The sequence below is a fragment of the Pithys albifrons genome, unplaced genomic scaffold, assembly GCF_047495875.1.
Source record: "Pithys albifrons albifrons isolate INPA30051 unplaced genomic scaffold, PitAlb_v1 scaffold_47, whole genome shotgun sequence".
Taxonomy (NCBI): domain Eukaryota; kingdom Metazoa; phylum Chordata; class Aves; order Passeriformes; family Thamnophilidae; genus Pithys; species Pithys albifrons.
The window spans coordinates 51,898-117,881 of record NW_027286062.1 but is presented as its reverse complement, the minus strand read 5'-3'; the positions used below and the strand labels follow the sequence as shown (position 1 = coordinate 117,881).

The following is a 65,984-nucleotide window of genomic DNA, read 5'->3' as shown; positions in this document are numbered from 1 at the left end:
GCATAAGTCACCTGGTTCTTGAGCTCCTGCACTTCTCCCTTGCGATCTGAAAGGACCTGCTCAGTTTGGTGAAGAGCAGAACGGAGCTCAGACACCTCGTTCTGCTGGGCAAGGTTTGTTTCTTCCAGGGTTCTGATCCTCCAGTCCTTCTCTTCCAGACACACAGTCAGCCTGAAAGAGAAAACATGCAACTCATTCCTACATGGTATTACATTCCATAACATCTTAGGGCTGCAGCCACCTGGGCAGAACTGTTCTGTCTAAAGAGCTGTGTCTGAACAGCTCGGCTGCTTGTTCCCATTGCAGTCACACCCCAGCACATGCCCACTATGCTTTCATCCATGGAAAAAAAGTCACAAAGTCTCTAAATGCCCTCTCCTTTTTGAGTTAGGAATGTGAAGAGAAACATAAAGTCTTGAAAGGAAGACCTAGCTTAAGACTGCATTTTTTTTAGACTAACAAGACTCCAAGGGACAGGTTTTGTCAAAAAGGCAGAGACATTTGCTTCCCCCAGATTGTATGTCCAGATAGGACCAGCAGCAAGTGACAGCCAGGGCATCTCTGGGCAGTTCCCCAAGGTTTGCCAGAACCCAGGTTCCTTTCAGCTGGACAAACAAAGGCTGAGAGCAGAAGTGCCAACAGGGGCTTGCCACACATACTGCCATCCTTCCACATCCTTTCAGAACCACCCTGTGCCATTCAAGACTGGCAGCACTTTATGGGCTGCAGGAGCCTACCCAGCCTTTCTATTCCTTCTTGCCTGCTTTGGCCACTCAGTGCCACCTGTGACGGTGCAGGGTGGCAGGGACCCTGCCTGAGCCTCTGCAGGCACCTCTTGGCACTGTCTGAGGAAGGAGCCAACAGAGGGCCACAAGAGACATTGGTATTCCTTGGGTGCCTCAGAGGGGAATCTGCCTTCCCTGCCCAATCATGGCCTTCAGATGGTTGTGCCAAGCACAGGGATCAGGATGCCAGGCTGATACACATCCCAAAGGTTTCAAACGCCCGCTCCCAGGGTGGAGCTGATAGTTGCATCCAGCTCATTATATCTCACCTCAGCAAGCTAAGGGAGATCTTGCTTTTTCCCTCTCCAGGGACAGGGAAAGAAAGGCAGACTTTGTCTCCCTTCAGTGAGAAGCAGTGGCTGGGAAAGGGCACCAAAAGAACAGCATTCAGAGAATCAGCTTTGTGACAGGGAGGTGTCTGGTGTTCTAACATCGCTGTCCATCTCCCAGACAGCCTTGGGAGTCACAGCAGAGCATGGCAAGCCATGACAAGATGATGCTGAAGTGCCACACTGAGGCCTACATGTGGAAGGACAGGTCTTTGCCCACAACACCTCTGAAATCCCACATCTGGAAGCAGATTCCCTCTGGAACACTGGAGGAAGAGCAAAATCTCACCTCGTGATCTCTTTCTCTAAGGAGTGTTGGTACTTCGGAAGGATGTTGTATGTCTTGTATTTCTCCTCCAATTTCTCCAGGTTTTCCTGCCCCTCCTGACACTGCTCTTCCTGCTGCAGCAGGAAATTGATGTGTTCCTGCCTGGCAGAAAGCTCTTGTGTCGGGGCCTGCAGGAACAGACAGGGAAAGAGCACAAACAAGCAATAAGGAGCAGGGAAGGAGGCTCCAGAGAGCTGGCAGAAGCAGCAAGCAGGGACACAGCTGCCCTGAAGGTAAAAGCTGTGCTGAGCGGTGGAGATCATGGAGGGCCAGAACTGGAACACCAAGCTGGTGACACCAGCAAGGCAGTGCTGGACCACAAGGGAAAATATTTGGCTGGTGAAGTGCTGCCTCATTCCAAGCTCTCGAGCTTCCTGGAAGAGCTCAGGGATGTGTCCCCTCACACTGCAGGGCTGGCCCCGAGGCAGTGACTCCCAAAGGCTTTGCAGCCTGCCCCAACTCAGCAATTGCAGCTCAGCTCTTCCTCCCCTCCCTGGGAATTCTTTCAGCCCACTACTTTGACAATGCCACAAAAGGAGCCTGCTGCAAGGTGTCTCACTGGTTCAGAACACCAGAAGGGGAGATGTCCAGGGACTCTGATATCTCTACTCTTGCAGCCTTTGCCCCTGGCAGAGGTGCTCCAGCCCTCACAGCATCTTCTAATCATCCTCACGGCCTCCTTTGGGCCAGGAGCCCTCTGTTCCCTCCCCAGGCATGTCCCCACGGCAGCACCGACTGTGAAAGCCTTTTAGTCTCAAAGGGAGCCATTCCTCATGGGACAGCTCTGGCCCAGCCCGACCCCACTGGGCAAGGGACAGGGAGAGCAGCAGCTTTCTCACTAACCTGCCGGGTCTCCACCTGTCCCATGGTAGTTGGAGTGTTTAAACCTCAATGTTCAAGGGCAATGGCCTTTGCACGGTTCAAACCCCAACCTCCAAAGGCTGGAGCCCTTCGTAGGGTCAAAGGCCCTTTTGTCCTTGGGCCTTTGGCCTTTGCAGTTTACAGTCCCCGCTATGCAAGGCCTGGGTCAAGTATCAATATCCAAAGCCAAAAGCCACAAGACGCTCGCAGGTGCAGGGTTGAAACCCCAATGTCCAGCCTCTGTTGACGGTTGCCAGGATCCAACAGCCAGCATTCCACAGAATGTTGACTGTTGCCATGGTGCAAACCCCAGCATTCCAGGGGCTCTTGCAAAACCCCTCCCCTGACTCTCCCCCATCCCAGCTCCCTGCTGACCCCAGCTCCTTCACCACCACCCCTGTGTCCCCACAGCCCTGCTGGACAGCTGGGCAGGGGCCTGGCTCATGACCTGTGTTCAAAGTTGCTGGTCCAAACACCATCATTTTTATGGCTCAGCATTCCCAAGACTGCAGGGTTTGACTCGAATGCTCTTTATGGATGTGCTTAGTTGCTGTTGTTGTGGCTTTGTGCACATGGGATCTGAGTTACAGGAATTCTTCTGCCTTCCCTGACAAAGGGTAGATGGAAGAAAAAACCTCAGAGGTTCTTGGTGTTTAAACATATTCAGGTCGAGTAAAACTCCAGGTTTGGAAAAGCCACGTGAGGACACAAAATGGAGCCTGGGATCTTTTTTCATTGCTGGGAGCAATGTTTTCCACACTGTAGCACAGCACCCAGTGCCCCTGTGCCCGTGGCAGGTGACAGTTCCCGAGCTGGCAGTGAGACTGTGCCAGTCTCCCACTCAGCACAGCCCAGGGCTGCGGCGGCTCACGGCGGTCACGGCCTCGGCCACCTGCCCTCAGGCCCCTGTTCTGCCAAGACACACACCAAAACCTCTTGTGCCACAGCAGCCCGCCCTGCTGGAGGCACAGCAGAGAGCCGAGGGCCAGCACCTGCTGCAAGGGTGGCCTGTCAGTGCCCGGGCTGTGTCCCAGGCAGACGGGTGACACCCAGCCTGCCCCGAGCAGCACCGCCTGCTCTGGCACACATCGCTGCCGCTGTGTGCTGGGCTCAGAGCAGCAGCAGCGTCAGGCTCAGCACAAAGTTCTCCTCAGCACCCCTGCAGCTCACACTGGTGCCCCAGCAGCACTCAGAAGGTCACTGTGCTACTGAGGGGGGCAATATGCATTCAATTCAAGTGAGCTCCCTTATTCAAATGCAGAGCAGTGACACCAGACAGACTTGGAACCTCCCACAGCTGCAGCTCCCAAGCCCTCTTAGGATGGAAGCCATGAAAAGTGACTTTACACCACCAAGACTGGAATTCTTTTCCAATCCAGTTCCATTGTTCCCAATTACTTTTCAAACTTCAGCGGGTAAAGGTGTTTTCTTCCCCTTCCCTGGCACTCTTGTTTGCACCCACCCTTGAGCCTGGATACGGCTCAGGGCCCAGGACACATGACCTTGGGCTGCACCAAGTGCCTCTGGGGTCCCTTTGTCATCTTCTTCATTGATTCTTTCCTGCTGAGGCCACATATCTGATAACAGCTGTTGACCAGTTGCTGCTGCTGATAGAGAAGACGGACTGTGAAAGGGGTTCCACTTTGGGTACATCCCCTGCTCTTGTGCTCAGTGCATTTATGAGAACTTGGGCATCTCTGCGGTTTAAAATGCCCAATCCTGTCCTGCTGATTCCAGTCACATCTCTTCTTGTTCCTTTTGGAAAAGGGTGGCTTTGCCCATGTAACTCAGGGAACCATCCTGCACAAGAGGAACTTAGGAATGGTGAGCAGGTTGGCTTAAATGCAGAAATAATAATCTGCCTCACTAATTGCACCTGTTTGACAGACCAAGATGGATCAAACAAAAGCTGCTGCTAACCTGTGTCTTTCATCACTTGGTCCAATTTCCAAAATTTGTGGAGGTAGAATTTTCTCACCCTCTCTGATCAGGAAAATCTCTGATTGGGTTCCAAGAATATCTGATGTGAATTTAAATGACACTCCCATGTTACACTGTCCCCAATGTCACGTCCCAGAAACAGATTACAGGGTAAAATTGTACAAACAATCCCCTTTTCAGTGGGGCAAACTTTGATTTCTGTCACTGCTGGTTTTGCTGTGTCAGGCCTAGAACTCTGGGATGGCTCTTTTTATGCAGATGCATTAATCCCCCAGGAGCTTATTTTAATTTCATCTGCTGCCACTCCCTTTTGCCATGCTATTTTATTACCAGCTTCATCCTTATCACAGCTCCATTCCGTGTCTGGACATGCTTCAGCTCCTTGATGACTAAATTTAAAACAGTAGGCTGAGGGTGCTTTTTTCCTCCATGTTGAAGTTTTGTGCCCTTGGGCCTTTAGTCAAGGTCAATTCCACCCTTGTCTCTATTTCTATTGCGTAGTCTGGGTAATTTCTTTTGTCCCATCTTCAGATTTCCAAAGAGTGAGAAGACGAAGACCAGTAATAACAGAAATGTGTTCAACCTTGGCTGTCTGAGAGAATACAGTGGGGAGGGAAGAGAGAGGGGCAGCCCGTGCCTGCCACTGCGGCAGGAGTTCAGATCTGCCACGAACAGCAGACACAAGAGATGGAACGATTGACTCTTTTTGTCCCTGCTTTGAAGCATGAACTGGACAGGCTGCAAGTAGAGAAAGAATGACTGGAGTGTCACATCAAACTTCTTCAGGAATCACTTACAGCCTCTGAAACCTGAGCAAATCCAGCGACAGGAATTGTTTCCTCCAAGAACAACTGCAGACTGTCATGTTCATCATCCAAAGTACAAATGATGAACTGAAAAATCAGGGGAACAAAATGGAGATGCTCCAGAAAGAGGCCAAAGAGGGGAAAGTTGTGCAGGAGAAACTCACTGGTATCACTGCCATCCTGTCAGAGAGGGAGAAAGAAATAAAGATTTACCAAGACAAGATGGCAATGCTGGAAAAGCAGAATGAAATGTATTTGACTAACTTGCAAAGCAAGAAGGAAAGAGCACAACAAGGGCAAGCTGAGAGGGAAGCCATACAGGAAGAAGTGGAACGTGTGGCTGCTGCTTTGGAGCAGACACAAAGAAGAGAACTCGAATGCAGAGACGAGGCCCAAGATCTGAAAGTTGCACTTTGATGAGAATGAAATGGCCAAAGGGACTGTGGTGAAAGAATTAGTCGTCCTTCAGAAAATGGTTTCAGAGAGGGACACAGACTGATTTTATCACCAGGTAGGCCCTGGCATTGATCCTCAGTGCACTCAAACATCCAGGAAAGATTCCAGTGATGTTTCCCGCCAGGAGGTGGCAATAGAGATTCCCATCAGTACATGAGCAGCTTGGGCAAAGCAGCCAGGGCTGCAGCCTCGTCGGTCTGTGTGGCTCCAGCAGAGACCATTCACCTGCGAGAATGTCTCCTGGCAGGCCCGCAGAGACTGACACAGCTCTGGAGTTTGCTGTTCCAATCAGCTCAGGTCCAAAAGCTGCCCATGGGGAACTGGTTCTCTCAGCATGGATTTCCTATAGAGGAGCAGCTGCAGCATCGTGGGGCTCCTGCCTTGTGCCCTCCCCACACACTGGTTATGTTGAGCTGTGGGAAATGTTTGTTGTGTTTGTCTTTTGAAGCATTTCTTATATATTACTTTGTCATAAAAACTTCTTTCAGGAAACAATTAGACATTTTAAAATATTTTAATAAAAATTTTTTCATATGAAAGTTACACTTGTTTTATGTTTGACACAATGAGTATGTTCGAAACTGTCGTGGGATTTTCCTCTTGAGGGCAGAGCTATTCTGTGTGAGCAGAAATGGGAATCTGAGATGTTCATTGTAGTTTTGATGTAAATTCTCTCCCCGCCAGTAACTGCCCATGTCATTAGTTAACAAAAGAAGTAGCCAACTACCACCAATTCCTTCTTGATCTTTTTGGGTGGGGGAAACTGGGGAAAGGTGGATTGGGAAACAGGCTTGGACGGTCTCTTTTTTTCTTGGGGACTACACACACTTCTGGCAGTGTGTGTACTGCTGTAGGAGAGAGGCCATTGCTGCTCCTCCTTGCTGCTACTGTGGAGTAAGCCAGTTTTTCCCCTGCCACTGCTGTTTCTCCTGGTTTCGGCATTGGGGTCCCGGTCTCCGCTCCAGGCTCACCCACACCTGCAGTGTCCTGGCCTGCCTGCCCTGACTGCAGCAGCGACCCAGGAGAGAGAGGTCACTGCTGCTTTCTGGGACACGCTGCGGCTGTCTGTTTTCCAGCTTTCCTTCTTCATTTGGGACAAGGGACACAGGGGGAGAGACAGAATTCCTCTGAGTGCTCACCGCTCGTCTGTCTCGCTGGAGAGGGACTGGGAGCTCATCCTGCAGCCAGCCAGGCTGTGACACTGACACTGCCCATAAGTATAACTTTTCTCCAGGAGGAAACCTGCTGGTTTGGTTGTTGTTGTGTTTTGGGGTTTTTTTCTCTTGTGTTGGGGAAGCAGTTTGTTCTGGTCTGTTTACAGTTATACCTATACCTACACATATATCAGTTAAGAACAGTTATCCTTCTTATATCCATTTTCTGATTAAAGATACCTTTCCTCAATTTGATAAAGGGTGATGTGATTATTGTGGAGGAAATCCCCTCCCCGGTTTGTGGGTAAACATTTTGGCTCTTCCCCTCAAACTAAGACATATGTTGGATCCCAGCATGGGGCTTGTGAACAAAGAAGGATAACTGTTCTGTTGCCACCATGTGTGTGTTGAGTTTCGGTTCCATCAGGACCATCCTGTAGAATATTTTGGCTTTTTCTGGTACAAATTCATGCCAAAAGGAGCAGCTGGTTTAAGTCTTATCAACAAATCAATGAGTAAAACTCAAATAGCCACAATTATTACTGAGTTCTTACTTTGGATTTATGATGCTATGAATTCAATGCCTCTGGGTGTCATTTGGATGGTGTTCTCAAGGCTGTATTCCTGCCCTAATCTCAGTTGTTACCTCTGGGCATTTAGTGATAATAGTACTGACCCTTGGGAAGGAACAAAGGGGAGTGTTTTCTCCCAACCCTTCATCCACTTCCCCTTCAGCTCTGCTACAACAGCTTTTGAGATGGTTAAATTCTCCCTGGATGCCAGAGATATCTTGCTCTTTATGGTTTTTCTGCAAGGTTGTATCCCTGTGGCCTACAGTATGTTTGAAGGTAGGGCCAGGGTTTTTTGAGAACGCATTCAGAAGCCCAACCCAGTTAAGGGGGAAAAGGAAGAGAGTAAAACACCTGCTGTCACAGTGAAGAGGGAGAAGGAAGAGGGTAAAATCTCTGACGTCACAGTGACGCAGGACGGGGCTAAAAAAAGGGAAGAGGGTCAAACGCCTGACGTCACAGTGATGCAGGACGAGGCTATACCAGGAGGACAGTCCAAGCCTATGGAAGTTGCCCCTATCCAGAAAAGGAGATATAAGAGCAAATCAGTCCCTCCAGTGGATGGTGAGGGGGCTGCTGCACCTTCACATCAAGCAAACCCAGAGCCTGAGATCATCACCAAGTCATTGCCATTTGACAACCTCTGTGGTTTGCGGAAAGACATTGGTCGACACCTGGGCGAGCCCATCCTGACTTGGTTGATCCGAGTTTGGGACCTCATGGGTGAAACCTTACAACTGGATGGTGCTGAAGCCAGGTTTTTAGGGGCTCTGGCCCAGGATGTGGCTATTGAACAGGTGTTTGTGAGGGAATCAAAGCCCCTTTCACTCTGGGCACGACTTCTAATGAGTGTAAGAGAGAAGTTTGTTTATAGAGAAATCCTGCAGGAAGGAACATCACATTAAGAAGACTTGGAAGAAGGAATTCTACATCTGAGGGAAATGATGGAAGTGCTCTTTGGAAGGGGTGGGCAAACCAATAATGACCCTGACAAGGTCAGATGCACACCACAGATGTGGTGGAACCTTTCACACACGGGACCAGCTGAATACACCAATTTTCTGGCATCCATGTATAGAGAAGAGAACCAAGAAACGGTGGGCGCTGTAGCAAATAAGCTGCGGATATATGAAGGCATGACCCACAGCCCAATGCAGGCCCATATTTCTGCTGTAGAGACATTGGTTCAGAGTCTCAAGATGCTGCCTGCAGAGGTAAAAGCGATCAGAGAGGAAATTAGGGAAAGTCTCCAAGTGGCACCAGTGCGAATGAGAACCTCTGAAGTCAGAGCCAGACGCCCCCCAGCCAGAGGAAGTGGACAGACCTCACGAACTGAGATATGGTACTTCCTGGCCAAACATGGAGAAGACATGGATGGTGGGATGGGAAACCCACCCGTGCCCTTGCAGCCCAAGTACAAGAACTGAAGGAGAATGGAAGAAGGTCAGTGAGAGTAAGTGCAGTCCCAGTTTCCCATGGGCAAGAATCTGACCCACTGGATGGCACCTCCCAGGTGTACTCATCGAGAAATGTTCCGACCGCTATGACCAAGACCAGTGTTAGGGGGGCCCTGCCTCTAGCCAGGTAGAGGCACAGGACAACCGTGTCTATTGGACTGTGTGGATTCGATGGCCTGGCACATCAGACCCACAAAGGTATAAGGCTTTGGTTGATACCAGCGCTCAATGCACATTAATGCCATCAGGACATGTGGGCTCAGAAACTATTTCTATCTCTGGGGTGACAGGGGGATCTCAAGAGTTGACTGTGCTAGAAGCTGAAGTGAGCTTGACAGGGAGAGATTGGCAGAAACACCCCATTGTGACTGGTCCAGCCGCCCCATGTATCCTGGGCATTGACTACCTCAGGAATGGATATTTTAAGGAGCCAAAGGGGCATAGATGGGCTTTTGGAATAGCCACGGTAGAGACAGAAGGGATTGAACAATTGAACTCATTGTCAGGTCTCTCAGAAAGTCCTTCTGCTGTCGGACTGTTGAAAGTTGAGGAACAGCAGGTGCCAATCGCCACCACAACAGTGCACCGTCGACAATACCAAACAAACCGCGATGCTGTGATCCCCATCCATAAGATGATCCATGAACTGGAGAGCCAAGGGGTGGTCAGCAAAACCCACTCACCCTTCAACAGCCCCATCTGACCTGTACATAAGTCTGATGGAGAATGGAGATTGACTGTGGACTATCGTGGCTTGAATGAAGTTACCCCACCGCTGAGTGCCGCTGTGCCGGACATGCTGGAGCTCCAGTATGAGCTGAAGTCCAAGGCAGCAAAGTGGTATGCCACTATTGACATTGCTAATGCATTCTTCTCCATTCCTCTGGCACCAGAGTGCAGGCCACAGTTCACCTTCACCTGGAGGGACGAGCAGTACACCTGGAACTGACTGCCCTAGGAGTGGAAACACAGTCCCACCATCTGTCATGGACTGATCCAGACTGCACTGGAAATGGGTGAGGCTCCAGAACACCTGCAATACATTGATGACATCATTGTGTGGGGGGACACAGCAGAAGAGGTTTTTCAAAAAGGAAAGAAAATCATCCAGAAGCTTCTGGGAGCTGGCTTTGCCATCAAACAGAGTAAGGTTAAGGGACCAGCCCAAGAGATCCAGTTCCTGGGAGTGAAGTGGCAGGATGGACGCCGTCAGATTCCAACAGAAGTCATCAATAAGATCACAGCAATGTCTCCATCCACCTGCAAAAAGGAAACACAGGCCTTTCTGGGTGCCATAGGGTTCTGGAGGATGCATATCCCAGCATACAGTCAGATCGTAAGCCCTCTCTACTTGGTAACCCGTAAGAAGAATGATTTCCACTGGGGCCCTGAACAGCAACAAGCCTTTGACCAGATTAAGCAGGAGATTGCTCAGGCTGTAGCCCTTGGGCCAGTCAGGACAGGACCAGACATACAGAACATGCTCTACTCCACTGCCGGGAATAATGGCCCATCTTGGAGCCTTTGGCAGAAGGTGCCTGGTGAGACTCGAGGCCGACCACTTGGATTCTGGAGCCGAGGCTACAGAGGATCCGAAGCCAACTACACCCCAACAGAGAAAGAGATCCTAGCTGCCTTTGAAGGAGTTCAAGCCGCCTCAGAGGTGATTGGCACGGAAGCACAGCTCTTCCTGGCACCCCGACTACCAGTGCTGAAGTGGATGTTGGCAGGACAGGCTGCCTCTGCACATCACGTCACTGATGCCACCTGGAACAAGTGGATTGCCCTGATTACGCAGCATGCTCATATGGGAAAACCAAATCGCCCTGGGATCCTGGAAATCATCATGAACTGGCCTGAAGGTGAAAATTTTGGTCTAGCAGAAAAAGAGGAAGAGCAGGTGACACGTGTGGAAGAAGCTCCACCATACAATCAGTTGCCAAAAGAGGAAATACTCTACGCCCTTTTCACTGATGGTTCCTGTTGCATTGTAGGGACCAACTGCAAATGGAAAGCAGCTGTATGGAGTCCCACCCGACAAGTTGCAGAAGCTACTGAAGGAGAAGGTGGGTTGAGTCAGTTTGCAGAGCTTAAAGCCGTGCAGTTGGCCCTGGACATTGCTGAACGAGAGAAATGGCCAAAGCTTTACCTCTACACCGACTCATGGATGGTGGCCAATGCTCTCTGGGGATGGTTAGACCGATGGAAGAAAACAAATTGGAAACACAGAGCGAAACCCATCTGGGCTGCCGATATATGGCAAGACATCGCCACCCGAGTAGAGAAGCTGATTGTGAGAGTCCGCCACATAGACGCACACGTGCCCAAAAATCGGGCCAATGAGGAACATCTCAACAACCAACAGGCAGACCGAGCTGCGCAAGTGAAAGTATCACAGACAGATCTGGACTGGCAGCACAAGGGAGAGCTGTTCCTGGCTTGATGGGCCCGTGATGCCTCAGGCCATCAGGGCAGAGATGCCACTTATAAATGGGCACGAGACCGAGGGGTGGATTTCACCATGGACATTATCTCTCAGGTTATCCATGGCTGCGAGACATGTGCTGCCATTAAGCAGGCTAAGAGAGTGAAGCCCCTGTGGTATGGTGAACGCTGGGATAAGTATAAGTATGGGGAGGCCTGGCAGGTTGACTACATCACACTGCCACAGACCCGCCAAGGCAAGCGCTATGTGCTCACCATGGTGGAAGCAACCACAGGGTGGCTGGAGACACACCCAGTGCCTCACGCCACTGCCCGGAACACCATCCTAGGCCTGGAAAAACAAGTCCTGTGGCGACATGGCACCCCAGAGAGAATTGAGTCAGATAATAGAACACATTTCAAGAACAGCTTAGTCACCACCTGGATGAGAGAGCACGACATTGAGTGGGTGTATCATATCCCCTACCATGCACCAGCTGCCGGGAAAGTTGAACGGTGTAATGGACTGTTAAAAACCACTTTGAAGGCGTTGGGTGGAGGGACTTTCAAACACTGGGATCAACATTTGGCAAAGGCCACATGGCTAGTCAACACTAGAGGCTCAGTCAGTCAAACTGGTCCTGCCCAATCAGAACCCCTTCACACTGTAGATGAAGTCCCCGTAATACACCTGACAGGTATGCTAGAGAAAACAGTCTGGATCAACCCTGCCTCAGGCAAAGGCAAACCCATTCGTGGGATTGTCTTTGCTCAAGGATCTGGTTCCACATGCTGGGTGATGCAGAAAGATGGAGAGACACAATGTATACCTCAAGGGGAACTTATCTCTGGCTAAACTACTCATACTACTGTATCTGTAAACATTTATATATTTGAAAAGTTTAAGTTTCAGGTGGAGGAGTCTTGGCATGGAAGAGAATTTAGGGGTGGAAAATGTTGTAGTTTGGAATTATTATGTAAATTCTCTCCCCTGCCACTAACTGCCAGTGCCATTAATTAACAAAAAGAAGTAGTTAACTGCTACCTTCTTCTTGATCGGTTGGGTGGGGGCAGGTTGTCTCTTTTGTTTTTGGGGACACTTTTCCATTCTTAGCTCGGCGGAACACAGGAGCGGGGTGTGTGTGCTGGGGAGAGGAGAAGCCATCTCCTGGCTGCTGCTGCCTGCCCCGGACTGCTCCTGGCTGCTGCTGCTGCTGCTGCTGCTGCTGCTGCTGCTGCTGCTTCTTGGTGAGCCGCTTGTTTTCTCCTTGCCATGGCTGTTCTCCTGGTTCCTGCATCTGGGGTCCCGGTTTCTGCTCCAGTCTCACAACTGCTTGCAGCATCACGGCCTGCCCGCCCCGGCTGGGGCAGCGACCTGGGAGACAGAACTTGCAGCTGCTTTTCCAGGACACGCAGACGTTCGTTCCTTCTAGATTTCCCTTCTTCATTTGGGACAACAGAAACAGAGAGAGAGACAGAGTTCATCTGGGAACTCACCCTGCCGCCAGCTGGGCTGTGACACTGATACTGCCATAAGTATAACTTTTCTCCAGGAGGAAACCTGCTGGTATTTGGGGCTTTGTTGTTTTTTTTTCTCTTGTGGTATTGGGGAAGCGGTTTGCTCTGGTCTGTTTACATATATATATATATATATATCTGTTAAGAACAGTTGTCCTTCTTGTATTAAAGTTCCTTTTCTTAAATTTGACAAAGAGTGGCGTGATTATTGTGGAGGAGGCCCCCCTCGCCTGCTTGTGGGTAAACATTTTGGTTTTTCCCCTCCAACCAAGACACATGGGACAGGTGGAGACCTGGCAGGTCAGTGAGAAAGCTGCTGCTCTCCCTGTCCCTTGCCCAGTGGGGTCTGGCTGGGCCTGGGCTGTCCCACGAGGAACCATTCCCTTTGGCAATAACAAGGGACTCACAGTCGGTGCTGTGGGGACAGGCCTGGAAGGGAAGAGATGGCTCCTGGCCATCCCAGAGGACACCCACAGCTCCTCCTGTGTCACTGTCATGGTGCAGGCCATGGGCACTAACGAGGGAGCAGCTTCTCTTTGCCTTCCATCACCCCAGTTTGCAGTTCAGCCTCAGCACTTGCAGGAGACTCCAATGGGTTTCTCCCAGCAATCTCCCAGGTGATTCCCCATGGCCCAAAGGAGGCCATGAGGATGATTAGAAGATGCTGTGAGGGCTGGAGCACCTCTGCCAGGGGCAAAGGCTGCAAGAGTTGAGGTATCGGAGTCCCTGGGCATCTCCCTATTCTGGTGTTCTGTACCAGTGAGACACCTTGCAGGAGGATCCTATTATGCCATTGTCAAAATAGTGGGCTGAAAGAATTCCCAGGGAGGGGAGGAAGAGCTGAGCTGCAATTGCTGAGTTGGGGCAGGCTGCAAAGTCTTTGGGAGTCACTGCCTCAGGGCCAACCCTGCAGTCTGAGGGGACTCATCCCTGAGCTCTTTCAGGAAGCTCAAGGGCTTGGAATGAGGCAGCACTTCACCAGCAAAATATTTTCTCTTGTGGTCCAGCACTGCCTTGCTGGTGTCACCAGCTTGGTGTTCCAGTTCTGTCCCCTCCATCATCTCCACCGCTCAGCACAGCTTTTACCTTCAGTGCAGCTGTGTCCCTGCTTGCTGCTTCTGCCAGCTCTCTGAAGCCTCCTTCCCTGCTCCTTATTGCTTGTTTGTGCTCTTTCCCTGTCTGTTCCTGCAGGCCCCGACACAAGAGCTTTCTGCCAGGCAGGAACACATCAATTTCCTGCTGCAGCAGGAAGAGCAGTGTCAGGAGGGGCAGGAAAATCTGGAGAAACCGAAGCAGAAATACAAGACATACAACATCCTTCCTAAGTACCAACACTCCTTAGAGGAAGAGATCACGAGGTGAGATTTTGCTCTTCCTCCAGTGTTCCAGAGGGAATCTGCTTCCAGATGTGGGATTTCAGAGGTGTTGTGGGCAAAGACCTGTCCTTCCATGTGTAGGCCTCAGTGTTGCACTTCAGCATCATCTTGTCATGGCTTGCCATGCTCTGCTGTGACTCCCAAGGCTGTCTGGGAGATGGACAGCGATGTTGGAACACCAGACACCTCCCTGTCACAAAGCTGATTCTCTGAATGCTGTTCTTTTGGTGCCCTTTCCCAGCCACTGCTTCTCACTGAAGGGAGACAAAGTCTGCCTTTCTTTCCCTGTCCCTGGAGAGGGAAAAAGCAAGATCTCCCTTAGCTTGCTGAGGTGAGATATAATGAGCTGGATGCAACTATCAGCTCCACTCTGGGAGCGGGCGTTTGAAACCTTTGGGATGTGTATCAGCCTGGCATCCTGATCCCTGTGCTTGGCACAACCATCTGAAGGCCATGATTGGGCAGGGAAGGCAGATTCCCCTCTGAGGCACCCAAGGAATGGGCTCTTGTGTCCCTGCCTGGACATACAATCTGGGGGAAGCAAATGTCTCTGCCTTTTTGACAAAACCTGTCCCTTGGAGTCTTGTTAGTCTAAAAAAATTGCAGTCTTAAGTTATGTCTTCCTTTCAAGGGCATTTAGAGACTTTGTGACTTTTTTTCCATGGATGAAAGCATAGTGGGCACATGCTGGGGTGTGACTGCAATGGGAACAAGCAGCCGAGCTGTTCAGACACAGCTCTTTAGACAGAACAGTTCTGCCCAGGTGGCTGCAGCCCTAAGATGTTATGGAATGTAATACCATGTAGGAATGAGTTGCAAGTTTTCTCTTTCAGGCTGACTGTGTGTCTGGAAGAGAAGGACCGGAGGATCAGAACCCTGGAAGAAACAAACCTTGCCCAGCAGAACGAGGTGTCTGAGCTCCGTTCTGCTCTTCACCAAATTGGGCAGGTCCTTTCAGATCGCAAGGGAGAAGTGCAGGAGCTCAAGAACCAGGTGACTTATGCACTGGAGTCCTTGTCTCCAGGGACATACAATACCATGTCCAGCTTGCTTAAACCCTACTGGATTCCCTCCCAGCAGCACACGCTGCTCCTGTGCTCTGCCCAGAGATGCCACACCTTGAGGTCAAGGCTGGATCTGGTGTCTCCTGCCTGTGTTTGACCCTGTTCTCTCCTGGGTCCCAGCATGAACTCTCTGAGGAGAAGCAGCAGACTGCTTTGAGCTTCTCCATCCCTCTGTTGCCAGTGCAGTCCCTGATGGAGTTTGTGCCTGTTCTGGGCACGGAGAAATGTGGGGACACAGAGGTGGTTCTGTCAGGCCGCGGAAGGTGCCTCTGCCTCAGCCAGTTCATCTGGTGTTCTGGAGCTGCACCCTCAAACATGCCCATTGCCTCCCCTCTCCGTGTTTTGAGTTTATTGTTCCCCATTGCACTCCTTGGCTTTGTGCCTCCTGTTTCTGGTGTGTTTTGTGCTGGAAGAAATTTCTCCTTCGTTCCTGGCCGTACAGCCCTCTCTGCTGCCACAGGAGCAGCCCTGTCCCTGACACTCTGTGCATCCATGTTCCAGATCCAGACCCTGCAGGAAGCAGTGCTGGAGAAGGAGGCTGCCCAGGCAACTCCACAGGAGAAGCTGCTGCAGGTCCTGGAGGAGTCTCCAGCAGGTGAGAGGAGCTTGAGGGACTCTCTGCACACCCTGGACGCTGAAAGGTCTGAGCTGTGTTTGAGGCTCCACAGATCCAAGAAGAGAGCAGAGCCCTTGGCCACAAAGTGTCAAGTCCTGGACCTGCATTTGGAGCTGAAGGAGAGTCAGGCTCAGACACACCACTGGTGTACCCGCAGTCAGGAGCTGCACAAACACTTGGCTGAAAGCTGGCAAGGGTTAGCTTCTCCCTTTCCCACCCACTGCTCCATCCTGTGTAAGCCATGGGGATCTCTGATGCCACAGAGTGGAAAAGTGCAGTGCCTGGGGATGGGAGAGGGAAAAAACAAGCAGCAGGACACTTCTCCATAGTGTTGGTCAATCAACAGTGTCATAGTCAGTCTTCATTTTGGCTTCCTCTTCCTTTTCCTTGTCCTCTTGGACATTGGGCATTGGACGTTACCAAGGGCAACAGACCTTGGACATTTGGCATTAGACCCAGTAAAGGCAACTGCCCTTGGACACTGGGCATTGAACCCTACAGAGGCCCAGACCCCTTGGACATTGGGCATTAGACCATAGAAAGGCCAAAAGCTCTTGGACGTTGGGCCTTGGACCCTAGAAAAGTAAACAGGTTGTGGACACTGGGCATGGGGCCATAGAAAGGCCAACAGCTCTTGGACACTGGGCATTCAACTCCACTTAGATTACTGATCTTGGACATTGGGCATTCAATCCCACTTAGATTACTGACCTTGGACATTGGGCATTCAATCCCACTTACGCTACTGACCTTGGACATTGGGCATTGAATGCTAAAAATTGCACTGGACACTACAAAGGGAAACAGCCCTAGGACATTGGGCATTGGACCCCACTTTGGCCGCTGCCCTTAGATACTGACCACTGAACCCTAGAAAGGCCAATGGCACTTGGACATTGAGCATTAGATCGTATAAAAGGTGAAAATCTTTTGGACATTGGGCATTAGACTACACAAAGGCCAACAGCTCTTGGAGACTGGACCCTTCTTAGAGCTCTGCCCTTAGACATTGGGTATTGAACCCTGCAAATGTCAACAACCCTTGGACATTGGACATTTGACCACACAGAGGCCAAAAGCCCTTGGACGTTGGGCATTCGGCTGTACAAAGGCCAAAAGCCCTTGGATATTGCGCATTGTACATTGAACTATAAAAATCTGAACAGTCATTAGACATTGGGCATTGGGCCCTACAAAGGCAATGGCCCTTGGAAAGTGCACAATGGAACAGGAAAAGGCACTGCCTTTGGACATTGGGCACTGGCCCCCAGAAAGGCCAACAGCACGTGGACATTGGACATTGGACCAGACAAAGGCCAAAGGCCATGGACATTGGGCACTGGACCCTGAAATGGGCAACGGTCCTTTGACTTTGGGCATTGAACCATACAAATGCCAACAACCCTTGGGCATTGGGTATTGGAACATGCAAAGGCCAACAGCCCATGGACATTGGGCATTGGACCACTCAAAAGGCAACGCTCCATGAACATTGGGCATTGGACCCTATCAAGGACAATGGCTCTTGGACATTGGGCACTGGACCCTGAAAAGGTCAGTAGCCCTTGGACACTGGGCATTGAACCACTCAAAGCCCAATGGTCTTTGAACACTGGACATTGGACCCTACAAAGGCCAAAAGCCCTTGGACATTGGGTATTGCACTGAATAAAGGCTAAAAGCCCTTGGACATTGGCCATTGGACTATACAAATCCCAACGGTCATTGGACATCGGGCATTGGATCCTACAAAAGACAACAGCACGTGAACATGGGGCATTGGACTGTACAGGTGCCAAAAGCTCTTGGACACTGGGCATTGGACCCCACTTAGACCACTGCCCTTGAATGTTGGGCATTGGACCATACCCAGGCCACTGGCCTTGGACATTTGGCATTGGACCATACAAAGGACAACGGTCCTTCCCCACTGGGCATTGGATCCTTCAAAGGCCAGAACCACTTGGATATTGGGCTTTGGGGCATACAAAGGTGAACAGCTCTTGGACATTGGGCATTGGGCCCAACTTAGGCCACTGCACTTGGACATTAAGCACTGGACCAAACAAAGGACAACCGCCCTTGGACATTGGGCATTGGACCCTGCAACACCAAACGCCCCTTGGACATTGCTCTTTAACTGTCACTTCCTGCAGGGCCCCAGACAAGAACATTTTTTCCCAGGCAGGACTCGAAGAATTTCTGCTGCAGCAGGAAGAGAAGTGCCAGGAGGTGCAGCCAAAGCTTGAGGAACCGTAGGAGAAATACAAGACATCCAGCAGCACTCCAACAATCCAAACACTGTTCCAGATCCCTGCAGGATTAGAATACAGCTCTGCTCTGTCTTTAATTTTCAATATTGGCTGAATTACTAGTATTTTTAGTTTAAATTTTAGTTTCTCCCTATTGGTTTGAAGTGCTGTTGTTCAATTTTGGGGTTTTTTTCCAAATTTCTCAAAGGAACTTAATCAAGATCTGCAGTATTGCCATTTAAACCTGGAAGCTCAGGACCTGAAAGCCCAGATAAAGCACATGTTGGGTCAGCTGTTCCTTCAGGACCAGTATTGTAAGCAAACAGAAAAGTAAGTTTGGTTTCATGGCAGAGGTGACAAAACCTGTGTTCTGACACTCAGAACTTCAGAAGAGCTATTCAGAGAATTTAGTTTTAATTGAAACAGAAGGAAAATGTTGGGGTTTTTTTCTGGGTAAGAATTGTGTTTTCCTGAGGAAACTTCTCTTGCCTCTTTCTGTTTTACAGAGTCCTGAATCCTTTGCATCCAGGAAGCAGTGCTGGAGAAGGAGGCTGCCCAGGCAACTCGAGAGCAGCAGCTGCTGCAGGCCCTGGAGGAGTCTCCAGCAGGTGAGAGGAGCTTGAGGGACTCTCTGCACACCCTGGAGGCTGAAAGGTCTGAGCTGTGTTTGAGGCTCCACAGCTCCGTGAAGAGAGCAGAGCCCTTGGCCACAGAGTGTCATGTGCTGGAGCTGCAGCTGGATCTGAAGGAGAGTCAGGCTCAGACACACAACTAGTGTACCCACAGTCAGGAGCTGCACAAACATTTGGCTGAAAGCTGGCAAGGTTTAGCTTCTCCCTTTCCCACCCACTGCTCCATCCTGTGTAAGCCATGGGGATCTCTGATGCCACTGAGTGGAAAAGTGCAGTGCCTGGGGATGGGAGAGGGAAAAAACAAGCAGCAGGAGACTTCTCCATAGTCTTGGTCAATCCACAGTGTCATACTCAGTTGTCACTTTGGCTTCCTTTTCCTTCTCCTTTGGGACCCTGCATCTGGCTCTCCCCTCCCGTCTCTCTCCCTGTTTGCCCCATGTCTGTTCTCCCTGCTTCTAACACTGTGCCTGAGGGGCTGCCAAACCCTCAGTCCTGGTCTTTCAACAAGCAGAAGGGCAAACACACTTTGTTGTTCCTCTGGACCTTGCCACCTTTATTCTCCCTTTTTCTCTACCTGGAAGTTTCCCACATTTCTGTCAGCTCTGGCAGCCCTTGTGGCCTTAGGCCCTGGGTGACACAGACAGGCAGAGCAGACACTGCTGTTGTGTCTGCAGGATGCACATCAGTTTGATTTTCTCTACTCCTTCCCCTTTGGCCTTTCCTGCTGCAGCGCTGGGGACAGCAGAACACAGGAGGGACTCCTTAAAAGCTGCCCTGAGGAAAGAGACCTCTGCCAAGAAGAAAGTGGCTGGGACTGTGCATAAGGAGGTGGAGTCTCTGCAAAGGAAACTGAAGAGCACAGAGGAGCAAAGACAGGATGTGCTGGTGAGTCTGGCAGATGCCAGGAAAGGCCATTTCCTTGCTGGTTTTGGACCTTGTCTTCCTATTTCTAAGAAGAACCATTTTTCAGTTTCACTTTCCAATCACCACTGTTCAGAACAAGGAGGAAAAGGTGTCATAGTCATGTCAAGGCCAGTTTGGGCTGAAGGTGCTTTTTCCCTCCTTGCTAAAGTCGTCGCCCTTGAAACTTCAGTGAAAGTCATTTCCACACTTTTCTCTATTGACATGGCATGGCCTGGGCAACTGTTGGTGTTCAAATTCATCTTCAGATTTCTAAAGATCTAAATCTGGGAAAAGGGGTGAGAAGACCAAGTTTGTTCTAACTATTGTTTATAGAAGAGATGTGTTTAGCTTTGGCCATCTGAGAACAGACAAAGGGGAGGGAAGAGAGAAAGCAAAAGTGCTGATGCAGATCACAACGTGTGCCTGAGAGGGGAAAACTAGTCCTGCTTGGAAAGCCAGACTGACAGGCTGACCTGGTTATTGCTGTGCCAAGGGAGGACAGTGGGGCTCCAGGGGATGGCACCACAGCAACTCTACACAGGAGGGTCAAAAACCACTCCCTTTTGCCCCAAACCCAGGAAAGCAAATGTTGGGGTCCTTTCAATTTCCCTTCTTCACCGATGGAGACCACACTGTCATAGCACTGCCTAAATCAGGCTTAGTCTGACTTGGAATCCTGCCTGCACTTCTGGCAGCTCCTCCCCAAAGGACACCTCGAGTAGAGCTCCAAGAGCTCAGGGAAGGGCAGAAAGGCAGCTGGGACTGGCTGAGGGAGCTGGGAAAGACACAGAGTAAAGGGGGACTCAGGAAAGGTCTGCAGCATCTCGAGAGGCAGGGAGAGAGGGGCAGCCCGTGCCTGCCACTGCGGCAGGAGTTCAGATCTGCCACGAACAGCAGACACAAGAGATGGAATGATTGACTCTTTTTGTCCCTGCTTGGCAGCATGAACGGGACAGGCTGCAAGCAGAGAAAGAACAACTGGAGTGTCACATCAAACTTCTTGAGGAATTAGTTACAGCCTCTGAAACCCAAGCAAATTTAGCAACAGAGAGGAGTCACTCCCTTGAACAAAAACTCCAAACTGCACTGTCCATCTTAAAAATTAAAACTGAGGAAGTTGAAAATCAGGGGAAGAAAATAGAGATGCTCCAGAAAGAGGCTGAAGAGGGGAAAGTTGTGCAGGAGAAACTCACTGGTATCACTGCCATCCTGTCAGAGAGGGAGAGAGAAATAAAGGTTTACCAAGACAAGATGGCAATGCTGGAAAAGCAGAATGAAATGTATTTGACTAACTTGCAAAAGGAGGAGGAAAGAGCACAACAAGGGCAAGCTGAGAGGGAAGCCATGCAGGAAGAAGTGGAACGTGTGGCTGCTGCTTTGGAGCAGACACGAAGCAGAGAACTCGAATGCAGAGAGAAGACACAAGTCCTGCGTGCTGCCCTTACCAAGAGTGAAATGGAGAAAGAGTCCCTGGTGAAAGAATTAGCCATCCTTCAGGAAAGGGTTTCAGAGAGAGACACAGCAGAACCTTGCACACAGGTAGGCCTTGGGATTGATCTTAATGCCCCTCCCACATCCATGAAAGATTCCAGTGATGTTCCCCACCAAGAGGTGGCAATAGAGATTCCCATCAGTACATGAGCAGCTTGGGCAAAGCAGCCAGGGCTGCAGCCTCGTCGGTTTGTGTGGCTCCAGCAGAGACCATTCACCTGCGAGAATGTCTCCTGGCAGGCCCGCAGAGACTGACACAGCTCTGGAGTTGGCTGTTCCAATCAGCTCAGGTCCAAAAGCTGCCCATGGGGAACTCTTTCTCTCATGCCTAAGCAAGGTCAGCCAACATGTGGTAGCTTGGATTTGGCATGGAAATAAAAGGGAGCCACTGACCAGGCTGATGGACTGACCTTGGCAGTTTTGTACCCAAGGCTGAACAGCAGCTGCACTGCTGGAGCTCAGAGGGTGCTCTCCCAGAGGGAGATTTCTGAGGCCCAGCTTGTGCAGCGTGTGAGAAGAATGGCATCATCTCCTCTCTCATTACCCAGCAGGATGTTGGAGCAGAAAGGAAGCAGCTGTCACAGCTCTCAGTGACCAACCTGGAACAGCAGCGAGTTTCAACATCAGAAGAAGAGAACAGGGAGAGGAGAGAACTCAGTGCTGAGTCCAGGAGGAGTCCTGAGCAGGTGAAATGGGCTATTGCTGCCTCTGCCAAGCCTCACAGTGCTCTGGACCACAACACCATTTCCCAGACAGCACTTTGGAGTCCTCGCTTTGTTTCCTTCCCTCTCCTTCTCCTCGCTGTGTGCACACCTTTTATTTTCTCTCTCTTCTGGCATCCCAAGGACTTCACAAATGCACCTTCACTGCAGTGCCCCCCTCCTGGGCCCAGTGTCCCCAGACACACACCTGACTCTCTTCCATAGACCACATTCAGTGCTCTTTTGTTCCCTGGTGCAATTAAGGGTCTGTCAGCAGAGACCTCCTGGCCTTGATGTCCACAGGTCCTTTTGGCCCAGGGTTTCTGTCAGGTTTCTGTGAGCCTTTCTGCCATCCAATGTGCAGGTGGAACCTGAAAGGAGGAGGCTGAGGAGGTGTTTTAGGGGTCTCTTGCTCCCAGATGCCTGTGCATTGCCTCTCTCCCAGTCTGACCAGCACATGGTGTCCACTTGGATACAGATGAAAGCAGAACCTTCTTTGGTGGGAGTGCTGTCTGGCCATAGAGAGGAAACAGGGCAAATTCCAGTGGCAGCAGCCCCGCATTAGAGACATAAGAAGGAAGATATAAAATTATGGCCATGACCAGGCTGCAGACTGAAAGGAAATTCTTGTTTTTTCTTCACAGGAGGAGTCCCATGCTCACTGCAGTCAGCAATTACCTGAGTTACAGGAGCAGGTGAGGAGTAGGAAAACTCTCCTCAAAAGCTGCTGTGGCTGTACTGTTGGGTGCAGCTTTGCATGATGCTTTGTCTCCTTCAATGTGCAGGTGCAGCCTGAAGAGAGGAGAATCAAGAGTGTTTTTAAGAGAGTATTTTCCCCACGGAGCACTAGATTTTCTTTCTCCAGGTGTCACAAGCACAAGATTCCCATTTGTGGAAAGGTGAGAACAGAATTGTCCTTGGTGGGAGGAACATGGGCCGTGGCTAAACACATGTCCCTCAGAAAGAGGAGAAAAGTGAGACACCTTGCAGCAGATTTGTTTTACGCCATTGTCAAACTATTGGGTTGAAAAAATTCCCAAGGAGGGGAGAAAGAGCTGAGCTGCAATTGCTGAGCTGGGGCAGGCTGCAAAGACTTTGGGAGCCACTGCCTCAGGGCCAGCCCTGCAGTCTGAGGGGACTCATCCCTGAGCTCTTCCAGGAAGCTCGAGGGCTTGGAATGAGGCAGCACTTCACCAGCCAAATATTTTCCCTTGTGGTCCAGCACTGCCTTTCTGGTGTCACCAGCTCTGTGTTCTACTGCTTGTCCCTCCTTGATGCCCACCCCTCCAGCACAACTTTTGCCTTCAGTGCAGCTGTGTCCCTGCTTGCTGCTTCTGCCAGCTCTCTGGAGCCTCCTTCCCTGCTCCTTATTGCTTGTTTGTGCTCTTTCCCTGTCTGTTCCTGCAGGCCCCGACACAAGAGCTTTCTGCCAGGCAGGACTCAAACAATTTCCTGCTGCAGCAGGAAGAGCAGTGCCAGGAGGGGCAGCAAAACCTCGAGAAATTGGAGGAGAAAGACAAGACATCCAGCAGCCCTCCAAAGTACTTGCAATCCTTAGAGGAAGAGATCAGAAGGTGAGATTTTGCTCTTCCTTCAACGTTCCAGAGGGAATGTGCTTGTGGGATTTCACAGGTGTTGTGGCCAAAGAACACACCTGCCCTTCCATGTGTAGGCCTCAGTGTGGCACTTCAGCATTGTCCTGTCAGGGCTTGTCATGCTCTGCTGTGACTGCCAAGGCTGTCTGGGAGATGGACAGCGATGTTGGAACACCAGACACCTCCCTGTGACCAAGTTGCTTCTCTGAATGCTGTTCTTTGGGTGCCCTTTCCCAGCCACTGCTTCCCACTGAAGGGAGACAAAAGACTGCCTTCCTTTCCCTCTCCAGGGGTTTCCTTGAGAGGGAAAGAGCAAGATCTCCCTTAGCTTGCTGCCCTCAGCTCCATGCTGGAGTGCTGAAAATGGGATCTGTGACTCTCCAGGCCTCGTGGTTCTTCTCACTGAGCCATCTCTCTGCAGGGACTGTGCAAGCCTCGAGAAGGACACGGGAAGGCTGCAGCACAGGGACTGTGCTTTCTGTGTCATGCCTTCCCTCTTTGCCATCTTTGCATCTGCAAGTGGCTCTGCCAGCAATTACTAAATGGCAGAGTTCTGAACCAACAGTGCAGATGTGTTTCATTTTCTTTTACTTCTTCAGGGATGTATTTTTCAAAAGACAAACGACTTTCAAGTAGCTCTTCCCCTCTGAGTGGGCATTCTGTTCTCAGGGCAGTGTGTCTGGGCAAGCTGAGATGTAATGAGCTGGATACATCCATCAGCTCCACCCTGTGTCCAGGTGTTTGAAACCTCTGGGATGTGTATCAGCCTGGCATCCTGATCCCTGTGCTTGGCACAACCATCTGAAGGCCATGATTGGGCAGGGAAGGCAGATTCCCCTCTGAGGCACCCAAGGAATACCAATGTCTCTTGTGGCCCTCTGTTGGCTCCTTCCTCAGACAGTGCCAAGAGGTGCCTGCAGAGGCTCAGGCAGGGTCCCTGCCACCCTGCACCGTCACAGGTGGCACTGAGTGGCCAAAGCTGGCAAGAAGGAATAGAAAGGCTGGGTAGGCTCCTGCGGCCCATAAAGTGCTGCCAGTCTTGAATGGCACAGGGTGGTTCTTCAGAGCAGAAGGCAATGAAAAGGCCGTGCCCTTCGGCGTTCCCTGGAGGTTCCTGCATCATGTGGAAGGATGGCAGTATGTGTGCCAAGCCCCTGTTGGCACTTCTGCTCTCAGTCTTTGTTTGTCCAGCTGAAAGGAACCTGGGTTCTGGCAAACCTTGGGGAACTGCCCAGAGATCCCCTGGCTGTCACTTGCTGCTGTTCCTGCCTGAACATACAAGCAGGCAAAGCAAATGTCTCTGCCTTGTTGACAAAACCTGTCCCTTGGAGTCTTGTTATCTGAGGAAAAATTGCCGTCTTCCGTAATGGCTTCATTTCAAGACTTTGTTATGTTTCTCTTCACATTCCCATCTCAAAACAAGAGAGGGCATTAAGGAAGTACTTGACCTTTTTCTAAGGATAAAGGTGCAGGGCACGTGCTGGGGTGTGACTGCAGTGGGAACAGGCAGCTGAGTTCTTCAGTCAAATCTCATCAGCCAGAGCAGTTTTGCCCAGGTGGCTGAAGGCCTAAGAGGTTATAGAATGTGATACCATGTGGGAATGAGTTGCATCTTCTCTCTTTCAGGCTGACTGTGTGTCTGGAAGAGAAGGACCGGAGGATCAGAGCCCTGGAAGAAAAGGACCTTGCCCAGCAGAACGAGGTGTCAGAGCTCCGTTCTCCTCTTCACCAAATTGAGCAGGTCCTTTCAGACCGCACAGGAGAAGTGCAGGAGCTCAAACACCAGGTGACCGATGCACTGGGATCCTCTTCTCCAGGGACACAGAGTACCACCTGTAGCTTGTAGGCTCCCACTGGTTTCTGGCCCTAAAGGACACCTTGCTCTGAGAAGGCAGGAGCCCATCAGTCTTTGAATCTGGACACATACATGTTGTATGGTGAGTGTGAAACCATCCTCTTTGTTTCTGAGCAAGTCCTGCTGGAAAAGCAGAGGGATAAGGGCCTTGTCATGAAGAACCTATTCCACATTTGGAAGGGGATAAGGCAGGGCAGCCAGCAGGTCCAGGAGGCACTGGTGATAAAGCAGCAAGAGATGATGCAGGTCAGTTTGAGTAGCCAGGGAACAGAGTGAAGGGCACTTAGAAGGCCATAAAATGTAGGCACTGGAATTGAGGAGGCAAGGATGAGTGCAGGCACTGAAAGCACAGAGCCTGGTGAGCTCCAGAGCACAGGCCCAGCAAGGAAGGCTGGCAATGCAGGCAGAGCTGGGGAGAGAAGGCAAAGGAAGTGGCTGAAGGAAAGGGATTTTTGGAGTGCAAGCAGAAAAAGATGAGCCTGAGAGCAAGTCTCAGAAACTTAGTCTGCATTTGTCTTTCCAGTCCACCAAGGCCCATTGCCACCCCTTTCCCTTTGAGGAGTTTATTTTCTCCTTGCCTCCAAGCAATCCTTGCCTTTGTACCTCCTGTTTCTGGTGTGTTTTGTGCTGGAAGGAATTTCTCCTTCGTTCCTGGCTGTACAGCCCTCTCTGCTGCCTCAGGAGCAGCCCTGTCCCTCACACTCTTTTCATCCGTGTTCCAGATCCAGGCCTTGCAGGAAGCAGTGCTGGAGAAGGAGGCTGCCCAGGCAACTCGAGAGCAGCAGCTGCTGCAGGCCCTGGAGGAGTCTCGAGCAGGCGAGCAGAGCTTGAGGGACTCTCTGCACACCCTGGACGCTGAAAGGTCTGAGCTGTGTTTGAGGCTCCACAGCTCCGTGAAGAGAGCAGAGCCCTTGGCCACAAAGTGTTGAGTCCTGGACCTGTAGTTGGATCTGAAGGAGAGTCAGGCTCAGACACACCACTGGTGTACCCGCAGACAGGAGCTGCACAAACACTTTCCTGAAAGCTGGCAAGGTTTAGCTTCTCCCTTTCCCACCCACTGCTCCATCCTGTGTAAGCCATGGGGATCTCTGATGCCACAGAGTGGAAAAGTGCAGTGCCTGGGGATGGGAGAGGGAAAAAACAACCAGCAGGACACTTCTCCATAGTGTTGGTCAATCAACAGTGTCATAGTCAGTCTTCACTTTGGCTTCCTCTTCCTTTTCCTTGTCCTCTTGGACATTGGGCATTGGACCCTACGAAGGGCAACAGACCCTGGACATTTGGCATTGGACCTGGCAAAGGCAACTGCCCTTGGACACTGGGCATTGAACCCTACAGAGGTCCAGATCCCTTGGACATTGGGCATTAGACCATAGAAAGGCGAAAAACCCTTGGACATTGGGCGTTGGACCCTAGAAAAGCAAACAGGTTGTGGACACTGGGCATTGGGCCATAGAAAGGCCAACAGCTCTTGGACATTGGGCATTCAATCCCACTTAGATTACTGATCTTGGACATTGGGCATTGAATGCTAAAAAATGCATTGGACATTACAAACGAAAATAGCCCTAGGACATTGGGCATTGGACCCCCCTTTGGCCACTGCCCTTAGACATTGGCCACTGAACCCTACAAAGGCCAATGGCACTTGGACATTGAGCATTAGATTGTATAAAACGTGAAAATATTTTGGACATTGGACATTACACTGCACAAAGGCCAACAGCTCTTGGAGACTGGACCCTTCTTAGAGCTCTGCCCTTAGACATTGGGTATTGAACCCTGCAAATGTCAACAACCCTTGGACATTGGACATTCGACCATACAGAGGCCAAAAGTCCTTGGATATTGGCCCTTGGACTACTCAAATCCCAACAGTCATTAGACATTGGGCATTGGGCCCTACAAAGGCAATGGCCCTTGGAAAGTGCACAATGGACCAGGAAAAGGTACTGCCTTTGGACATTGGGCACTGGAGCCTAGAAAGGCCAACAGCCCGTAGACATTGGGCATTGGACCATACAAAGGCCAAAGGCCATGGACATTGGGCACTGGACCCTGAAATGGGCAACAGTTCTTTTGACTTTGGGCACTGAACCCCACAAATGCCAACAACCCTTGGACATTGGGCATTGGAACATGCAAAGGCCAACAGCCCATGGACATTGGGCATTGGACCCTATCAAGGACAATGGCTCTTGGACATTGGGTACTGGACCCTGCAAAGGTCAGCAGCCCTTGGACACTGGGCATTGGACCCTACAAAGGCCAAAAGCCCTTGGACATTGAGTATTACACTGAACAAAGGCTAAAAGCCCTTGGACATTGGCCATTGGACTATACAAATCCCAACGGTCATTGGACATCGGGCATTGGATCCTACAAAAGACAACAGCACGTGAACATTGGGCATTGGACTGTACAGGTGCCAAAAGCTCTTGGACACTGGGCATTGGACCCCACTTAGACCACTGCCCTTGAATGTTGGCATTGGACCATACCCAGGCCACTGGTCTTGGACATTTGGCATTGGACCATACAAAGGACAACGGTCCTTCCCCACTGGGCATTGGATCCTTCAAAGGCCAGAACCACTTGGATATTGGGCTTTGGGGCATACAAATGTGAACAGCTCTTGGACATTGGGCATTGGGCCCAACTTAGGCCACTGCACTTGGACATTAAGCATTGGACCAAACAAAGGACAACCGCCCTTGGACATTGGGCATTGGACCCTGCAACACCAAACGCCCCTTGGACATTGCTCTTTAACTGTCACTTCCTGCAGGGCCCCAGACAAGAACATTTTTTCCCAGGCAGGACTCGAAGAATTTCTGCTGCAGCAGGAAGAGAAGTGCCAGGAGGTGCAGCCAAAGCTTGAGGAACCGTAGGAGAAATACAAGACATCCAGCAGCACTCCAACAATCCAAACACTGTTCCAGATCCCTGCAGGATTAGAATACAGCTCTGCTCTGTCTTTAATTTTCAATATTGGCTGAATTACTAGTATTTTTAGTTTAAATTTTAGTTTCTCCCTATTGGTTTGAAGTGCTGTTGTTCAATTTTGGGAGTTTTTTCCAAATTTCTCAAAGGAACTTAATCAAGATCTGCAGTATTGCCATTTAAACCTGGAAGCTCAGGACCTGAAAGCCCAGATAAAGCACATGTTGGGTCAGCTGTTCCTTCAGGACCAGTATTGTAAGCAAACAGAAAAGTAAGTTTGGTTTCATGGCAGAGGTGACAAAACCTGTGTTCTGACACTCAGAACTTCAGAAGAGCTATTCAGAGAATTTAGTTTTAATTGAAACAGAAGGAAAATGTTGGGGTTTTTTTATGGGTAAGAATTGTGTTTTCCTGAGGAAACTTCTCTTGCCTCTTTCTGTTGTACAGAGTCCTGAATCCTTTGCATCCAGGAAGCAGTGCTGGAGAAGGAGGCTGCCCAGGCAACTCGAGAGCAGCAGCTGCTGCAGGCCCTGGAGGAGTCTCCAGCAGGTGAGAGGAGCTTGAGGGACTCTCTGCACACCCTGGAGGCTGAAAGGTCTGAGCTGTGTTTGAGGCTCCACAGATTCAAGAAGAGAGCAGAGCCCTTGGCCACAGAGTGTCATGTGCTGGACCTGCAGCTGGAGCTGAGGGAGTCAGGCTCAAACACACCACTGGTGTACCCGCAGTCAGGAGCTGCACAAACATTTGGCTGAAAGCTGGCAAGGTTTAGCTTCTCCCTTTCCCACCCACTGCTCCATCCTGTGTAAGCCATGGGGATCTCTGATGCCACTGAGTGGAAAAGTGCAGTGCCTGGGGATGGGAGAGGGAAAAAACAACCAGCAGGAGACTTCTCCATAGTCTTGGTCAATCCACAGTGTCATACTCAGTTGTCACTTTGGCTTCCTTTTCCTTCTCCTTTGGGACCCTGCATCTGGCTCTCCCCTCCTGTCTCTCTCCCTGTTTGCCCCATGTCTGTTCTCCCTGCTTCTAACACTGTGCCTGAGGGGCTGCCAAACCCTCAGTCCTGGTCTTTCAACAAGCAGAAGGGCAAACACACTTTGTTTTTCCTCTGGACCTTGCCACCTTTATTCTCCCTTTTTCTCTACCTGGAAGTTTCCCACATTTCTGTCAGCTCTGGCAGCCCTTGTGGCCTTAGGCCCTGGGTGACACGGACAGGCAGAGCAGACACTGCTGTTGTGTCTGCAGGATGCACATCAGTTTGATTTTCTCTACTCCTTCCCCTTTGGCCTTTCCTGCTGCAGCGCTGGGGACAGCAGAACACAGGAGGGACTCCTTAAAAGCTGCCCTGAGGAAAGAGACCACTGCCAAGAAGAAAGTGGCTGGGATTGTGCATAAGGAGGTGGAGTCTCTGCAAAGGAAACTGAAGAGCACAGAGGAGCAAAGACAGGATGTGCTGGTGAGTCTGGCAGATGCCAGGAAAGGCCATTTCCTTGCTGGTTTTGGACCTTGTCTTCCTATTTCTAAGAAGAACCATTTTTCAGTTTCACTTTCCAATCACCACTGTTCAGAACAAGGAGGAAAAGGTGTCATAGTCATGTCAAGGCCAGTTTGGGCTGAAGGTGCTTTTTCCCTCCTTGCTAAAGTCGTCGCCCTTGAAACTTCAGTGAAAGTCATTTCCACACTTTTCTCTATTGACATGGCATGGCCTGGGCAATTGTTGGTGTCCAAATTCATCTTCAGATTTCTAAAGATCTAAATCTGGGAAAAGGGGTGAGAAGACCAAGTTTGTTCTAACTATTGTTTATAGAAGAGATGTGTTTAGCTTTGGCCATCTGAGAACAGACAAAGGGGAGGGAAGAGAGAAAGCAAAAGTGCTGATGCAGATCACAACGTGTGCCTGAGAGGGGAAAACTAGTCCTGCTTGGAAAGCCAGACTGACAGGCTGACCTGGTTATTGCTGTGCCAAGGGAGGACAGTGGGGCTCCAGGGGATGGCACCACAGCAACTCTACACAGGAGGGTCAAAAACCTCTCCCTTTTGCCCCAAACCCAGGAAAGCAAATGTTGGGGTCCTTTCAATTTCCCTTCTTCACCGATGGAGAGCACACTGTCATAGCACTGCCTAAATCAGGCTTAGTCTGACTTGGAATCCTGCCTGCACTTCTGGCAGCTCCTCCCCAAAGGACACCTCGAGTAGAGCTCCAAGAGCTCAGGGAAGGGCAGAAAGGCAGCTGGGACTGGCTGAGGGAGCTGGGAAAGACACAGAGTAAAGGGGGGCCCAGGAAAGGTCTGCAGCATCCCGAGAGGCAGGGAGAGAGGGGCAGCCCGTGCCTGCCACTGCGGCAGGAGTTCAGATCTGCCACGAAGAGCAGACACAAGAGATGGAATGATTGACTCTTTTTGTCCCTGCTTTGCAGCATGAACGGGACAGGCTGCAAGCAGAGAAACAACAACTGGAGTATCACATCAAACATCTTGAGGAATTAGTTACAGCCTCTGAAATCCAAGCAAATTTAGCAACAGAGAGGAGTCACTCCCTTGAACAAAAACTCCAAACTGCACTGTCCATCTTAAAAATTAAAACTGAGGAAGTTGAAAATCAGGGAAAGAAAATGGAGATGCTCCAGAAAGAGGCTGAAGAGGGGAAAGTTGTGCAGGAGAAACTCACTGGTATCACTGCCATCCTGTCAGAGAGGGAGAGAGAAATAAAGGTTTACCAAGACAAGATGGCAATGCTGGAAAAGCAGAATGAAATGTATTTGACTAACTTGCAAAAGGAGGAGGAAAGAGCACAACAAGGGCAAGCTGAGAGGGAAGCCATGCAGGAAGAAGTGGAACGTGTGGCTGCTGCTTTGGAGCAGACACGAAGCAGAGAACTCGAATGGAGAGAGAAGACACAAGTCCTGTGTGCTGCCATTACCAAGAGTGAAATGGAGAAAGAGTCCCTGGTGAAAGAATTAGCCATCCTTCAGGAAAGGGTTTCAGAGAGGGACACAGCAGAACCTTGCACACAGGTAGGCCTTGGGATTGATCTTAATGCCCCTCCAACATCCATGAAAGATTCCAGTGGCGTTCCCCACCAAGAGGTGGCAATAGAGGTTCCCATCAGTACATGAGCAGCTTGGGCAAAGCAGCCAGGGCTGCAGCCTCATGGGTCTGTGTGGCTCCAGCAGAGACCATTCACCTGCGAGAATGTCTCCTGGCAGGCCCGCAGAAACTGACACAGCTCTGGAGTTGGCTGTTCCAATCAGCTCAGGTCCAAAAGCTGCCCACGGGGAACTCTTTCTCTCATGCCTAAGCAAGGTCAGCCAACATGTGGTAGCTTGGATTTGGCATGGAAATAAAAGGGAGCCACTGACCAGGCTGATGGACTGACCTTGGCAGTTTTGTACCCATGGCTGAACAGCAGCTGCACTGCTGGAGCTCAGAGGGTGCTCTCCCAGAGGGAGATTTCTGAGGCCCAGCTTGTGCAGCGTGTGAGAAGAATGGCATCATCTCCTCTCTCATTACCCAGCAGGATGTTGGAGCAGAAAGGAAGCAGCTGTCACAGCTCTCAGTGACCAACCTGGAACAGCAGCGAGTTTCAACATCAGAAGAAGAGAACAGGGAGAGGAGAGAACTCAGTGCTGAGTCCAGGAGGAGTCCTGAGCAGGTGAAATGGGCTTTTGCTGCCTCTGCCAAGCCTCACAGTGCTCTGGACCACAACACCATTTCCCAAACAGCACTTTGGAGTCCTCGCTTTGTTTCCTTCCCTCTCCTTCTCCTCGCTGTGTGCACACCTCTTGTTTTCTCTCTCTTCTGGCATCCCAAGGACTTCACAAATGCACCTTCACTGCAGTGCCCCCCTCCTGGGCCCAGTGTCCACAGACCTGACTCTCTTCCATAGACCACATTCAGTGCTCTTTTGTTCCCTGGTGCAATTAAGGGTGTGTGAGCAGAGACCTCCTGGCCTTGATGTCCACAGGTCCTTCTGGCCCAGGGTTTCTGTCAGGTTTCTGTGAGCCTTTCTGCCATCCAATGTGCAGGTGGAACCTGAAAGGAGGAGGCTGAGGAGGTGTTTTAGGGGTCTCTTGCTCCCAGATGCCTGTGCATTGCCTCTCTCCCAGTCTGACCAGCACATGGTGTCCACTTGGATACAGATGAAAGCAGAACTTTCTTTGGTGGGAGTGCTGTCTGGCCATAGAGAGGAAACAGGGCAAATTCCAGTGGCAGCAGCCCCGCATTAGAGACCTAAGAAGGAAGATATAAAATTATGGCCATGACCAGGCTGCAGACTGAAAGGAAATTCTTGTTTTTTCTTCACAGGAGGAGTCCCATGCTCACTGCAGTCAGCAATTACCTGAGTTACAGGAGCAGGTGAGGAGTAGGAAAACTCTCCTCAAAAGCTGCTGTGGCTGTACTGTTGGGTGCAGCTTTGCATGATGCTTTGTCTCCTTCAATGTGCAGGTGCAGCCTGAAGAGAGGAGAATCAAGAGTGTTTTTAAGAGAGTATTTTCCCCACGGAGCACTAGATTTTCTTTCTCCAGGTGTCACAAGCACAAGATTCCCATTTGTGGAAAGGTGAGAACAGAATTGTCCTTGGTGGGAGGAACATGGGCCGTGGCTAAACACATGTCCCTCAGAAAGAGGAGAAAAGTGAGACACCTTGCAGCAGATTTGTTTTATGCCATTGTCAAACTATTGGGTTGAAAAAATTCCCAAGGAGGGGAGAAAGAGCTGAGCTGCAATTGCTGAGCTGGGGCAGGCTGCAAAGCCTTTGGGAGCCACTGCCTCAGGGCCAGCCCTGCAGTCTGAGGGGACTCATCCCTGAGCTCTTCCAGGAAGCTCGAGGGCTTGGAATGAGGCAGCACTTCACCAGTCAAATATTTTCCCTTGTGGTCCAGCACTGCCTTGCTGGTGTCACCAGCTCTGTGTTCTACTGCTTGTCCCTCCTTGATGCCCACCCCTCCAGCACAACTTTTGCCTTCAGTGCAGCTGTGTCCCTGCTTGCTGCTTCTGCCAGCTCTTTGGAGCCTCCTTCCCTGCTCCTTATTGCTTGTTTGTGCTCTTTCCCTGTCTGTTCCTGCAGGCCCCGACACAAGAGCTTTCTGCCAGGCAGGACTCAAACAATTTCCTGCTGCAGCAGGAAGAGCAGTGCCAGGAGGGGCAGCAAACCTCGAGAAATTGGAGGAGAAAGACAAGACATCCAGCAGCCCTCCAAAGTACTTGCAATCCTTAGAGGAAGAGATCAGAAGGTGAGACTTTGCTCTTCCTTCAACGTTCCAGAGGGAATGTGCTTGTGGGATTTCAGAGGTGTTGTGGCCAAAGAACACACCTGCCCTTCCATGTGTAGGCCTCAGTGTGGCACTTCAGCATTGTCCTGTCAGGGCTTGTCATGCTCTGCTGTGACTGCCAAGGCTGTCTGGGAGATGGACAGCGATGTTGGAACACCAGACACCTCCCTGTGACCAAGTTGCTTCTCTGAATGCTGTTCTTTGGGTGCCCTTTCCCAGCCACTGCTTCCCACTGAAGGGAGACAAAAGACTGCCTTCCTTTCCCTCTCCAGGGGTTTCCTTGAGAGGGAAAGAGCAAGATCTCCCTTAGCTTGCTGCCCTCAGCTCCATGCTGGAGTGCTGAAAATGGGATCTGTGACTCTCCAGGCCTCGTGGTTCTTCTCACTCAGCCATCTCTCTGCAGGGACTGTGCAAGCCTCGAGAAGGACACGGGAAGGCTGCAGCACAGGGACTGTGCTTTCTGTGTCATGCCTTCCCTCTTTGCCATCTTTGCATCTGCAAGTGGCTCTGCCAGCAATTACTAAATGGCAGAGTTCTGAACCAACAGTGCAGATGTGTTTCATTTTCTTTTACTTCTTCAGGGATGTATTTTTCAAAAGACAAACGACTTTCAAGTAGCTCTTCCCCTCTGAGAGGGTATTCTGTTCTCAGGGCAGTGTGTCTGGGCAAGCTGAGATATAATGAGCTGGATACATCCATCAGCTCCACCCTGTGTCCAGGTGTTTGAAACCTCTGGGATGTGTATCAGCCTGGCATCCTGATCCCTGTGCTTGGCACAACCATCTGAAGGCCATGATTGGGCAGGGAAGGCAGATTCCCCTCTGAGGCACCCAAGGAATACCAATGTCTCTTGTGGCCCTCTGTTGGCTCCTTCCTCAGACAGTGCCAAGAGGTGCCTGCAGAGGCTCAGGCAGGGTCCCTGCCACCCTGCACCGTCACAGCTGGCACTGAGTGGCCAAAGCAGGCAAGAAGGAATAGAAAGGCTGGGTAGGCTCCTGCGGCCCATAAAGTGCTGCCAGTCTTGAATGGCACAGGGTGGTTCTTCAGAGCAGAAGGCAATGAAAAGGCCGTGCCCTCCGGCGTCCCCTGGAGCTTCCTGCATCATGTGGAAGGATGGCAGTATGTGTGCCAAGCCCCTGTTGGCACTTCTGCTCTCAGTCTTTGTTTGTCCAGCTGAAAGGAACCTGGGTTCTGGCAAACCTTGGGGAACTGCCCAGAGATCCCCTGGCTGTCACTTGCTGCTGTTCCTGCCTGAACATACAAGCAGGCAAAGCAAATGTCTCTGCCTTGTTGACAAAACCTGTCCATTGGAGTCTTGTTATCTGAGGAAAAATTGCCGTCTTCCGTAATGGCTTCATTTCAAGACTTTGTTATGTTTCTCTTCACATTCCCATCTCAAAACAAGAGAGGGCATTAAGGAAGTACTTGACCTTTTTCTAAGGATAAAGGTGCAGGGCACGTGCTGGGGTGTGACTGCAGTGGGAACTAGCAGCTGAGTTCTTCAGTCAAATCTCATCAGCCAGAGCAGTTTTGCCCAGGTGGCTGAAGGCCTAAGAGGTTATAGAATGTGATACCATGTGGGAATGAGTTGCATCTTCTCTCTTTCAGGCTGACTGTGTGTCTGGAAGAGAAGGACCGGAGGATCAGAGCCCTGGAAGAAAAGGACCTTGCCCAGCAGAACGAGGTGTCAGAGCTCCGTTCTGCTCTTCACCAAATTGAGCAGGTCCTTTCAGACCGCACAGGAGAAGTGCAGGAGCTCAAACACCAGGTGACCGATGCACTGGGATCCTTTCTCCAGGGACACACAGTACCACCTGTAGCTTGTAGGCTCCCACTGGTTTCTGGCCCTAAAGGACACCTTGCTCTGAGAAGGCGGGAGCCCATCAGTCTTTGAATCTGGACACATACATGTTGTATGGTGAGTGTGAAACCATCCTCTTTGTTTCTGAGCAAGTCCTGCTGGAAAAGCAGAGGGATAAGGGCCTTGTCATGAAGAACCTATTCCACATTTGGAAAGGGATAAGGCAGGGCAGCCAGCAGGTCCAGGAGGCACTGGTGATAAAGCAGCAAGAGATGATGCAGGTCAGTTTGAGTAGCCAGGGAACAGAGTGAAGGGCACTTAGAAGGCCATAAAATGTAGGCACTGGAATTGAGGAGGCAAGGACGAGTGCAGGCACTGAAAGCACAGAGCCTGGTGAGCTCCAGAGCACAGGCCCAGCAAGGAAGGCTGGCAATGCAGGCAGAGCTGGGGAGAGAAGGCAAAGGAAGTGGCTGAAGGAAAGGGATTTTTGGAGTGCAAGCAGAAAAAGATGAGCCTGAGAGCAAGTCTCAGAAACTTAGTCTGCATTTGTCTTTCCAGTCCACCAAGGCCCATTGTCACCCCTTTCCCTTTGTGGAGTTTATTTTCTCCTTGCCTCCAAGCAATCCTTGCCTTTGTACCTCCTGTTTCTGGTGTGTTTTGTGCTGGAAGGAATTTCTCCTTCGTTCCTGGCTGTACAGCCCTCTCTGCTGCCTCAGGAGCAGCCCTGTCCCTCACACTCTTTTCATCCGTGTTCCAGATCCAGGCCTTGCAGGAAGCAGTGCTGGAGAAGGAGGCTGCCCAGGCAACTCGAGAACAGCAGCTGCTGCAGGCCCTGGAGGAGTCTCGAGCAGGCGAGCAGAGCTTGAGGGACTCTCTGCACACCCTGGACGCTGAAAGGTCTGAGCTGTGTTTGAGGCTCCACAGCTCCGTGAAGAGAGCAGAGCCCTTGGCCACAAAGTGTCGAGTCCTGGACCTGTAGTTGGATCTGAAGGAGAGTCAGGCTCAGACACACCACTGGTGTACCCGCAGACAGGAGCTGCACAAACACTTTCCTGAAAGCTGGCAAGGTTTAGCTTCTCCCTTTCCCACCCACTGCTCCATCCTGTGTAAGCCATGGGGATCTCTGATGCCACAGAGTGGAAAAGTGCAGTGCCTGGGGATGGGAGAGGGAAAAAACAACCAGCAGGACACTTCTCCATAGTGTTGGTCAATCAACAGTGTTATAGTCAGTCTTCACTTTGGCTTCCTCTTCCTTTTCCTTGTCCTCTTGGACATTGGGCATTGGACCCTACGAAGGGCAACAGACCCTGGACATTTGGCATTGGACCTGGCAAAGGCAACTGCCCTTGGACACTGGGCATTGAACCCTACAGAGGTCCAGATCCCTTGGACATTGGGCATTAGACCATAGAAAGGCGAAAAACCCTTGGACATTGGGCGTTGGACCCTAGAAAAGCAAACAGGTTGTGGACACTGGGCATTTGGCCATAGAAAGGCCAACAGCTCTTGGACATTGGGCATTCAATCCCACTTAGATTACTGGTCTTGGACATTGGGCATTGAATGCTAAAAAATGCATTGGAGATTACAAAGGAAAACAGCCCTAGGACATTGGGCATTGGACCCCCCTTTGGCCACTGCCCTTAGACATTGGCCACTGAACCCTACAAAGGCCAATGGCACTTGGACATTGAGCATTAGATTGTATAAAACGTGAAAATATTTTGGACATTGGACATTACACTGCACAAAGGCCAACAGCTCTTGGAGACTGGACCCTTCTTAGAGCTCTGCCCTTAGACATTGGGTATTGAACCCTGCAAATGTCAACAACCCTTGGACATTGGACATTCGACCATACAGAGGCCAAAAGTCCTTGGATATTGGCCCTTGGACTACTCAAATCCCAACAGTCATTAGACATTGGGCATTGGGCCCTACAAAGGCAATGGCCCTTGGAAAGTGCACAATGGACCAGGAAAAGGCACTGCCTTTGGACATTGGGCACTGGAGCCTAGAAAGGCCAACAGCCCGTAGACATTGGGCATTGGACCATACAAAGGCCAAAGGCCATGGACATTGGGCACTGGACCCTGAAATGGGCAACAGTTCTTTTGACTTTGGGCACTGAACCCCACAAATGCCAACAACCCTTGGACATTGGGCATTGGAACATGCAAAGGCCAACAGCCCATGGACATTGGGCATTGGACCCTATCAAGGACAATGGCTCTTGGACATTGGGCACTGGACCCTGCAAAGGTCAGCAGCCCTTGGACACTGGGCATTGGACCTACAAAGGCCAAAAGCCCTTGGACATTGAGTATTACACTGAACAAAGGCTAAAAGCCCTTGGACATTGGCCATTGGACTATACAAATCCCAACGGTCATTGGACATCGGGCATTGGATCCTACAAAAGACAACAGCACGTGAACATTGGGCATTGGACTGTACAGGTGCCAAAAGCTCTTGGACACTGGGCATTGGACCCCACTTAGACCACTGCCCTTGAATGTTGGCATTGGACCATACCCAGGCCACTGGTCTTGGACATTTGGCATTGGACCATACAAAGGACAACGGTCCTTGGCCATTGGGCATTGGATCCTTCAGAGGCCAGAACCACTTGGATATTGGGCTTTGGGGCATACAAAGGTGAACAGCTCTTGGACATTGGGCATTGGGCCCAACTTAGGCCACTGCACTTGGACATTAAGCATTGGACCAAACAAAGGACAACCGCCCTTGGACATTGGGCATTGGACCCTGCGACACCAAACGCCCCTTGGACATTGCTCTTTAACTGTCACTTCCTGCAGGGCCCCAGACAAGAACATTTTTTCCCAGGCAGAACTCGAAGAATTTCTGATGCAGCAGGAAGAGAAGTGCCAGGAGGTGCAGCCAAAGCTTGAGGAACCGTAGGAGAAATACAAGACATCCAGCAGCACTCCAACAATCCAAACACTGTTCCAGATCCCTGCAGGATTGGAATACAGCTCTGCTCTGTCTTTAATTTTCAATATTGGCTGAATTACTAGTATTTTTAGTTTAAATTTTAGTTTCTCCCTATTGGTTTGAAGTGCTGTTGTTCAATTTTGGGGTTTTTTTTCCAAATTTCTCAAAGGAACTTAATCAAGATCTGCAGTATTGCCATTTAAACCTGGAAGCTCAGGACCTGAAAGCCCAGATAAAGCACATGTTGGGTCAGCTGTTCCTTCAGGACCAGTATTGTAAGCAAACAGAAAAGTAAGTTTGCTTTCATGGCAGAGGTGACAAAACCTGTGTTCTGACACTCAGAACTTCAGAAGAGCTATTCAGAGAATTTAGTTTTAATCGAAACAGAAGGAAAATGTTGGGGTTTTTTTCTGGGTAAGAATTGTGTTTTCCTGAGGAAACTTCTCTTGCCTCTTTCTGTTGTACAGAGTCCTGAATCCTTTGCATCCAGGAAGCAGTGCTGGAGAAGGAGGCTGCCCAGGCAACTCGAGAGCAGCAGCTGCTGCAGGCCCTGGAGGAGTCTCCAGCAGGTGAGAGGAGCTTGAGGGACTCTCTGCACACCCTGGAGGCTGAAAGGTCTGAGCTGTGTTTGAGGCTCCACAGCTCCGTGAAGAGAGCAGAGCCCTTGGCCACAGAGTGTCATGTGCTGGACCTGCAGCTGGATCTGAAGGAGAGTCAGGCTCAAACACACCACTGGTGTACCCGCAGTCAGGAGCTGCACAAACATTTGGCTGAAAGCTGGCAAGGTTTAGCTTCTCCCTTTCCCACCCACTGCTCCATCCTGTGTAAGCCATGGGGATCTCTGATGCCACAGAGTGGAAAAGTGCAGTGCCTGGGGATGGGAGAGGGAAAAAACAACCAGCAGGAGACTTCTCCATAGTCTTGGTCAATCAACAGTGTCATAGTCAGTCTTCACTTTGGCTTCCTTTTCCTTCTCCTTTGGGACCCTGCATCTGGCTCTCCCCTCCTGTCTCTCTCCCTGTTTGCCCCATGTCTGTTCTCCCTGCTTCTAACACTGTGCCTGAGGGGCTGCCAAACCCTCAGTCCTCGTCTTTCAAAAAGCAGAAGGGCAAACACACTTTCATGTTCCTCTGGACCTTGCAACCTTTATTCTCCCTTTTTCTCTACCTGGAAGTTTCCCGCATTTCTGTCAGCTCTGGCAGCCCTTGTGGCCTTAGGCCCTGGGTGACACGGACAGGCAGAGCAGACACTGCTGTTGTGTCTGCAGGATGCACATCAGTTTGATTTTCTCTACTCCTTCCCCTTTGGCCTTTCCTGCTGCAGCGCTGGGGACAGCAGAACACAGGAGGGACTCCTTAAAAGCTGCCCTGAGGAAAGAGACCTCTGCCAAGAAGAAAGTGGCTGGGACTGTGCATAAGGAGGTGGAGTCTCTGCAAAGGAAACTGAAGAGCACAGAGGAGCAAAGACAGGATGTGCTGGTGAGTCTGGCAGATGCCAGGAAAGGCCATTTCCTTGCTGGTTTTGGACCTTGTCTTCCTATTTCTAAGAAGAACCATTTTTCAGTTTCACTTTCCAATCACCACTGTTCAGAACAAGGAGGAAAAGGTGTCATAGTCATGTCAAGGCCAGTTTGGGCTGAAGGTGCTTTTTCCCTCCTTGCTAAAGTCGTCGCCCTTGAAACTTCAGTGAAAGTCATTTCCACACTTTTCTCTATTGACATGGCATGGCCTGGGCAACTGTTGGTGTTCAAATTCATCTTCAGATTTCTAAAGATCTAAATCTGGGAAAAGGGGTGAGAAGACCAAGTTTGTTCTAACTATTGTTTATAGAAGAGATGTGTTTAGCTTTGGCCATCTGAGAACAGACAAAGGGGAGGGAAGAGAGAAAGCAAAAGTGCTGATGCAGATCACAACGTGTGCCTGAGAGGGGAAAACTAGTCCTGCTTGGAAAGCCAGACTGACAGGCTGACCTGGTTATTGCTGTGCCAAGGGAGCACAGTGGGGCTCCAGGGGATGGCACCACAGCAACTCTACACAGGAGGGTCAAAAACCACTCCCTTTTGCCCCAAACCCAGGAAAGCAAATGTTGGGGTCCTTTCAATTTCCCTTCCTCCCCAAAGGAGAGCACACTGTCATAGCACTGCCTAAATCAGGCTTAGTCTGACTTGGAATTCTGCCTGCACTTCTGGCAGCTCCTCCCCAAAGGACACCTCGAGTAGAGCTCCAAGAGCTCAGGGAAGGGCAGAAAGGCAGCTGGGACTGGCTGAGGGAGCTGGGAAAGACGCAGAGTAAAGGGGGGCCCAGGAAAGGTCTTCAGCATCCCGAGAGGCAGGGAGAGAGGGGCAGCCCGTGCCTGCCACTGCGGCAGGAGTTCAGATCTGCCACGAAGAGCAGACACAAGAGATGGAACGATTGACTCTTTTTGTCCCTGCTTTGCAGCATGAACGGGACAGGCTGCAAGCAGAGAAAGAACAACTGGAGTGTCACATCAAACATCTTGAGGAATTAGTTACAGCCTCTGAAACCCAAGCAAATTTAGCAACAGAGAGGAGTCACTCCCTTGAACAAAAACTCCAAACTGCACTGTCCATCTTAAAAATTAAAACTGAGGAAGTTGAAAATCAGGGGAAGAAAATAGAGATGCTCCAGAAAGAGGCTGAAGAGGGGAAAGTTGTGCAGGAGAAACTCACTGGTATCACTGCCATCCTGTCAGAGAGGGAGAGAGAAATAAAGGTTTACCAAGACAAGATGGCAATGCTGGAAAAGCAAAATGAAATGTATTTGACTAACTTGCAAAAGGAGAAGGAAAGAGCACAACAAGGGCAAGCTGAGAGGGAAGCCATGCAGGAAGAAGTGGAACGTGTGGCTGCTGCTTTGGAGCAGACACGAAGTAGAGAACTCGAATGCAGAGAGAAGACACAAGTCCTGCGTGCTGCCCTTACCAAGAGTGAAATGGAGAAAGAGTCCCTGGTGAAAGAATTAGCCATCCTTCAGGAAAGGGTTTCAGAGAGAGACACAGCAGAACCTTGCACACAGGTAGGCCTTGGGATTGATCTTAATGCCCCTCCCACATCCATGAAAGATTCCAGTGATGTTCCCCACCAAGAGGTGGCAATAGAGATTCCCATCAGTACATGAGCAGCTTGGGCAAAGCAGCCAGGGCTGCAGCCTCGTCGGTCTGTGTGGCTCCAGCAGAGACCATTCACCTGCGAGAATGTCTCCTGGCAGGCCCGCAGAGACTGACACAACTCTGGAGTTTGCTGTTCCAATCAGCTCAGGTCCAAAAGCTGCCCATGGGGAACTCTTTCTCTCATGCCTAAGCAAGGTCAGCCAACATGTGGTAGCTTGGATTTGGCATGGAAATAAAAGGGAGCCACTGACCAGGCTGATGGATTGACCTTGGCAGTTTTGTACCCAAGGCTGAACAGCAGCTGCACTGCTGGAGCTCGGAGGGTGCTCTCCCAGAGGGAGATTTCTGAGGCCCAGCTTGTGCAGCATGTGAGAAGAATGGCATCATCTCCTCTCTCATTACCCAGCAGGATGTTGGAGCAGAAAGGAAGCAGCTGTCACAGCTCTCAGTGACCAACCTGGAACAGCAGCGAGTTTCAACATCAGAAGAAGAGAACAGGGAGAGGACAGAACTCAGTGCTGAGTCCAGGAGGAGTCCTGAGCAGGTGAAATGGGCTATTGCTGCCTCTGCCAAGCCTCACAGTGCTCTGGACCACAACACCATTTCCCAGACAGCACTTTGGAGTCCTCGCTTTGTTTCCTTCCCTCTCCTTCTCCTCGCTGTGTGCACACCTTTTATTTTCTCTCTCTTCTGGCATCCCAAGGACTTCACAAATGCACCTTCACAAATGCACCTTCACTGCAGTGCCCCCCTCCTGGGCCCAGTGTCCCCAGACACACACCTGACTCTCTTCCATAGACCACATTCAGTGCTCTTTTGTTCCCTGGTGCAATTAAGGGTCTGTCAGCAGAGACCTCCTGGCCTTGATGTCCACAGGTCCTTCTGGCCCAGGGTTTCTGTCAGGTTTCTGTGAGCCTTTCTGCCATCCAATGTGCAGGTGGAACCTGAAAGGAGGAGGCTGAGGAGGTGTTTTAGGGGTCTCTTGCTCCCAGATGCCTGTGCATTGCCTCTCTCCCAGTCTGACCAGCACATGGTGTCCACTTGGATACAGATGAAAGCAGAACCTTCTTTGGTGGGAGTGCTGTCTGGCCATAGAGAGGAAACAGGGAAAATTCCAGTGGCAGCAGCCCCCCATTAGAGACCTAAGAAGGAACATATAAAATTATGGCCATGACCAGGCTGCAGACTGAAAGGAAATTCTTGTTTTTTCTTCACAGGAGGAGTCCCATGCTCACTGCAGTCAGCAATTACCTGAGTTACAGGAGCAGGTGAGGAGTAGGAAAACTCTCCTCAAAAGCTGCTGTGGCTGTACTGTTGGGTGCAGCTTTGCATGATGCTTTGTCTCCTTCAATGTGCAGGTGCAGCCTGAAGAGAGGAGAATCAAGAGTGTTTTTAAGAGAGTATTTTCCCCACGGAGCACTAGATTTTCTTTCTCCAGGTGTCACAAGCACAAGATTCCCATTTGTGGAAAGGTGAGAACAGAATTGTCCTTGGTGGGAGGAACATGGGCCGTGGCTAAACACATGTCCCTCAGAAAGAGGAGAAAAGTGAGACACCTTGCAGCAGATTTGTTTTACGCCATTGTCAAACTATTGGGTTGAAAAAATTCCCAAGGAGGGGAGAAAGAGCTGAGCTGCAATTGCTGAGCTGGGGCAGGCTGCAAAGCCTTTGGGAGCCACTGCCTCAGGGCCAGCCCTGCAGTCTGAGGGGACTCATCCCTGAGCTCTTCCAGGAAGCTCGAGGGCTTGGAATGAGGCAGCACTTCACCAGCCAAATATTTTCCCTTGTGGTCCAGCACTGCCTTGCTGGTGTCACCAGCTCTGTGTTCTACTGCTTGTCCCTCCTTGATGCCCACCCCTCCAGCACAACTTTTGCCTTCAGTGCAGCTGTGTCCCTGCTTGCTGCTTCTGCCAGCTCTCTGGAGCCTCCTTCCCTGCTCCTTATTGCTTGTTTGTGCTCTTTCCCTGTCTGTTCCTGCAGGCCCCGACACAAGAGCTTTCTGCCAGGCAGGACTCAAACAATTTCCTGCTGCAGCAGGAAGAGCAGTGCCAGGAGGGGCAGCAAAACCTCGACAAATTGGGGGAGAAAGACAAGACATCCAGCAGCCCTCCAAAGTACTTGCAATCCTTAGAGGAAGAGATCAGAAGGTGAGATTTTGCTCTTCCTTCAACGTTCCAGAGGGAATGTGCTTGTGGGATTTCAGAGGTGTTGTGGCCAAAGAACACACCTGCCCTTCCATGTGTAGGCCTCAGTGTGGCACTTCAGCATTGTCCTGTCAGGGCTTGTCATGCTCTGCTGTGACTGCCAAGGCTGTCTGGGAGATGGACAGCGATGTTGGAACACCAGACACCTCCCTGTGACCAAGTTGCTTCTCTGAATGCTGTTCTTTGGGTGCCCTTTCCCAGCCACTGCTTCCCACTGAAGGGAGACAAAAGACTGCCTTCCTTTCCCTCTCCAGGGGTTTCCTTGAGAGGGAAAGAGCAAGATCTCCCTTAGCTTGCTGCCCTCAGCTCCATGCTGGAGTGCTGAAAATGGGATCTGTGACTCTCCAGGCCTCGTGGTTCTTCTCACTGAGCCATCTCTCTGCAGGGACTGTGCAAGCCTCGAGAAGGACACGGGAAGGCTGCAGCACAGGGACTGTGCTTTCTGTGTCATGCTTTCCCTCTTTGCCATCTTTGCATCTGCAAGTGGCTCTGCCAGCAATTACTAAATGGCAGAGTTCTGAACTAACAGTGCAGATGTGTTTCATTTTCTTTTACTTCTTCAGGGATGTATTTTTCAAAAGACAAACGACTTTCAAGTAGCTCTTCCCCTCTGAGAGGGTATTCTGTTCTCAGGGCAGTGTGTCTGGGCAAGCTGAGATGTAATGAGCTGGATACATCCATCAGCTCCACCCTGTGTCCAGGTGTTTGAAACCTCTGGGATGTGTATCAGCCTGGCATCCTGATCCCTGTGCTTGGCACAACCATCTGAAGGCCATGATTGGGCAGGGAAGGCAGATTCCCCTCTGAGGCACCCAAGGAATACCAATGTCTCTTGTAGCCCTCTGTTGGCTCCTTCCTCAGACAGTGCCAAGAGGTGCCTGCAGAGGCTCAGGCAGGGTCCCTGCCACCCTGCACCGTCACAGGTGGCACTGAGTGGCCAAAGCAGGCAAGAAGGAATAGAAAGGCTGGGTAGGCTCCTGCGGCCCATAAAGTGCTGCCAGTCTTGAATGGCACAGGGTGGTTCTTCAGAGCAGAAGGCAATGAAAAGGCCGTGCCCTCCGGCGTCCCCTGGAGCTTCCTGCATCATGTGGAAGGATGGCAGTATGTGTGCCAAGCCCCTGTTGGCACTTCTGCTCTCAGTCTTTGTTTGTCCAGCTGAAAGGAACCTGGGTTCTGGCAAACCTTGGGGAACTGCCCAGAGATCCCCTGGCTGTCACTTGCTGCTGTTCCTGCCTGAACATACAAGCAGGCAAAGCAAATGTCTCTGCCTTGTTGACAAAACCTGTCCATTGGAGTCTTGTTATCTGAGGAAAAATTGCCGTCTTCCGTAATGGCTTCATTTCAAGACTTTGTTATGTTTCTCTTCACATTCCCATCTCAAAACAAGAGAGGGCATTAAGGAAGTACTTGACCTTTTTCTAAGGATAAAGGTGCAGGGCACGTGCTGGGGTGTGACTGCAGTGGGAACAGGCAGCTGAGTTCTTCAGTCAAATCTCATCGGCCAGAGCAGTTTTGCCCAGGTGGCTGAAGGCCTAAGAGGTTATAGAATGTGATACCATGTGGGAATGAGTTGCATCTTCTCTCAGGCTGACTGTGTGTCTGGAAGAGAAGGACCGGAGGATCAGAGCCCTGGAAGAAAAGGACCTTGCCCAGCAGAACGAGGTGTCAGAGTTCCGTTCTCCTCTTCACCAAATTGAGCAGGTCCTTTCAGACCGCACAGGAGAAGTGCAGGAGCTCAAACACCAGGTGACCGATGCACTGGGATCCTCTTCTCCAGGGACACAGAGTACCACCTGTAGCTTGTAGGCTCCCACTGGTTTCTGGCCCTAAAGGACACCTTGCTCTGAGAAGGCGGGAGCCCATCAGTCTTTGAATCTGGACACATACATGTTGTATGGTGAGTGTGAAACCATCCTCTTTGTTTCTGAGCAAGTCCTGCTGGAAAAGCAGAGGGATAAGGGCCTTGTCATGAAGAACCTATTCCACATTTGGAAGGGGATAAGGCAGGGCAGCCAGCAGGTCCAGGAGGCACTGGTGATAAAGCAGCAAGAGATGATGCAGGTCAGTTTGAGTAGCCAGGGAACAGAGTGAAGGGCACTTAGAAGGCCATAAAATGTAGGCTCTGGAATTGAGGAGGCAAGGATGAGTGCAGGCACTGAAAGCACAGAGCCTGGTGAGCTCCAGAGCACAGCCCCAGCAAGGAAGGCTGGCAATGCAGGCAGACCTGGGGAGAGAAGGCAAAGGAAGTGGCTGAAGGAAAGGGATTTTTGGAGTGCAAGCAGAAAAAGCTGAGCCTGAGAGCAAGTCTCAGAAACTTAGTCTGCATTTGTCTTTCCAGTCCACCAAGGCCCATTGTCACCCCTTTCCCTTTGTGGAGTTTATTTTCTCCTTGCCTCCAAGCAATCCTTGCCTTTGTACCTCCTGTTTCTGGTGTGTTTTGTGCTGGAAGGAATTTCTCCTTCGTTCCTGGCTGTACAGCCCTCTCTGCTGCCTCAGGAGCAGCCCTGTCCCTCACACTCTTTTCATCCGTGTTCCAGATCCAGGCCTTGCAGGAAGCAGTGCTGGAGAAGGAGGCTGCCCAGGCAACTCGAGAACAGCAGCTGCTGCAGGCTCTGGAGGAGTCTCGAGCAGGCGAGCAGAGCTTGAGGGACTCTCTGCACACCCTGGACGCTGAAAGGTCTGAGCTGTGTTTGAGGCTCCACAGCTCCGTGAAGAGAGCAGAGCCCTTGGCCACAAAGTGTTGAGTCCTGGACCTGTAGTTGGATCTGAAGGAGAGTCAGGCTCAGACACACCACTGGTGTACCTGCAGTCAGGAGCTGCACAAACATTTGGCTGAAAGCTGGCAAGGTTTAGCTTCTCCCTTTCCCACCCACTGCTCCATCCTGTGTAAGCCATGGGGATCTCTGATGCCACAGAGTGGAAAAGTGCAGTGCCTGGGGATGGGAGAGGGAAAAAACAACCAGCAGGACACTTCTCCATAGTGTTGGTCAATCAACAGTGTCATAGTCAGTCTTCACTTTGGCTTCCTCTTCCTTTTCCTTGTCCTCTTGGACATTGGGCATTGGACCCTACGAAGGGCAACAGACCCTGGACATTTGGCATTGGACCTGGCAAAGGCAACTGCCCTTGGACACTGGGCATTGAACCCTACAGAGGTCCAGACCCCTTGGACATTGGGCATTAGACCATAGAAAGGCGAAAAACCCTTGGACATTGGGCGTTGGACCCTAGAAAAGCAAACAGGTTGTGGACACTGGGCATTTGGCCATAGAAAGGCCAACAGCTCTTGGACATTGGGCATTCAATCCCACTTAGATTACTGATCTTGGACATTGGGCATTGAATGCTAAAAAATGCATTGGAGATTACAAAGGAAAACAGCCCTAGGACATTGGGCATTGGACCCCCCTTTGGCCACTGCCCTTAGACATTGGCCACTGAACCCTACAAAGGCCAATGGCACTTGGACATTGAGCATTAGATTGTATAAAACGTGAAAATATTTTGGACATTGGACATTACACTGCACAAAGGCCAACAGCTCTTGGAGACTGGACCCTTCTTAGAGCTCTGCCCTTAGACATTGGGTATTGAACCCTGCAAATGTCAACAACCCTTGGACATTGGACATTCGACCATACAGAGGCCAAAAGTCCTTGGATATTGGCCCTTGGACTACTCAAATCCCAACAGTCATTAGACATTGGGCATTGGGCCCTACAAAGGCAATGGCCCTTGGAAAGTGCACAATGGACCAGGAAAAGGCACTGCCTTTGGACATTGGGCACTGGAGCCTAGAAAGGCCAACAGCCCGTAGACATTGGGCATTGGACCATACAAAGGCCAAAGGCCATGGACATTGGGCACTGGACCCTGAAATGGGCAACAGTTCTTTTGACTTTGGGCACTGAACCCCACAAATGCCAACAACCCTTGGACATTGGGCATTGGAACATGCAAAGGCCAACAGCCCATGGACATTGGGCATTGGACCCTATCAAGGACAATGGCTCTTGGACATTGGGCATTGGACCCTGCAAAGGTCAGCAGCCCTTGGACACTGGGCATTGGACCCTACAAAGGCCAAAAGCCCTTGGACATTGAGTATTACACTGAACAAAGGCTAAAAGCCCTTGGACATTGGCCATTGGACTATACAAATCCCAACGGTCATTGGACATCGGGCACTGGATCCTACAAAAGACAACAGCACGTGAACATTGGGCATTGGACTGTACAGGTGCCAAAAGCTCTTGGACACTGGGCATTGGACCCCACTTAGACCACTGCCCTTGAATGTTGGCATTGGACCATACCCAGGCCACTGGTCTTGGACATTTGGCATTGGACCATACAAAGGACAACGGTCCTTGGCCATTGGGCATTGGATCCTTCAGAGGCCAGAACCACTTGGATATTGGGCTTTGGGGCATACAAAGGTGAACAGCTCTTGGACATTGGGCATTGGGCCCAACTTAGGCCACTGCACTTGGACATTAAGCATTGGACCAAACAAAGGACGACCAACTTTGGACATTGGGCATTGGACCCTGCAACACCAAACGCCCCTTGGACATTGCTCTTTAACTGTCACTTCCTGCAGGGCCCCAGACAAGAACATTTTTTCCCAGGCAGGACTCGAAGAATTTCTGCTGCAGCAGGAAGAGAAGTGCCAGGAGGTGCAGCCAAAGCTTGAGGAACCGTAGGAGAAATACAAGACATCCAGCAGCACTCCAACAATCCAAACACTGTTCCAGATTCCTGCAGGATTAGAATACAGCTCTGCTCTGTCTTTAATTTTCAATATTGGCTGAATTACTAGTATTTTTAGTTTAAATTTTAGTTTCTCCCTATTGGTTTGAAGTGCTGTTGTTCAATTTTGGGGTTTTTTTTCCAAATTTCTCAAAGGAACTTAATCAAGATCTGCAGTATTGCCATTTAAACCTGGAAGCTCAGGACCTGAAGGCCCAGATAAAGCACATGTTGGGTCAGCTGTTCCTTCAGGACCAGTATTGTAAGCAAACAGAAAAGTAAGTTTGGTTTCATGGCAGAGGTGACAAAACCTGTGTTCTGACACTCAGAACTTCAGAAGAGCTATTCAGAGAATTTAGTTTTAATCGAAACAGAAGGAAAATGTTGGGGTTTTTTTCTGGGTAAGAATTGTGTTTTCCTGAGGAAACTTCTCTTGCCTCTTTCTGTTTTACAGAGTCCTGAATCCTTTGCATCCAGGAAGCAGTGCTGGAGAAGGAGGCTGCCCAGGCAACTCGAGAGCAGCAGCTGCTGCAGGCCCTGGAGGAGTCTCCAGCAGGTGAGAGGAGCTTGAGGGACTCTCTGCACACCCTGGACGCTGAAAGGTCTGAGCTGTGTTTGAGGCTCCACAGCTCCGTGAAGAGAGCAGAGCCCTTGGCCACAGAGTGTCATGTGCTGGACCTGCAGCTGGAGCTGAGGGAGTCAGGCTCAGACACACAACTGGTGTACCCGCAGTCAGGAGCTGCACAAACATTTGGCTGAAAGCTGGCAAGGTTTAGCTTCTCTCTTTCCCACCCACTGCTCCATCCTGTGTAAGCCATGGGGATCTCTGATGCCACAGAGTGGAAAAGTGCAGTGCCTGGGGATGGGAGAGGGAAAAAACAACCAGCAGGAGACTTCTCCATAGTCTTGGTCAATCAACAGTGTCATAGTCAGTCTTCACTTTGGCTTCCTTTTCCTTCTCCTTTGGGACCCTGCATCTGGCTCTCCCCTCCCGTCTCTCTCCCTGTTTGCCCCATGTCTGTTCTCCCTGCTTCTAACACTGTGGCTGAGGGGCTGCCACGCCCTCAGTCCTGGTCTTTCAACAAGCAGAAGAGCAAACACACTTTCATGTTCCTCTGCACCTTGACACTCTTATTCTCCCTTTCTCTCTACCTGGAAGTTTCCCGCATTTCTGTCAGCTCTGGCAGCCCTTGTGGCCTTAGGCCCTGGGTGACACGGACAGGCAGAGCAGACACTGCTGTTGTGTCTGCAGGATGCACATCAGTTTGATTTTCTCTACTCCTTCCCCTTTGGCCTTTCCTGCTGCAGCGCTGGGGACAGCAGAACACAGGAGGGACTCCTTAAAAGCCGCCCTGAGGAAAGAGGCCTCTGCCAAGAAGAAAGTGGCTGGGACTGTGCATAAGGAGGTGGAGTCTCTGCAAAGGAAACTGAAGAGCACAGAGGAGCAAAGACAGGATGTGCTGGTGAGTCTGGCAGATGCCAGGAAAGGCCATTTCCTTGCTGGTTTTGGACCTTGTCTTCCTATTTCTAAGAAGAACCATTTTTCAGTTTCACTTTCCAATCACCACTGTTCAGAACAAGGAGGAAAAGGTGTCATAGTCATGTCAAGGCCAGTTTGGGCTGAAGGTGCTTTTTCCCTCCTTGCTAAAGTCGTCGCCCTTGAAACTTCAGTGAAAGTCATTTCCACACTTTTCTCTATTGACGTGGCATGGCCTGGGCAATTGTTGGTGTTCAAATTCATCTTCAGATTTCTAAATATCCAAATCTGGGAAAAGGGGTGAGAAGACCAAGTTTGTTCTAACAATATGTTATGGGTTTAGCCAGGTGGGCCTAAATTTAGGTTTTAAAGTTCAGCTAGGCCTGGGAATTGTCAGCTGACTTGAGCTGGGCTGAGCTAGCTAACAGCTGACTTCTTCTAGCCAATAATATTGTATTCCATACCATATTGCATCATCTCAAAAGGGGTAAGAGCTGGTGTGTGGGTGTGGCTTAGTTCAGTTGCTTCACATCTGTGGTGCCAGCAAGACACTCTGCTGTCCCAGGAGGGATGGGGAGGCCCAAGCCCAGAGCACCGGCTTAACATCATGTTATCTGAGGGAAGTAAAATATTTGTTCCTAGCTTTTCTCTCTGCTTAAGTCTGTCTCTGAAGAACCAACTTCTCTAGAATGATTTGTAGTTAAAATGGTAGAATTTGTGTTTACTGGGAAGTGGGAAGTTATTTCTTGTTATACATGACTTGTGTAAGTGTGTGTTACATTGTAGTTTCCTCTTAATTTTCTCTTTTCTGTATAAATACATGTAGTTAGTTTCAGCATAGACCTGGCTTTGGAAGTTCTTTTTCCCTCTCTCCATCTTCTTTTCCCCTTAGCTGGTTGGGGGGAGGAGGAACCCTTTTCACTCTGTCCTGGACAGTTGGCATTTTGCCAGCTCAACCCAGGACACTATTATTTATAGAAGAGATGTGTTTAGCTTTGGCCATCTGAGAACAGACAAAGGGGAGGGAAGAGAGAAATCAGAAGTGCTGATGCAGATCACAACGTGTGCCTGAGAGGGGAAAACTAGTCCTGCTTGGAAAGCCAGACTGACAGGCTGACCTGGTTATTGCTGTGCCAAGGGAGGACAGTGGGGCTCCAGGGGATGGCACCACAGCAACTCTACACAGGAGGGTCAAAAACCTCTCCCTTTTGCCCCAAACCCAGGAAAGCAAATGTTGGGGTCCTTTCAATTTCCCTTCCTCCCCAAAGGAGAGCACACTGTCATGGCACTGCCTAAATCAGGCTTGGTCTGGCTGCACTTCTGGCAGCTCCTCCCCAGAGCACCTCTCGGGAACAGCTCCAGGAGGTCGGGGAAGGGCAGAAAGGCAGCCGGGACAGGCTGAGGGAGCTGGAAAAGACTCCTGCGGCTCCCCCGGACCCACCCCGGCCCTCAGAGACCGGCCAATCACAGCGGAGCCCGCCTTCTGCTCAGCCAATGAGAGATCGTGTCACGCTGTCAATCATAGGTGGGTTGTGCCCGCCCATGACGAGCACTCCGCCAATGGAAGCTCGGCTCGGGCTGTCAATCATAGGAAAGGCGGGACAGACTCCCCACCACCCTCCCTGAGGGAGCGGCCAATCAGAGCAGAGCCCGCCTCCCGCTCAGCCAATGGGAGGGAGGACCGGGACGTCCATCCCGGGGAGCCGGGCGGGCAGCAGTTGAAGCTCCATCTGCTTTTCCAACCTTAATGATTTTATAACACTGGGAAAAGGAATTTCCCAAACCTTCCAGACTACACCCTGAGACAGGAGCCAAGTCCCACAATGAACTAAACAGGTTATAGTCACAAAATCCCCCCCAAACCCCTCCTCACCCTTCACCCCCCCAAAACCCCTTCCCAAGTCCTCCCAGTGCCCCCAAACCTCCTCCTCACCCTCCCAGCTCTCCCCAAACCAACTTCCAAGTCTCCCAAGCCCCTTCCTTTCCCCTCCAGCCTCCCAAATCCCCTCTCCAGACACCATTGCAGACCCCAAACCCCTCCTCACCCATCCCAGCCTCCAAAATCTCTTCCCAAGCCCCTCCAGCACCTCCCAAGCCCTAATCCTCCGTATGTCTGTGCAGCTGGTTGCTGATGGAGAATGATCTTAGCCAGTCTCTCTCAATTTGGGCAGCCTTTAAAATTAACATAGTTTTTGTAACACTGGGGATACCAGTTCATGCCAGATGTGTTCCTACAGCTGTGCCTCAATGGTCAGAAATGTCACTGAAATCTTAATAAAGAGCTGGTCTTGAAAAGATGAGCTTGTTGAAGGGCACCCCAGGGTGGGGGCAGCCCCTCGTCCTCATGGCACTGCCTAAATCAGGCTTGGTCTGACTGGGAATCCTGCCTGCACTTCTGGCAGCTCCTCCCCAAAGGACACCTCGAGTAGAGCTCCAAGAGCTCAGGGAAGGGCAGAAAGGCAGCTGGGACTGGCTGAGGGAGCTGGGAAAGACGCTGAGTAAAGGGGGGCCCAGGAAAGGTCTGCAGCATCCCGAGAGGCAGGGAGAGAGGGGCAGCCCGTGCCTGCCACTGCGGCAGGAGTTCAGATCTGCCACGAAGAGCAGACACAAGAGATGGAATGATTGACTCTTTTTGTCCCTGCTTTGCAGCATGAACGGGACAGGCTGCAAGCAGAGAAAGAACAACTGGAGTATCACATCAAACTTCTTGAGGAATCGGTTACAGCCTCTGCGTGCTGGTTTAAAGGTAAACCGGCAGGAGAAATGAACCCAGCTCAGGAGAGATTATAAGTCAGAGCTACAGTCTAATAAAAAGTATTACAATAAATATAATGACACAAAGAGAAATTGCTTTTAATGGACAAACCCCAGTAGTATAACCCAGTGCCCTGGGACACAAACACAAACAGGTTTGTTGGCCCCTGTGCCGAGTCCCACGTGGTTCCCCTGAGTCCATAGCAAAAGCTGGTAAAAAAACCTGTTGGTGCAGATGATGGTCACAGTCTGGTGGAGAGTGGAGGGCTCCTCCTGTTGAAGTTCTGCTCCTCCTCTCAGTCCGACGAATGGTTCCCTGAGGTCTTCAAACCCCACGATTCTATTCCCTCAGCTCCAGGTGGGAGCCCCCAGTGCCTCCCCCAGGGCAGGGAGTTCCACTCTGGGGGATCTGACTCTGGCAGTCAGGGGGGATTTTGGAATCGTTGCTGGCCCATGGGCAGAGTTGAGCCCTCAGGTGGGTGTGGAGGTGCCAAGGACTCCCTGCAGGGCAGTTCTCCCAGCTCCTCTGCCAGGCTTCTTTCCCAGCCAGCTCCCAGCCTGAGGGCTCAGCTGTGCCCTGGGCAGCTGCTGCCAATGGGCCATTGGGAACAGTTGCTGGGCAATGGCAGAGAGGGTTTAGAATGCACAGCTTTGGTCACACCCACACAGGGAGAAACTGGTCCCACCTGCTGAACTGGGACACTCAAACACGAGCAAATTCAGCAACAGACAGGAATCACTCCCTTGAACAAGAACTCCAAACTGCACCTTCCAAAGTTAAAACTGAGGAAGTTGAAAATCAGGGGAAGACAATGGAGATGCTCCAGAAAGTGGCAACACAGGGCAAAGTTTTGCAGGAGAAACTCACTGGTATCACTGCCATCCTGTCAGAGAGGGAGAGAGAAATAAAGATTTACCAAGACAAGATGGCAATGCTGGAAAAGCAGAATGAAATGTATTTGACTAACTTGCAAAAGGAGGAGGAAAGAGCACAACAAGGGCAAGCTGAGAGGGGAGCCATGCAGGAAGAAGTGGAACGTGTGGCTGCTGCTTTGGAGCAGACACGAAGCAGAGAACTCGAATGCAGAGAGAAGACACAAGTCCTGCGTGCTGTCCTTACCAAGAGTGAAATGGAGAAAGAGTCCCTGGTGAAAGAATTAGCCATCCTTCAGGAAAGGGTTTCAGAGAGAGACACAGCAGAACCTTGCACACAGGTAGACCTTGGGATTGATCTTAATGTCCCTCCAACATCCATGAAGGGTTCCAGTGACGTTCCCCACCAAGAGGTGGCAATAGAGATTCCCATCAGTACATGAGCAGCTTGGGCAAAGCAGCCAGGGCTGCAGCCTCGTCGGTCTGTGTGGCTCCAGCAGAGACCATTCACCTGCGAGAATGTCTCCTGGCAGGCCCGCAGAGACTGACACAGCTCTGGAGTTTGCTGTTCCAATCAGCTCAGGTCCAAAAGCTGCCCATGGGGAACTGGTTCTCTCAGCATGGATTTCCTGTAGAGGAGCAGCTGCAGCATCGTGGGGCTCCTGCCTTGTGCCCTCCCCACACACTGGTTATGTTGAGCTGTGGGAAATGGTTGTTGTGTTTGTCTTTTGAAGCATTTCTTATATATTACTTTGTCATAAAAAGTTTTTTCTGGAAACAATTAGACATTTTATAAATACTTTTAATAAAATTTTTTTTCAGATGAAAATTACACTTGTTTTATTTTTGACACAATGAGTCTATTCCAAAGTGTTGTGGGATTTCCCCTCTTGAGGGCAGAGCTGTTCCATGTGAGAAGAAATGGGACTCTGAGATGTTACAGAAGAAAGGGTTGGAGAGAGCCCAGCAGGGATTGGAGGTGGAGAGAGCTGGGACAGAGGTTTACTTTCCCTGTGCCCTTCACTTTCTTTTTTGTTTCTCTTCCTTTCCCCCTGCCTTTTCCCTTCCCTTTCTGATGTTTCTCTACCTTTCCCCCTGCCTTTTCCCTTCCCTTTTCCCTTGCCTCCTCTGCACCCCTCCAAAGCAGAGGCACTCTGCAGGCACACTCTGCTCTTCCTCAGGTGGTGACCACCCTGATCCTCTCTTACAGTGGGAGGGACGTGCCTCCCACAGCCCCCGTGCTGTCCATCCACTCCTGAGGTGGTGCTGCCATTCAAGACTGAAGCAAAAGGTTGTGCAGTACCTCAAGCTTCTCCTTGGCTGTTGGTACCAGTTGCCAGCCTTGCTGAGCTGGGGCAGAGGGTTCAATCTCTTTGACCTTCCTTTTCTGGCTGGCAGAGCCAGAGAAGCCCTCCCTGTTATTCTTTGCACCCCTTGCCAAGCTCAGCTCTGCCTTTGCCTTGGCCTTCCTCACCCCATCCCTACACAACCAGACTGCATCCCTCTGCTCTTCCCAGGATACCTGTCCCTGCTCCCACTGCCTGGGCATTTGCTTCTTGCCCTTTAGTCTGACCAGGAGGTCTCGACCCAGCTGTGCCTGTGCTGGACGGTGCCACTGTTGGCATTTGCTCATTCCCTGCAATCTCGGGGCTCTTCTCTCAGGATGAAGTATTTGAGCTGCCCAAGCAGCTGGCACACTCCCTTGCAATAAGGCAAAGACCTCCTGTGGGATTTTTTGCTATCCCAGGACTCCAGATGGGAAGAGCACAGCAAATACTGCACAGCCTGGTGCTTTTCCTGATAAGAAAAGCCATGGCAAAGCAGAGCTTTAGAAGGCAAGAGTGGCCAGGAAGATGTGGGGTAAAGGAAAACGGGTTTGTAACTGATTTTACCACGAGTGTCCTCACTGTGCCACACAATGCTCTGATCCTCCTTTTGCCTCTTGTCCCTGGGACTGACTATTCCTCTGAAATACCCAGGGGAAGGGAGAACTGGCAGAAGAGAGAGAGTGGTGAGAGAGTTTAAAGGAGAAGTCCTGAATGAGCATGGAGTGGTTCTGCTCTTGTAGAGAAGGTTGGGAACTCTTGCAGGAGGAACACAAGCAGCAGCTGCCGCCGGTTTGTGAATATGGAGTAACAGGCCAGGAGTCAAAAAGAAAGTGGCTGGAGAGCATTGAGGTGAGAACTCTTTGCCACTCAGGCAGTTTCACATGCATGTCATTCCATGCTGCAAAACTCTTGTGTCTTTAGGGGAAAAGGAAGGAAGAAAACCCGTCAAGCCCAAGCCAAGAAGATCTTTTCCTTGCCAGCCCAAAACTCCACTGCCTGCCACAAACGCCTTTTCAGTTGCTGTGTCCAAATGCCAATCCCCAGGGCTTGTTGGCTGTTGCCAGCATCCAAACCAGGAGCTGTTGGACAACCCCTCGCTGGCTCTCTCCCCCTCCCAGCTCCCTGCTGGCCCTGGCACCTGCACCACCACCCCTGTGTGCCCACAGCCCTGCTGGGCAGCTGTGCAGGGGCCGGGCTCATGACCTGTGTTCAGAGTGGCTTAGTTCCTCTAGTTTTGGGATTCTGCCCTTGGGATCTGAGTCACAGGAATCCTTCTGTCTTCCCTGACAAAGGGTAAATGAAGGAAAAGTGTAAAAAGGTGCTTGGTGGTTAAACATACTCATGAAAAGTAAAACTGCAGGTTTAGAAAAGCCATGTGGGGAGGAAAATTGGATTTTTTTGATCTTTCAAAATTTCTACTGTGCAAGGAGTTGTGGTTTTTAAGGCTCATAAAATAGATTGAGAATCCAGTGACATCCAGGAGTGAACTTTGTTTTTTCTGCTCTCTGCTTGGAGAGATATCAATAGGTCTTCCAAGCCAAAAGAAAAGTCTTCCTAACTACACTAAGGATTCCTCACGTATTTTTTGCTCTGACCTTCGAGAGCACTCGTCTGTGCCCTAAGGATGATTTGTGGCCCCCATTCCATGGCAAGTGGTTTCTGAGCTGCCCCTGCTTTTCCAGGCCCCTCTGTGGGTGAGGGCTCAGCCCCACGTCTCGCCCTCCCAGGGCAGCGTCTGTCCCGTGGGCACGTCTTCCACCAGGGGCTCCCGGAGCCCCGAGACCTGTCCCAGGGAGCAAAGAACACACCTGCAGGTCACCAGAGGCCACCTGAGCAGGTGATGCTCGGCCGGCACCCCCAGCTGATGTGTGCGGGGCCTGCCGAGACTGCGCTGCCTTTTGGCCGCTGTGCTGCCTTTGTGAGAAAGGAAAAGTCAGCCCTCGGTTCCCGGCCTTTTCTGGTTCAAGGGAATTCTCAAACAGAAGGGGGGAAGGGAAGGAAAAACCCAGCTCCAGCCCTAAGAGTGACAGAAAGTTTGAGGAGCTGAAAGGTGTTGAGGCACTTAATTGCCATGCTGGGTTTAGCACAGGCAGGAGTGTCAGTGGTCGACTTTTAGGCGCCAGGGCCCATGTTCCCTGTCCCCGGGCCCGCCCCCGGCCCAGAGCGGCTCTCCCTGCCCGGGACTCGCTCCCCGTGCCGGCCGCGGCCTCCGGCGGTGCCAGCGCTGCCCTTGGGCACTGAGGCCCTTTGGGAGCAGCCGAGCTGTGCCCCGGGCCGGGTGTCGCGGAGAGCAGAGCGTGCCCGCAGAGTGCCCGTGCTCTGGAGGGGAGCAGAGAGGGCCAGGGAAAGGGAAAGGGAAAGGGAAAGGGAAAGGGAAAGGGAAAGGGAAAGGGAAATGGGAAAGGGAAAGGGAAAGGGAAAGGGAAATGGGAAAGGGAAAGGGAAAGGGAAAGGGAAAGGGAAAGGGAAAGGGAAAGGGAGAGGGAAAGGGGGAGGGAAAGGGAAAGGGAAAGGGAAAGGGAAAGGGAAAGGGAAAGGGAAAGGGAAAGGGAAAGGGCCAGGGAAAAGGGAAGGGAAAGGGCAAGGGGAAGGGAAAGGAAAAGGAAAAAGGGAAAGGGCAAGTGAAAGGGAAAAGGGAAAGGGGCAAGAAAAAGGGCCAGGGAAAAGGGGAAGGGAAAGGATAAGGGAAAAGGCAAGGGAAAAGGAAGAGAGAAAAGAAAGGAAAGGGGCAGGGAAAGCGGAAACTCCCCATTCTCTCCTCTGCCTTCAATCCCTGCTGTGCTCTCTCCATCCCATCCTTTCATAACACCTCAAATTCCCATTTCTCCTCACATGGAACAGGTCTGCCCTCAAGAGGGGAAATCCCACAACAGCTTGGAAGAGACTCATTGTGCCAGAAAAAACAAGTCTAATAATGGTTTTACTATTTTTCAATATATATATGTATTTCTATATATTTATATAAATGTCTATATTTTTATTTTTTCTATATTTACAGTTATTACATTTTCTATAATATATTATTGTAATATTATCCATAGATAGAATATAAATATGCCAATATATAATATAAATATAATAATATATTAACATATAAGAAAATATAAATAAAAATCTGTTTTTATAAAAGTTTATTTATATTTTTATTTTACATATGAATATTCCGAGTGCCACCCTGACACCCGATCCCGCCAGATCTCAGTAGCTCGGTAGGGTCAGCCTTGGTCGGTACTTGGATTGGAGACCTTCTGGGAATACTGGGCGCTGTAGGTTCTAATCCCAAGGACTTCACAGTCACCGTCCAAGCTCCTTCGGCAAATCTTCGTTTGCAAAGCCGACCCATACATCTCTGTCTCTATCTCTATCTCTATCTCTATCTCTATCTCTATCTCTATCTCTATCTCTGTCTCTGTCTCTGTCTCTATCTCTATATCTCTATCTCTATCTCTATCTCTATCTCTATCTCTATCTCTGTCTCTATCTCTATCTCTATCATCTCTATATCCATCTCTATATCTGCATTTATCTCTGTATTAATCTCTCTCTCTAGGTATTTCTCTCTATCTGTGTATTTACATGTATCTATCTATCTATCTATCTATCTATCTATCTATCTATCTATTTATCTATATTTAAATCTACATTATCAACATGTTTATATCTGTCTATCTATTGCTGTATTTATATATGTATTTATCTCTATATCTATTGTTATCTATCTATCTATCTCTGCATTTATATTTATCTCCATGTTTATATCTATATTTATCGTTTTCTATGTATTTATCTTTATATTAATATTCATGTTTATATCAAACTCTCTGTATTTATATCTATCTATTAAACTGTATTTATATCTATATTTGTATTTACCTCCACATTTATCTCTCTATATTTATAGCTATATTCATATCTATCTACCTCTCTGTATTTATATCTATCTATCGATCTATGTATTTATCTCTGTATTTATCTCTATATTGATCATTATCTATCTATATATCTGTCTATCTGTCTGTCTGTCTATCTAGTCATATCTGTATTTATATCTATCTCTGCATTTATCTCTGTATTTATCTCTCTATCTCTGTATTTATCTCTGTATTTATCTCTATAATTATATCTATGTTTATATCTATATCTCTGTATTTATAGATATCTATCATCTCTGTATTTATCACTGTATTTATTTCTATATTTATCACCATATTTAGAGATATATCTATCTATTTAAAACTCTCTATGTTTATATCTACCTATCTATTTATCTCTCTATTCATATCTATGTTTATATCTATCTCTCTGGATTTATTACTATCTATTAATCTCTGCATTTATCTCTGCATTGATCTCTATGTTTATCTCTATATTTATATCTATCTATTCATCTCTGTATTTATGTCTATCTATGTATTTATCTCTATATTAATCTCTATATTTATATCTATCTCTGTATTTATATCTCTCTATCTCTGTATTTATCTATATGTCTGTATTTATCTCTATGTCTATCCATCTCTCTGTATTTATGTCTATCTCTGTATTTATCTCTGTATCTATGTCTATCTCTATATCTATCATCTATATCTATAGATCTATAATAATTGATAATATGAATATGATATATAATGCAGCCCTATTAATAATGTAAATAAACATATAAAATTATAGATTAAAACATATATAATATATATATAACATCTCTATATATTATATATATATATATATATATTATATATATTATATCTATAACATATACAGAATATATTTTTTTTTCTTATTTCTAGCTATGTCTACCCTATCTCTACAAGAATCTTCCTAATTCAAACTTGAGTTTGATTTTTCACAGCATTGCATCTTGTGCAGTTCCTCAAAATCTGGATGTTGGAGTAGGAGATAAAACATCTCCTGCATGTCCTTACATCAGTAATGTGCATCTTCACCCTTGATGAATCTTCACCCAGATGCAGCTATGTCTACCCTATCTCTACAAGAATCTTCCTAATTCAAACACAACATTTCCCACAGCCCAATAGAATCCATGTGTGGAAAGGCACAAGGCAGGAGCCCCGTGATGCTGCAGCTGCTCCTCTACAGGAAATCATTGCTCAGAGGCTGCTGCGGGTTCTGTGTCTGTCTCTGCCTCTGGAGCTGCAGCGTTGGGCTCCCTGCGCGCAACTGCCGAGGAACGGGACGGCTCCTGGCTGGTCCCTGCACAGCTCTCCAGGTCATCCTGACTGTGCTGTCGGTCTCGTGCCAGCAGTGCTGTCTTAGGGGACACCTGAAAGAGACACAAGGCCCAGCTCAGACAAGCCCACGCTGTCAGAACCATCTGGAGCTCCACAGTACCGGCTGTCGGGGCAGACACAGCCTCGAACTCCAGCCCTGACAAACACTTGGACCTGGTGGAAGAGAAAGGAACAGGCTCCCAGAGTCCCCTGAACAGGGCTCAGCTTATCAACAAGTCAAGTTTCTTGCTGGCCAACACTTCCCACGTCCAAGCCTCAGCCATCCCAGGTCTCTTAGAGATGCATTTCTGACAGGATTGACTAAGCCAGCTCTGATTTCCAAAGGAGACATTTGGGCCACTGGGCCCCGAGTTCCACAGCTGTGGCTTATCAGGAGGGCTGCTGCTTCCCCGAGGTGCTAGAGAACTGTTCTACTTGAGCACCGTGAGAGCCGGCCCGCGGACAGGGAGCCAACTCTCCCTCTCCCAAACTTTGGAGCGTCCCACGCATGAGCAGAGAAGAATGTGGGGAACAAAGCCCAGGGACCTTAAAGCACTGCTGAAGCCTTGAAAATCCTCATGCTCTGCCATTTCCTGAGCCCACAGGGTTGTGCCTGCTGGGCTGGCTGGGGGCAGAGACCTGCTCCCCTCTCCTACTCGGCTTGCAGTGCGCTGCAGCCCCAGCAGCTCTGACACGCTGCCCCCTGCCTGCTCTGGAGGGCAGGAGATGCCAGCCCTGGGAGCAGCACTCAGGCCTCGGCTGGCTTGGGGACAACAGCTCAGGTCACAACTTTTCTCCTCTTTCTCAGGGACAGGTGCTTTGCCACGGCCCATGTTCCTCCCATCAAGGACAATTCCGTTCTCACCTTTCCATAAGTGGGGACCTTGAGCCTGCGATTGTTCTCATCATAAAATACAATACTATCTGGAGGAAATACTTTCTTGAAAACTCTCTTGATTCTCCTCTCTTCAGGCTTCACCTGCACATTGGATGGGACAAAGCATCATGCAAAGCTGCACCCAGCAGTACAGCCACAGCAGCTTTTGAGGAGAGTTTTCCTACTCCTCACCTGCTCCTGTAACTCAGGTAATTGCTGACTGCAGTGAGCATGGGACTCCTCCTGTGAAGAAAACAAGGATTTCATTTTGGTCTGATGCTTGGTGAGGGCCATGCTCTATATTTGACTTTTATTAGGTCTCTAATGGGGGGCTGCTGCCACTGGAATTTGCCCTGTTTCCTCTCTATGCCCAGACAGCACTCCCACCAAAGAAGGTTCTGCTTTCATCTGTATCCAAGTGGACACCATGTGCTGGTCAGACTGGGAGAGAGGCAATGCACAGGCATCTGGGAGCAAGAGACCCCTAAAACACCTCCTCAGCCTCCTCCTTTCAGGTTCCACCTGCACATTGGATGGCAGAAAGGCTCACAGAAACCTGACAGAAACCCTGGGCCAAAAGGACCTGTGGACATCAAGGCCAGGAGGTCTCTGCTCACAGACCCTTAATTGCACCAGGGAACAAAAGAGCACTGAATGTGGTCTATGGAAGAGAGTCAGGTGTGTGTCTGGGGACACTGGGCCCAGGAAGGGGGCACTGCAGTGAAGGTGCATTTGTGAAGTCCTTGGGATGCCAGAAGAGAGAGAAAATAAAAGGTGTGCACACAGCGAGGAGAGGGAGAGGGAAGGAAACAAAGCGAGGACTCCAAAGTGCTGTCTGGGAAATGGTGTTGTGGTCCAGAGCACTGTGAGGCTTGGCAGAGGCAGCAAAAGCCCATTTTACCTGCTCAGGACTCCTCCTGGACTCAGCACAGAGTTCTCTCCTCTCCCTGTTCTCTTCTTCTGATGTTGAAACTCGCTGCTGTTCCAGGTTGGTCACTGAGAGCTGTGACAGCTGCTTCCTTTCTGCTCCAACATCCTGCTGGGTAATGAGAGAGGAGATGATCCCATTCTTCTCACACGCTGCACAAGCTGGGCCTCAGAAATCTCCCTCTGGGAGAGCACCCTCTGAGCTCCAGCAGTGCAGCTGCTGTTCAGCCATGGGTACAAAACTGCCATGGTCAGTCCATCAGCCTGGTCAGTGGCTCCCTTTTATTTCCATGCCAAATCCAAGCTACCACATGTTGGCTGACCTTGCCTAGGCATGGGAGAAAGAGTTCCCCATGGGCAGCTTTTGGACCTGAGCTGATTGGAACAGCAAACTCCAGAGCTGTGTCAGTCTCTGCGGGCCTGCCAGGAGACATTCTCGCAGGTGAATGGTCTCTGCTGGAGCCACACAGACCGACGAGGCTGCAGCCCTGGCTGCTTTGCCCAAGCTGCTCATGTACTGATGGGAACCTCTATTGTCTTTCCTGGGTTTGGGGCAAGAGGGAGTGGTTTTTGACCCCTCCTTTGTAGAGTTTCCCTGGTGCCATCCCCTGGAAGCCCCACTGTCCTCCCTTGGCACAGCAATGGCCACGTCAGCCTGTCAGTCTGGCTTTCTTTCCAAGCAGGACTAGTTTTCCCCTCTCAGGCACACGTTGTGATCTGCATCAGCACTTTTGCTTTCCTTCTTTTCTCCCCTTTGTCTGTTCTCAGATGGCCAAGGCTAAACACATCTCTTCTATAAAAACAGATAGACCAAACTTGATCTTCTCACCCCTTTTCCCAGATTTAGAACTTTAGAAATGTGAAGATGAATTTGGACACAAACAATTGCCCAGGCCATGGCACGTCAATAGAGAAAAGTGTGGAAATGACTTTCACTGTCAGGGGCCGAAAACTTCAGCATGGAGGGAAAAAAGCACCCTCAGCCCAAACTGGCCTTGACATGACTATGACACCTTTTCCTCCTTGTTCTGAACAGTGGTGATTGGAAAGTGAAACTGAAAAATGGTTCTTCTTAGAAATAGGAAGACAAGGTCCAAAACCAGCAAGGAAATGGCCTTTCCTGGCATCTGCCAGACTTACCAGCACATCCTGTCTTTGCTCCTCTCTGCTCTTCAGTTTCCTTTGCAGAGACTCCACCACCTGATGCACAATCCCAGCCACTTTCTTCTTGGCAGAGGCCTCTTCCTTCAGGGCAGCTTCTGGAGAGTCCCTCCTGTGTTCTGCTGTCCCCAGCGCTGCAGCAGGAAAGGCCAAGGGGAAGGAGTAGAGAAAACAAACTGATGTGCATCCTGCAGACACAACAGCAGTGTCTTCTCTGCCCATCTGTGTTACCCAGGGCCTAAGGCCACAAGTGATCCCAAAGCTGAGAGAAATGGAGGAACCTTGCAGGCAGAGAAAAAAGGGAGAATAAAGGTGGCAAGGTCCAGAGGAACATGAAAGTGTGTTTGCCCTTCTGCTTGTTGAAAGACCAGGACTGAGGGTTTGGCAGCTCCTCAGCCACAGTGTTAGAAGCAGGGAGAACAGACATGGGGCAAACAGGGAGAGAGACGGGAGGGGAGAGCCAGATGCAGGGTCCCAAAGGAGAAGGAGGAAGAGGCAAAAGCCAAGACTGACTATTACAGTGCTGATTGATGGGGAATACGGAGAAGTCTCCTGCTGGTTGTTTTTACCCTCTGCCATCCCCAGGTACTGCACTTTTCCACTCTGGGGCATCAGACAACGTTGTTGGTGAGACAGGAGAGAGACGTGGGTGGGAAAGGGAGAAGCTAAACCTTCCCAGCTTTAGCCAACTGTTTGTGCAACTCCTGACTGTGGGCACATGAGTTGTCTGTCAGAGTGTGACTCTCCCTCAGCTCCAGCTCCCAGACCCAACTCTTTGTGGCCAAGGCCTCTGCTCTCTTCTCAGAACTCTGGAGCCTCAAATCCAGCTCAGACCTTTCAGCCTCCAGAGTGTGCAGAGAGTCCCTCAAGCTCCTCTCACCTGCCCCTAACTCTTCCAGGGCCTGCAGCAGCTGCTGCTCTTGAGTTGCCTGGGCAGTCTCCTTCTCCAGTACTGCTTCCTGCAGGGCCTGGATCTGGAACATGCATGCACAGAGTGTCAGGGACAGGGCTGCTCCCGAGGCAGCAGAGCGGGCAGTACGGCCAGGAAGGAAGGAGAAATTCCTTCCAGCACAAAACACACCAGAAACAGGAGGTACAAAGGCAAGGAGTGCAATAGAGAAAATCAAATAGGGAAAGGGAAGATAATGAGCCTTGATGGGCAAGGAAAAGAAATGTAAACTTCCTGGGACCTGCCCTCAAACTCAGCTTTTTCTGCTTTCTCTCCCCAAATCCCATTCCTTTAGCCCCATCTTTTGCCTTCTCTCCCCAGCTCTGCCTGCATTGCCAGCCTTCCTTGCTGGGGCTGTGCTCTGGAGCTCAGCAGGCTCTGTGCTTTCAGTGCCTGCACTAGTCCTTCCCTCCTCAGTCCCAGGACCTGCATTTTATGCCCTTCTAAGTGCCCCTCACACTTTTCCCTGGCTCCTCAAACGTACCTGCCCCATCTCTCGCTCTGTTTTCACCAGTGCCTCCTGGACCTGCTGGCTGCCCTGCCTTATCCCCTTCCAAATGTGGAACAGGTTCTCTATGGCATCCAGCTTGTCTCTCTGCTTTTCCAGCAGGACCTGCACAGAAACAAAGAGGACACGTTCACACTCAGCATACAACATGTGTGTGTTAGGACAGAAGGACTGATGGGCTCCCGCCTTCTCAGAGCACTGAGCAGGTGCTGGGAGGGGAAAGCAATGGGATACTACAATCTGCAGGGGCTATTGTGTGTCCCTGGAGAAGAGGACCCCAGTGCATCGGTCACCTGGTGTTTGAGCTCCTGCACTTCTCCTGTGCGGTCTGAAAGAAGCTGCTCCATTTGGTGAAGAGCAGAACGGAGCTCTGACACCTCGTTCTGCTGAGCAAGGTCCTTTTCTTCCAGGGCTCTGATCCTCCGGTCCTTCTCTTCCAGACACACAGTCAGCCTGAAAGAGAGAGCATGCAACTCATTCCTACATGGTATCACATTCTATAACCTCTTAGGGCTGCAGCCACCTGGGCAAAAGTGCTCTGGCTGATGGGATTTATCTAAACAACTCGGCTGCCTGTTCCCACTGCAGTCACACCCCAGCACTGTGCCTTTATCCATGGGAGCCAAACTGCCTAAATGTGCTCTCTGTTTTCTGAGATGGGAATGTGAAGAGAAATATAACAAAGTCTTGACATGAATATATTACCGGCAACAGCATTTTTTTCTTTAGACTATCAAGACTCCAAGGGACAGGTTTTGTCAACAAGGCAGAGACATTTGCTTCCTCCGGATTGCATCTCCCGGCAGAAACAGCAGCAAGTGACAGCCAGGGGATCTCTGGGCAGTTCCCCAAGGTTTGCCAGAACCCAGTTTCCTTTCAGCTGGACAATAAAAGACTGAGAGCAGAAGTGCCAACAGGGGCTTGGCACACATACTGCCATCCTTCCACATGATGCAGGAAGCTCCAGGGGACGCCGGAGGGCACGGCCTTTTCATTGCCTTCTGCTCTGAAGAACCACCCTGTGCCATTCAAGACTGGCAGCACTTTATGGGCCGCAGGAGCCTACCCAGCCTTTCTATTCCTTCTTGCCTGCTTTGGCCACTCAGTGCCACCTGTGACGGTGCAGGGTGGCAGGGACCCTGCCTGAGCCTCTGCAGGCACCTCTTGGCACTGTCTGAGGAAGGAGCCAACAGAGGGCCACAAGAGACATTGGTATTCCTTGGGTGCCTCAGAGGGGAATCTGCCTTCCCTGCCCAATCATGGCCTTCAGATGGTTGTGCCAAGCACAGGGATCAGGATGCCAGGCTGATACACATCCCAGAGGTTTCAAACACCTGGACACAGGGTGGAGCTGATGGATGTATCCAGCTCATTACATCTCAGCTTGCCCAGACACACTGCCCTGAGAACAGAATACCCTCTCAGAGGGGAAGAGCTACTTGAAAGTCGTTTCTCTTTTGAAAAATACATCCCTGAAGAAGTAAAAGAAAATGAAACACATCTGCACTGTTAGTTCAGAACTCTGCCATTTAGTAATTGCTGGCAGAGCCACTTGCAGATGCAAAGATGGCAAAGAGGGAAGGCATGACACAGAAAGCACAGTCCCTGTGCTGCAGCCTTCCCGTGTCCTTCTCGAGGCTTGCACAGTCCCTGCAGAGAGATGGCTCAGTGAGAAGAACCACGAGGCCTGGAGAGTCACAGATCCCATTTTCAGCACTCCAGCATGGAGC

The 65,984-nt window shown here is 50.3% G+C and overlaps 1 protein-coding gene across 1 annotated transcript; it reads left to right on the top strand.

The window, feature by feature from the left end:
• Positions 1 to 8,299: 8,299 nt before the first annotated feature.
• LOC139685251 (centrosome-associated protein CEP250-like) lies at positions 8,300 to 52,439 on the top strand. Its single transcript, XM_071581917.1, has 34 exons — positions 8,300 to 8,443; positions 10,218 to 10,349; positions 10,681 to 10,752; positions 13,820 to 13,986; positions 14,838 to 14,997; positions 15,189 to 15,308; positions 15,570 to 15,812; positions 18,466 to 18,544; positions 19,299 to 19,453; positions 20,414 to 21,010; positions 22,308 to 22,358; positions 23,071 to 23,237; positions 24,885 to 25,044; positions 25,228 to 25,359; positions 25,836 to 26,006; positions 28,527 to 28,605; positions 29,358 to 29,512; positions 30,473 to 31,069; positions 32,361 to 32,418; positions 33,124 to 33,289; positions 34,937 to 35,096; positions 35,279 to 35,410; positions 35,887 to 36,057; positions 38,578 to 38,656; positions 39,411 to 39,565; positions 40,526 to 41,122; positions 42,434 to 42,484; positions 43,197 to 43,363; positions 45,007 to 45,166; positions 45,350 to 45,481; positions 45,958 to 46,128; positions 48,650 to 48,728; positions 49,481 to 49,635; positions 52,299 to 52,439. Exons 1-34 carry the CDS (start codon positions 8,300 to 8,302, stop codon positions 52,437 to 52,439), a joined length of 5,955 nt encoding a protein of 1,984 aa, XP_071438018.1.
• Positions 52,440 to 65,984: the final 13,545 nt, after the last annotated feature.

Excerpts from the sequence above, each read along its gene's own strand:
- LOC139685251 (XM_071581917.1), top strand. The coding sequence starts at position 8,300 with ATGTATAGAGAAGAGAACCAAGAAACGGTGGGCGCTGTAGCAAATAAG. Across the intron at positions 25,045-25,227 it reads TGCAGGAGCTCAAACACCAG|CAAGTCCTGCTGGAAAAGCA; the intron begins GTGACCGATGCA and ends TTTGTTTCTGAG. Across the intron at positions 35,097-35,278 it reads TGCAGGAGCTCAAACACCAG|CAAGTCCTGCTGGAAAAGCA; the intron begins GTGACCGATGCA and ends TTTGTTTCTGAG.